This window comes from Aethina tumida, chromosome 2, assembly GCF_024364675.1.
Source record: "Aethina tumida isolate Nest 87 chromosome 2, icAetTumi1.1, whole genome shotgun sequence".
In the NCBI taxonomy this organism is placed as follows: domain Eukaryota; kingdom Metazoa; phylum Arthropoda; class Insecta; order Coleoptera; family Nitidulidae; genus Aethina; species Aethina tumida.
In genome coordinates this window covers 33,865,958-33,926,905 of record NC_065436.1, presented here as the reverse complement: position 1 = coordinate 33,926,905, position 60,948 = coordinate 33,865,958, and the positions used below count along the sequence as shown (strand labels likewise).

The 60,948-nt window shown below is 31.9% G+C and overlaps 1 protein-coding gene and 1 long non-coding RNA gene across 2 annotated transcripts; one reads left to right on the top strand and one right to left on the bottom strand.

Annotated features, from left to right (window-relative positions):
- Window positions 1–438: 438 nt before the first annotated feature.
- Window positions 439–7,152, bottom strand: LOC109603036 (uncharacterized). Its single transcript, XR_002191788.2, has 3 exons — window positions 5,470–7,152; window positions 4,227–4,447; window positions 439–683 (listed from the first exon to the last, which is right to left on the bottom strand). It is a non-coding gene; the product is annotated as an uncharacterized LOC109603036 (long non-coding RNA).
- Window positions 7,153–26,771: 19,619 nt separating this feature from the next.
- On the top strand, window positions 26,772–28,808 carry LOC109603034 (cytochrome P450 4d2-like). Its single transcript, XM_020019488.2, has 5 exons — window positions 26,772–27,038; window positions 27,094–27,477; window positions 27,536–27,909; window positions 27,964–28,381; window positions 28,439–28,808. Exons 1-5 carry the CDS (start codon window positions 26,885–26,887, stop codon window positions 28,597–28,599), a joined length of 1,491 nt encoding a protein of 496 aa, XP_019875047.2. The 5' UTR covers window positions 26,772–26,884; the 3' UTR covers window positions 28,600–28,808.
- The last annotated feature ends 32,140 nt before the right edge of the window (window positions 28,809–60,948 follow it).

Below are 60,948 nucleotides of genomic sequence, written 5' to 3'. Positions count from 1 at the left end.
ATTTAACTAGTTATTTATAATTAATCTTAATTTTTTAAATGTTTAAATTTAAATTGATTTTAATTTAAATATTTCAAATATTTAAATATAAAATAAAAAAATTTGTTAATTTTAATATTAACTTTATAAATTTAAATAATAAACATACAATATATAGTCATATTAAATGTTCATTTTTTTATTTTATGAATTTATTGTTTTTTAATTTGAATTTTTTATTTGTAAAGAAATTGAATAAATTAGTATAAAAGTATTCAAATATAATATAAATTATGAATTAAAAAAATATTTCATATTTAGTTCATTAAAAATAAATCGATAAACCTTATGTGCTAAATATTTAAATGGTGTTATATTACAGTACGTACGTAGCTCATAACAATATTAAAATAAAATGTGAAATTCATTTTTAAAATAAATTTGAATTAAAACTCACAATAAAATAATAAAAATTTATATTTTCTGTCCATGGTTGTTTACAGTGAAATCCATTTTCTCGTCCGATGTTGTTTCAATTCCCTCAACGTGTATCGATCTCCGCCGGTCTAGTTTCTCCGTTGCATATAAGCATCGCATCCGAAAGTCCATAAAAAGTGTTTGTTCCATTGTTTATCGGGCTCAGGTGCAGTTATTAATTCGCTGCATGTTCCTTCCGTTGCGCTCCGAGAACCGACCGTAAACCCCTAAAATTCTAAAATGTTAATGGGCAAAACTTGTTTTTATATCAAATCGATAGCGTACGTGTTCGAAACGGGGAAAATGCCCATTAAACTGATGTGTTTTGCAAATTAAATTACTTCTAAACGTAAAATGCATTTTTCCTATTTTACAACGGCAATAAAACCGTGTGTACATTTATGGAGTCTGATTGTGAAATTTAAATTAGATTTTATATTAACTTGTTTTTCTTTATTTTTAATCTTTTACTTTTATCACCGTGGCTACTGCTTTTTACTGTTGAACGTTATTATCACACGCTAGCTTTTAGTTGCAAATAGAACTAAGTCGGTAATAATCTCGAAATCGGAAAATTTAAACTCGCAATTGTTATTGAATGGAAGCCGAAACGCCTCATTAACATTTATACAGATGACGCCGAATTTATGTGGAAATAAACCCCGACATTTAAGTCATTGACGGCGGCTCCTCGTTCCGCGCCCGTTTAGCGAAAGCACGAAATATGACGGTAACTACATCCATAAAGCTTCACGCGCCTTTTGTCTCCAACTTAGGTAAATATTCGCGTTCATCATTTTAATTAACGCCTTTGTGGTCCCGATATCCCGACGTATTGTGTCTTGAATGGGTCCTTAAACTCGGCGGCGCAAAGTGCGCAAAATGGATTTGTATTTGTCAAGAGTGCGGGACAACTTTCGACCTATCGGACCTCTCATTTGCATCATTGTGTAGAAACCGCAGGATGCATTTGAATCCTTGCGCTTCTGTCGCTCAAACGATCCCGGTCGTTAAGTTGAATGAATCAAGATTTACTGGCAATGAGTATTACAGAATCATTGAACTTTATGTATCATTTCACAATTTCTTATTGTGTCTAAAATCCATTGCTAAAAATGGCGAATGCGTTGGCGAAATCAGTTTTAAGTGGATTATTTATTAATGTAATAAATTAATAATAGAAAATAACTTTTCGAAGATGAAAAAATTGAAAAACTATTAGTTATAAAAATAAAATTAAATAAGAAGTTAAACAAATTTGAAAAAATATAATTTTGAAACATTGTATAAATAATTGTAAAATATTAATTAAATAAAATTAAAGTTTATTTTAATTGTTTGAATTTAATTTGCTAATGTTATTACTATTTTTTAATTAAATTGTTAACGTTATAAATTTTTATAAATTTAAATTTGTCTCTAATTTATTTTTTTTTATTTTTGATTAATTTTTATAAATTATATAAATTTGAATTGCTAACTTTATTATTTTGTTTATTAAACTCAAATGTTACAAATTATTTTCATCAGAAACTTGTTGGAATGTGGACTATCTTCGAAATAATATTAAGAGCTTAAATTTTCAGGGAATTTTTTACCCATTTAGTACTACTATTTAAGATTGGGAGCACATAAATTAGGAGACACCTCTTCTCACATCTACCTCTTCTCTATTTCGTGCATAGTGGTGAATTTACGCTTTGAGCAGTGCCCATTTCCAACGCAACCTGACTTTCATTCATACCTTCCTCGAAAAGACTGCCCTTATCATTGGTTTTATTTTAATGGAAATAAACAAGTATAAAATTTTCAGAAGATTGTATACCGCCTAAAATAATGATAATCTAGTCTAGTATTCATAGCAAATAATTGACCTTTGACCTCATTCTTTAAATTTTTAAACCAAAAAATAAATTGTCTCTAGACATTGCGGTTGTGTATATTAGTACATACATAACCGTAATGAAATAAAATAATGGCAATATATATTAAAAATATTTATCAATTATTTTAATTTTTAAAAATATATAAATGAAACTAAAAAATTGTATAAATAAAGAAAATGTATAATATAAAAATAACTAGTTATTAAAAACATTTAAAATATATATTATATATAAATATATAAAATTACGATTCTTTTCAATTTAAATTATTTTTATAATTATTCAGTGTATCTTTATTTACATAGTTTTTTATATACCAATAACTTTTTATTCAACACTAAAAAGAGCCGGTCTGTATGGTAGAAAATCGACAAAGAAGCCCTTAATTTCTGCAGAAAAGACTGCTTTTTGCAAGAGAACATGTGAACTGGACAGATGGGCAATGAAAACATTGTTTTCCGTTAAAAGTAGATTCCAATTATTCAAATCTGATGGCATTTCATGGGTGAGAAGATCCTAAGTTAGTTAAAGAATGGTTTGGTTCTCAAGGAGTACCGTGTAATGTTTTGGCCAGCACAAAACCCAGATCTCAACCCAGTTGATAACCACACCTTTGAGATGAAATTGATGCAAAAAGATTGTCAAATTTGAACGAACTCAACGAAAAAGTTCAAGATTAGGGGAAAAAATATCTAACGATAATATTGGGAAGCTATGAAATCAGTAAAAAAATGTGTTCAGAAATTTTTCAGAATAATGGATATGGTACTAAATAAAGGAAGGTTAAATGTACGTAATGTTTTATTTTATAGCTGTTATCAAATATACTGCATTACTGACAATAATATGAATATTTAAACGTACACTTTTATCTAGATAAATGATTATTTCTTAAGTTGCTCTACATATAGTCAATATTTCAAAATTGACTAAATCCTAAATTAGAAAGTTTGTACATAAAATAAAATTTTATATTAGTAAAATTAAATAATAAAAATTAATAAAAAGTAGTTTAATAATTATTAAAACTTATCTAGAAAAAAAATTACGAGAATTATAAAAATTATATTGCATTTTTTATAGTTGCATTTAATAGCAATTTTGTAAACTGTTTTATTATAAAATTGTTTATTTGACATAATTATTAGCTTACTAATGAAATGAAATAAATATAAGCATTAATAAAATGATAAGAAAGTAAAACTTTCAATGAAAATTGCAATTGACATTTTACAGGTTAAAACTGTACATAGAAATTAAATATACATATTTACTACTGCTCCAGGTTTCACGAAAATTAATCCGATATTTCCCTAGAGGTGCGTAAGAAAAACTCGTCGCCGTCTTTTTGGGAGCGAGCACGCAATCGAAACATGTTTTAATCGCGTTATTTATTAATCGTGAACTGATTTGAGTCATAAATACGTCTATTTCATATTTCAACGGACTAATCTTCGCAGTGCTCGCAATTTTTTTACCGGATTAAGACATGTATAAAACAGCACATGGGACTTCTGCCAGTCGAATTATTTATTATGCCGCCAAGTCAAAATGGTTTTTCGTGTATTATTAATGGATACCGGAGATTTTGAGCAGAAAAAAAACGTTATTAAAATTAGGAACCTGTTAAGTCAGGTTGATACACTTCAGTATGACATTGCGAATATGTTTCATACATTTAAAATAATCTGAGAGGAAAATGCACTTTCCGCATTCAATATTCCGTTCCTCAAGTGTAGGAAAAATACATTTTTGCTTACTCAATCCGAGTCTCCTTGCATATTTCATATTTCGTTCAAACATTTTACGCAATCTCGTTACATCCATCCCGCCACATATTTTATTTAAATTCTAGTTTTCAAATCACATCAATGAGATATTTACCCAAATTCCATCCGGCGACGTCTTTTCGAGAATTTGCTGCATAGTTTAACGTGGAAAATCAGACTTTTCCGTCGACCGTAATTGAGTGCTTTTCATTTTCGTCGCCGCCAAAAGACACGGACAGGTACATGACGTCGAGATTTTTCCTCGCCTGACACGTTTTATTCAAATTTCTGGGGGATTATTTCACATCCTAATTGACGATGCGTTTTTTTTTCTATCTGTAATTGAAAATAAGTAACTTCAATTAAATTTATATATGCTGGGTCAGCAAGAGGACCAATTTTTATATATCTTTGTTATTGGGCTGTTGAAAATGAAAATTTCAAGTGTGGTGGTTTTGATGAGTTAGAGAAAATGCTTAAAATTTTTCGTCATTTGTATTTGGTTTAGCTGAAAAATTCCATAAAAAATTTGATGGTACAGTTGTAATCAGAATCAGATATTAATTATATTTTTTAAAAGCTTCATTCAAGCTTTTACTACTTTTTAATATTTTATTCATCCTCGAATTGGAAACATGATTTTTAAATAGGGAGGAAATCTTAAAATTTACATTATTCAAAAATTAGAGCCTACAATTATTGACAATGCCCAAGAGAAGGACGGAAAGTGTAAATAGATAAATAAAAAAAAGAGGACCATTTTATATATTAAAAAATTCTTTGCTATGACAAACTTTTGATTTTGTTTTCGATAGTTTTTATTTCACATAAATATATTAGTTGTTTGAATCAAGACTGTCAACATTTGAAAATAATATCAATTAACTGACAGAATCATGATTGTCAACACTTCTAACCAACACGAATTGATGATACTAATAGTATCATTAAACAATATTTAGTTAAGTTTAAGAGCACTACAAGACATTTTGAAAAAACTACTTAAAAGTTTTGAAATGCTTCAAACTTTCACTAATTTTGAAAATTTTTAATTATTTTCGAATAAAAAATGATGATTTTTTGGTAGAGAAAAAAATTTAGTAAAATTTGGAATTTTATTAAAAGTTAGAAATTTTTTAAAACTTTGCGTAATAAGTTTGTTAGAATAACTAGATAAAAGTGAAGAATGAAAAAGTTGACATTTTTAGTTTTTTCATTTGATTCTATTGATCACAAATTTGCTGAAACAGGCAAAGAACTAATTAAAAAAATAAAGTTATATTAATGTGGTTCTCTTTATTGTAGATACACCCGTATATAAAAATTATTTGTTTTTTCATGCAAAAATTATTACATACCTGAGTTATGATCCTTTTGAGACGACATCAGACCGAAAATCAATCACCGTCACAGACCGTCCTTCTGTTTGCCGTTTGATGTGAACAGATTGATGCTGGCGGGTAACTGAGGGATCGGAAGCCGTTTTCTCGTTCGACTGTTGATCATGCAAAGCCGTTTTTGGCTAATCGATGTCGGGGACAGACCACAAGAATTTTATTATAGGCACATTTGAATCAACAAAGCAAAATATCCAAAATAAATTGAGAATTTACCCATGAACACATTTTTAAAATTATTTTTCCAATTAAATTTTGTAGGGTTTAAAATTTTTGTTAATTTTGAATGACTGCAAGTGAACGGGATGTGTTAACAGTAACTATCTTAAATATTATATTTGTTGTGCACAAAATTATTTTTATTTGAAAGAATTAGTAATCTTAGCTTAAATATTGTAACAAATGATGTGTAAAATAAATAAAATACTCTGCTGTTTCTATTACAAATTGAAATGGACAACACGTTGGCATTTTCGTAATTAACTAACCACTAACTCGAAAAAAAAAAAAAATAATTCGCAGTTTCCATTTTCCGAACGTCCCGAACGTTTTTATTCATAAGACTCTGACCGTAAATACGAGACGGTTAAACTTCCCGAGCCGAGAAATGCAACAGTTTCCTGGCAGATCGCGGTTATCAAATATACATGGGACCCGGTTTTATTCCTTCGTCTGGTCCCGGTGTGCTCTCGCCTCCCGCTCTTCGGTGCCGGCGGGGCGCACTTCATTATTTATAAATTTGCCTGCGCCTCCAGTTTCGTGCAGTGGAAGGAAGAATGAAAGAAAAAAAAGCAACATATTAACTGGGACTTAACAAACTGTAAACTATAAAATAATAAAGTCGCTGGGCCGCGGGCGAAGTATGCATGACGGCACGTCCATATTATTTATTCCGGCGGGAAAAATTGCGAGTTTCCTATCGAAATACGTGTGTTCGGTGGTGATATCGAATTTGTGAATGGTGGGTGGGGAGTGGGTTTGTGTGTGTTTGTTTCGATTCGGTAGTAACACTAATGTTAACTTATAAACTAAGCAGTTAATCGGGATATCGTAAACTGATTGTAAATTTAAGATGTTAATCGTGTGGATTTGAGGTGATGAAGAGATCGTACTACCAAAGATGTTGTGGTGGCATGTGGAAGTCCGTTTGCTTAAGGATATTGTGGTGGAAGGACAATCAGCCGGATATCGGGAGTAACTGATACGTGATATCTTATAGTGTATTAACAAAATTCCAAAAAAAATCGTAGATGGGGGCCACTTAAAATTTCAAGTTGAGATAGCCTAGTCATGGTGAAGCGGTTGCAAAGTAGATCATCGTTTGAGGCGTGGAAAATTATATTTTTATACGGATTATAAACAAAATATTAGAGACTAAGATTATTGTTGCGTAATATATTGGTTTATGTACATGTGAACTTTTAATAGAATACATAAAAACATAGTTATTAAATAACTGTAACCAAAGTTCAAGAAAGTTTTAATCGCAAGCAGTCGTTCAAAGCTAATCAAAAATTTTTACCAGTGATCCGAATGATTGGGCTCTGTTCCATCGTGGCCTCGCACAATTGTGAACATGGGTTATATTCTGTATGAACTTTACGAACTGTGCACTGCAAAACTTTTACATTTCTAAACTAATTTTGGTTTCTTGGCTACGAAGTGTTTTATTTAAAACATGCTACTTGATTATCTCGTAAGTTAATTACAATCTTTTGTTTTGTCAATATTTCGATGGTTACAGATGTTTATTTAAGAATGCTGTGTGATTCATTTTTTCTAAAGCTCGTTTTCCATTTGTTTGGTTATTTTAAGTAACACCAACATTAATAACAAATAATACTAACGAGTTTAGTTGGTGATACATTCAAGAACAATAATCATGGTTGCCACAGAAAGTCACCACCAAGTTTTTTTGAGGATATGACACAAAAATTTTATTTATATTTTTGAAAACCAAATTTTGTGATATATCATATAAATAATAATTCCCAAACATTGCATCATTGGTTAAAATACATTTACAACAATTTTTATCAAATTAATTATTTTATATCTGTAGCTTATGAAAGCACTTGTTAAAGAATGGTTTGTTCAACAAAAAATCAATCTCTCAAAGTGACCAGCTTAATCTCCCGAAATAATTTCCAATCTAATCTCGCTATGCCAAAAAGATGTGAGGATATTATTGACAATACTGGACGAAATATTAAATATTAGATCTTTTACGTTGGTTTTAGAGTAGCTCTAATTTTGTTACGATAAAATTTGTTAATTTTTTGGTTTTATTGTTTTTATGTCGTCATTAACGTGACTTGTTTCGTCAATAAATAACATAATTTATATATGTGTATTTTATTATTTAATAGAACAAAAATCAAAGTCGTAAGTATATATTTTTTAGTATTTAAACAAATAAAAGTCACTGAAATTTTGTCCGATACTGTATGTGTATGTGGATAATTTAATATAAAAAAGTTTCACTTTTTTCTAATATTCGAATTCTATTATGGTTTTCATTTGAACTAAAAAGTTGTTTATAATATCTCGAAATGTAACAGAAATATTATACATTAACTAGAGAAAATTATTATATCACAAATTATATATTTTAAGTAAATTTATTTCCGACATTTTAAAGGTAAATTTATTTATAGTTGTTTCTATTTTTAACTAAAACAGTTACACATATTAACTCGAAATATACCGGAAATATTATTATATCCTAACTGAAGACAATTTAATATTGCATATTTTCGAAAAGCAAATTCGACTTTGGTTTCTATTTTAAATGTAAATGTTGCTCACATTACGTTGAAATTTTAAGGAGATATATTTTTGTGGTAATTATCTTATATTATCTAAAAAATGCCTTAAAAAAACTAATGAAAATATTAAAAATAAAAAAGTATTTACATTTTTTTGAAATATGACAAATGTTAGTTTTCATTAATATTTCTGAGATGATATCGGTAAATAAAGTAACGTGCTACATATGCAATGTAAGTACTTTAAGCGAAGGAATAAAAATATAGATTCTTAGTTATTACCAGTCATGAATCCATAGGTTTGAGACATAGCAGAAACTGGTAATGATTACAAAAATGTCATATATTTAGAAAAGTTTTATTTTTTCAATCACCTTAACTTCCATAATTTTTTAGTCGAAATTTTAGGTTACAGAGGACATCTGTATATCTTTAATTCTAAGGGCCATTTCTATTTGAGAAATTATTTTTTCTATTTACACTAATCGCAAAATAATTGAATGAGAACATGTATAAAATTAAAATCGCCAAAATAAACAGCTAAAAAAATTCATAAAATCCGATTAAACCAAAAAATAAGCTTGATTAAATCCGATGGTGGTGACATTGAATAGATGACAAAACATTTATATCGAGAATTAAATATCAAAATGTTAATAAATATAAAATAAAATTTGTAATAAATTATATGTTTTTCCAATTTAGGCTTTAAACAATCCTCATAAATTACTTTTTTGACCCAATATTTAATTGACAAAATTAAATTATGGCTGATTGATCATCAATCAATCAATCATCATTGACATTCTTCTGTTAAAGACTGTGTTAGTATGTTAGTTTAAAATATTATAATGCATTAATTCTGTATCAAAATCAAAACACACAAAATACATTAATTAATTCATGAAAGATAATATAATAAAATTTTAAATTTAGCCTTTCCCTATATTTAAGTAGTTATAGTAGTTATAAAACCGAATGCTGAAATCAATAACAGTTATATAAAGAAGCCAATTCCATCATATTGACATCTCGAACCCCAGAACCAAAATGACCGTTAACCGCAGTAAAAAAGACAAAACGGTGAAAAAATACGGGTGGTGATTTGTCGGCGATTTAATAGAAAAATTCGTCGTCGAAGGGTCGTCGTGTTTACGTCGAATAAACGTCAATTTGGAAGAGCGACGATCTGCCAACTTTTAACTAGACGGTGTCATCGACGGGTATCGGTCGCGCGGCCACCTGGGACCCTTGCTAATGAAACTTTCCAACTTTCCAGGGAGCCCTCCGAACGATCTTTGATGAAATCCGCCACCAGACGCTCTAAATATGTTTTTTAAATACACATACACATACGTTCGTAGAAAACGTTTAAAACTGGGTGAAAATTATGAGCTGCATTTAATTTAACGCAATCTTGCGAAGTGTTGTGCACACACTCGATCAATTTGCACAATGAAACTGCAATGTGTACTTTACTCTTATCCATTTATTGTTCCGTACGTACGAAATTCCGCCGTTTCAGGGTTGTGAATGTACAAACAGAATTTAAGTTATACACAATAAAACGGCTGCACCATGTTTGTTTAAGCTCTGCGAATATTTCATTTTTGTGTTTTTACGGTATTTAGGTTAGGGGAAACAAAATAAAACTAAAAACTAAATAAATCCAGCTTGTAAACTGGGTACCGGCACAATTAACAACTAAAAGTTTAAGCGTAAACAGATATTTGACGTGCACAATATGCGAATATCCGAAAAAATCTTCAATTATTCAAGCCATTTACTATGACACTCCTGCGGACCGCAGTATAATGGCGTTATTCATATTTTAAACAGAAATAATTTGCATGTAGATAGATGATTAGCCAGATTAATGCGTCCACGGACAGACAACATAGTGGCCGCATTTACGAGATAATCCAAACTTTATCGTGATCAGTTTTTGCCCCCCAATGCAAAATTCCACTTGTTCGAATTAATTTTCGACGATACATCAATACAGATAATACCGCGGCACGAAATGAATTGGAATCCTCTCGGTAGGAAAAATACGAGCTCAGTTACGTGCCATATGTCCAATATCAATTTAAAGAAATGAAAAATGCACGGAGAGGTTATTGAAAAATTAGACGACACTTTGTGGTGATTTAATGCCAAGGGGAAAATATCGCTCCCAAATGTTCAATTCCTCGTTCTGTTCCTAAATGAATTTACGTTACGCTATCGATCTCCATCGTTCACCACACATTGTAATCTGTACAAAAGGGTGATGCTAAAAATTCTCATTGAAAACGTCTCCCGATCTGGCATAAATACAAACAGTATTATGACAGAAGTATAATAGCGTCACATCAAAAACATGGAAGAAAACAAGGCGAAACATGTGAAAGGAACCCGGATACCGATAAGCCTTCTCCCTCCCCCGTAACATAATTCCAATTACTTTCGAGGCCGTTCTTTACGCATTAACGACGCTGCATCAGATTAGATGAGCGGACCATCGTCAAACATTCCGAAATAATGCCGCCCAAAATTGAATATAGCCCATTAAAGATAATGTTCGAGTTTCTGGCGTTTTAACTGTCGCTCCGGTTTCCCCGGTACTAATTTCATTCAATGCGACTTTCAGCGGCCTGATCTGTCTTGTATGGGCAATTTTATGTAAAATAAGGGGAAACTGAGACACTTTTTCGAGGTTTATGGAACAGCCTTTGAACGATGTTATTGCGATCATCCGTGAATTATTTATTATATATTTATTATACGCAATTGAATCTTCAACTCTTCTCTTATATCTACTTTTATAAAAATTTATGATTTTTCAAAACATTATTAATCAATGTTAAAATACATATCAATTTTATAAATCGTGTTTATTCAACGAAGTCATTCTATGTTCTATATTCTGTGTTCTGTGTTCTACGTTCTACGTTTTACGTTCTACGTTTTATGTTCTAAGGTTCTATGTTCTGTTACAAAAAAAATTTTGGATTAAAAAATATTCATATAATAAATAATAAACTTTTTGAAAATGATTCAAAACATAATTGATCAAAATAATATGTTATTAGTCTATTCATATTTTTTAGCAATAGTTAAAAATGAAGTTTTTTACTCAAAAGTCATAATGTTCAATTTAGACTACTTTTGATAAGTAAATATTGTTAATTAAAAATATATTAGTGTTTCCCTACCTTTTCAACCCTAATTACATTTGTTGACGATGAGTATAATATTTAATGTTCCATTTATTGCCTGTGTTTTCAAATCTATAATGTCAAAAGAATTTATGTTCGTAGATAAATTTATTAATTTTCTTGCATTAAACGTCTTCATTAAAAAATACAAAATGTTCTACAAATGGAGTTTAAATAAAACACCTTCAGAAAATGGTAATTTTGTGTATGATTCAAAATTAATTAGTAACATTTCTATATTGAACATTTTTAGGTAACTCAGTAATAAAATTTACACAACTATTACTGGCAAGTAAAATGTACGATTTTCCAAAACCTATATTAGCATTTTTTATCATTAAAATTATTATGAATTTTATTAATCAAGTTTATTCATCGTGGTCTTTCATAGTTATATTGGTAAGTGTTTTAAAAAGTAATAAGCACTAATAACTTAGTATTAAATTTTAGTCGTTCATTTGTTATATCTATATTATTAAAAAAAGGTTGATCGCTTTCTTTTGGTTTTCAAAAATCAAATTAGGTACAATAAAGTTTTCTCACAAAGAAGTTAAATTTGGTATTTGGTCATTGATAATTACGGATATCTTACTGTTTTTTATGGTACTTACACACTGGACTTTATTCGATGATGAGAACAGCAATCTATTAATTAATATAATAAATGTACCTGCTGGATTATTATTATGTCATATATGGATGACAATTATTGGCGTATTTATATCAATTAGTTTAGTGGTGATTAACCATCTCAATGAACTGATTAATCAGTACAAGAATATTTGTAATAATAAACATGTTAGTGTTCAGTTGAAAAGATGTATATTCAAATACTCTTGTACAAAAAGGTATGGTTAAAATGAGAGGATTCAAATCTTAATTCAGACATATTTCAGAAGTTTTAAACAAGCCAAAAAAATTATTGAAGACACAATTTTACCATCTTTTATTCTGGGAAATATTACCTATTTTCTTTCTCTAAAGAATATTTACCAGGTACTATATTATTATATGTTGTCATAAATTTCGTATTTAAAATAATTATTATTTTCTTAGGCTGATAGTATATTAAACTTTAGTAAAGCCTTTATAATATTTTGTATGCTTGGAAGTTATTGTTTGACTTACATATGGTTAGGGCAACGCATTTGTGACAAGGTAATTAATAATTATGGGTGAACAAAACTTACTATATAAATTCAGTTCGTAGAATTTCACGAGTTGTTAAAATTAAGCCCTTGGATTTATTGGAGTACTACCAATCAGAAAACATTGTTGTTGTTTTTGCACTGGACAGAACATTATGAAGGCATCAACTTCATTGGATTAATTATGATTGATTGCAGATTGACCTTAGAAGTATTGTTAAGATATGAAGTAATGTAAAAAAATTACTACACTAGTTATATTTTAGATCGCAAAAAAGGTTTACGCATTAACTTCATGCTTTATGCGACTTTCAAAAAAATCATATTAGACCCTCACTAACTCAGCTTTTACTCTATGTTCATAATGTTCTTATATACAAGTATATATTTAAGATTTTAAAATTAAATTTAACCGAACTAGTTTCTAATAAAAATTATAAATAATATATATTTTAAGATAATTTTGTCTCACTTTTTCATGTGTTTCAATACTTTAAAATTTAATAAATTATTTTAATAAAAAATGTAAATAGTGATTAATAAATGTTAATTCAATAATAACCTATTTGCATTAAATTAACATTTTACAAATTAATTTGATCATTAGTAATTATAATTATTTGTTCATTAAGGTATTTTTATACTCAGAGATCAAGTCTATTAAGGCAATAGCTTTGTGAGACATGGAGGTTCTAAAACGTTTTCGATCCTTTAGGACAAAATACAATTCACTCTATAAAATTATTGTGAATAATGAAGTAGATGCGACAGGTAACGAAAGCAAATCAAAATATATCTTAATATAATTAATTTTAGATAACTTGATCATCGAATTTATCGACTTTTGTCACTCATTGTTTTCGAGACAATTGGAAATATTTTTTGTCAGATATGCCTATCTAGCGCAGTTGTCACTATCTACGTATGTATGTTAATCTATAATATTTTAACTGTTCCTAATTATAATTTTTTAGATTGCCTTTTGCTATATATGTTGCTATTCTAAGCGACAGGAATTTACCTTCTGGATATCTGAATATAAAATATACAGAATTAAATGTTCAAATCAATTCAGATTATTTGTTCCATTGATAATTACATCTAACTTACTTCATGTAGTGATAGACTTACATGGTGGCTTTACTTCGATGATAATATACCATATTTATATTTTACTGTTCTTTGTGGACGTACTTTTACTTCCCTTGGTTATCTTACACAAAGTTACATATTAATTATCATTAGTTCTTATATTCCAGATGTGTTTGTTTCTGTCTGTTCATTAATTACAATTCAACTAAATGAAATATTATATTATTATTAGAGTTTGTTGATTAAAAATTCAAAGGAATATAGTAACCATATTTATATTGAAAATGGTTTAAAACAGTGTTCAAAATACTATGGCAATATTCGACGGTATGCATGAATATTGTATTATAATATTTATTAATAAAATTAAATATTTTAGAAAGTATAGCCAGTTAAAAATATTAATAGAAAGTATAATCTTGATAATGTTCTTCCTTGGAATTGTTTTTTATTTATGTTCAATAATAGAGTTGTGTAAAGTAATAATTTTACAGTAGAGTAATTTAAAATTTAAACAATACTTGCAGGGAAGAAGTTGAGTTAATTTTATAAGATTCATTTTATTAGTTGTCTGAGGTAGTACGTTGTTATTGGACAAGAAGTGTGAGATAAGGTAAAACTAATAATAAATTATTGTAATAAATATTGATGTGTAAAACTAAATATTTAGTTTACAGCATTTCACGAAATTAGAACAGCGAAAATCGGAAAATATTTTTGTTACTTTTGTATTGGAGTGACATTTCGAAGGAATTACTTTCACTGGATTAATTAACATTGATCGCGGATTGTTTGTTGAGGTTACTAAATATAAAATTTTTAGGCATTTAAAAAGGTTTTCATTTTATATTTTCAAAAAAGTTGATACCGTGTTTTCCTGTTATATGAGAACTAGAAACTAATTTTTAAAACAAATTGATTTTTAGTTTTCTTTGCCCATGTTAACAGTGATATTAGTTTTATAAGATTAAGGTTAATAATATAAATAAAAATAGTAAAATTTTAATAATAATAATAATTTAATATTTAACTTTAATATATACAAGTATGTATTTAAGACTTTAAAATTAAAATTTAAGGAACAAATGTTTAATAGAAATAATAAATAATATAGATTTTAATAAAGTTTCTTTTCATGGGTTGTATGACTTTTAACTAGAAAATTATTTTCATTAATTAAAATTAAATATGGAACTACAAAAATTAGTAGTCATTAATACATATTATAGACTAATTTGATCATTAGTAGTTGTAATTATTTGATCATTAAGATATTTTTATGTTCGTGGATCAAATCTATTAAGACAATAGCTGTGTTGAACACGGATAATATTTAAAACATGGAGGTTCTAAAGCGTTTTCGATCCTATAGAACAAAGTACAACTCGCTTTATAAAATTATTTTGAACACTGAAGTGGAAGCTATAGGTAACAAAAGCGTATGAAAAAACATCTTCTTAACACTGTTCATTTTAGATTCCCTGATCATCGAATTTATGGAAGTAACTTTGAGTTCTATACTGCATAATTTTGTTATTTTTATTATACTTATGTCAGTCCTTGTTTTCGAGATAATCGGAAATATTCTCTATCAGATATGTATGCCTAGCGCAATTGTGACCATATATGTATGTTAATTTATAATATTTTAACTGTGCTCAATTAACATTTTTTAGACCGCCTTTTGCTATATATTTTGTTATACCAAACGACAGCAATTAACTCTCTGGATATCTGAATATAAACGATACAGAATTAAATGTTCAAATCAGTTCAGATTATTTGTTCCACTGATAATTATATCTGACTTACTTCATGTGGTTATAGTACTTACATGGTCGCCTTACTTCGATGATAATATACCATATTTGTATTTTACTGTTCTTTGTGGACGTACTTTGACTTCCCTTGGTTATCTAGCAGTAAGTTACATATTAATTACGATTAGTTCTTATATTCCAGATGTCTTTGTATCTATTTGTTCATTAATTACTATTCAACTAAACGAAATATTATGCTATTATGAGAGTTCGTTGGTTAAAAAATCAAAGGAAAAAAGTAATCAAATTTATATTAAAAATAATTTAAGACAATGTTCAAAGTACTATGGCAATATTCGACGGTATGAATAAATATTGTATTATATTATTTATTAATAAAATTAAACTTTTTAGAATGTATACTCAGTTTAAATTATTAATAGAACGTTCAATTTTGTTAATGTTTTTTCTTGGAATTATTTTTTATTTATGTGCAATAATAGAATTGTATAAAGTAAGTAATTTTACTGTTGGATAATTTAAAATTTAAAGAGTGCTTGCAGGAGAGGAGCTTAGTTAGTTTTATAAGATGCATTTTATTAATTGTTTGTGGTAGTACATACATAACATTATCGTATGTTGTTATTGGACAGGAAGTGTCAGATAAGGTAAAACTAATAATAAATAATTGTAATAAATAATAATGTGTAAAAATAAATATTTAGTTTACTGCATTTCACGAAATTCTAAAACTTAGCCCTTGGATTAATTGGAACAACGAAAATCGGAAAATGTTTTTGTTACTTTTGCATTGGAGTGAACATTTCGAAGGAATTACATTCATTGGATTAATTAACGTTGATCGCGGATTGCTTGTTGAGGTTACTGAATATAAAATATCATAAATTTAGGCATTTAACATATTTATATTTTAGATTTTCAAAAAAGTTTATGCTTTGTTCTCCTGTTATATGAGAACTAGAAATTAATTTTTAAAATAATTTGTTTTTTTTTTTGTTTTGTTTACTCCTATAAGTAGTGATATTAGTTTTATAATATTTAGGTCAATAATATAAATAAAAATAGTAAAATTGTTAATAATAATAATGTAATACATTTCTCTGTCTGTTTTTAATAAATTAACTTTCATATTAGGTAAGTTTAATTTATACATGTATTTAAGATTATAAAATTAAAATTTAATAAACTAATGTTTACATAATAAATAATATACATTTTAAAATCTTTTTTCATGTGTTTTATTTAATAAATTACTTTAATTAAAATTAAATATATATTATGAATTTAGTACATGATTAACATGCTATTAAAACTAAAAACACATACAAAAATAAGATAAGTCATCAATAAATATTAATTAATTGTCTATTTGCATTAAATTAACATATTACAAACTAATTTGATCATTAGTGTTTCTAATTATTTTTTTCATCAAGGTATTTTTATGTTCATGGATCAAATCTTTTAAGACAATAGCTGTGCTGGACAAATTTAAAACATGGAGGTTCTAAAGCGTTTTCGATCGTATAGAACAAAGTACAACACGCTTTATAAAATTATTTTGAACACTGAAGTGGAAGCGACAGGTAACAAAAGTATATGAAAAAACATCTTCTTAACACTGTTCATTTTAGATATCCTGATCATCGAATTTATGGAAGTAGCTTTAAGTTCTTTACTGCATAATTTTGTTATTTTTACTATACTTATGTCAGTCCTTGTTTTCGAGATAATTGGAAATATTTTTTATCAGATATGTATGCCTAGCGCAATTGTATGCATATACGTAAGTTAATCTCTAATATTTTAACTGTTCTCAATTAATATTTTTTAGGCCGCCTTTTCTTATTTATTTTGTTTTACCAAACGACAGAAATTAAGACTCTGGATATCTGAATATAAAAGATACCAAATTAAATGTTCAAATCAATTCAGATTATTTGCTCCATTAATAATTGTGACTGAGTTACTTCATGTAGTGATAGTATTTACATGGTGGCCTTACTTCGATGATAATATACCATATTTATATTTTACTGTTCTTTGTGGACGTACTTTTACTTCCCTTGGTTATCTTACACAAAGTTACATATTAATTACGATTAGTTCCTATATTTCAGATGTGTTTCTGTCTATTTGTTCATTAATAACAATTCAACTAAATGAAATATTATATTATTATGAGAGGACGTTGATTAAAAAATCAAAGGGAAATAGTAACCAAATTGAAAATGATTTAAAACAGTGTACAAAATACTATTCCAATATTCGACGGTATGAATGAATATTACATTATCGTATTTATGAATAAAAGTAAACATTTTAGAATGTATAGCCAGTTTAAATTATTAATAGAACGTACAATTTTGATAATGTTTCTCCTTGGAATTGTGTTTTATTTGTACTTAATAGTGGAATTGTACAAAGTAAGTAATTTAACTATTGGGTAATTTAAAATTTATACAATACTTACAGGGGAGAAGTTTGGTTAGTTTTATAAGATGTATTTTATTAATTGTTTGTGGTAGTATGTACATAACATTATCTTACGTTGTTATTGGACAGGAAGTATCATTTAAGGTAAAACTAATAATAAATACTTGTAATTAATAATAATATGTAAAAATAAATATTTAGTTTACTGCATTTTACGAAATGCTAAAACTTAGCCCTTGGATTAATTGGAACAGGGAAAATCGGAAAATGTTTTTGTTACTTTCGCATTGGAGTGAACATTTCGAAGGAATTACTTTCATTGGATTAATTAACGTTGATCGCGGATTGCTTGTGGAGGTAACTGAATATAAACTATAAATTTAGGCATTTAAAAGGTATTTTTTCCAGATTTTCAAAAAAGTTTATGCTTTGGTCTCTTGTTATATGAGAACTAGAAAGTAATTCTTAAATCAAATTATTTTTTAATTTGGATTTATTATATTAGTAATGGTATTGTTCTTATAATATTGAAGTCAATAATATTAATAGAAATAGTAAAATTGTTAATAAATTTAATATTGGTTTTTAATAAATGTTTTTATTTTATTTATTAGAGAAATATAAAAATTTCAATTTACTTCATTATTATAATTATTAATATTTTAGCTTTTCTTCACAAATATTGATCGCTTTAATAATAATTTAAAACTACCCTGTTTTAAATAATGATAATTATTTATTAGCATCATTTTAGAACACACTTGTAGTTCCGTTATTTTCATTATCTTTTCTGATTAGAGGTATTGTAAAAATGAGAAAGTCATAATTATATTTGAACACATTTAAAATATTTGGTAATATAAAACAGTAAGTTCCAATTTAGTAAAACCAAATTTATTTGAATAGTGTGAATTAATTATTTTTTATTTATATTTTTTCACAAATAATCTATAATTCCTGTTAATTAATAATGTAAAAGGCATAAAAAATATAATAAATTGTTCTAAATGATTGTTTTTATTCAATTTATTGACATTTAAAATTAATTATTTCATAGCGTCGACTCGGTGTCTGACTTTATTTGTAAAATAATTTTAACTAATCACGTAGTTATATAAAAATGTCGCATTACAAAGCAATTCTTACATTTGGCCACTCTTTGTTGAACATTGAAAAGTACAAATTAATATATGAATTTTTAAGTACTTTAAGTGCCAGGTAAAAATCAAAAATTACTTTACAATTAATCAGATAACATGTTAGATAACACGGTTATAAAATTTTTGGTTCTGGTTATAAACTACAAAATATTTCAAAATATATATTTACTAGCTTTGTCAATTTTTTTGTCTATACACGTTATTATGAACGTTGGGTATCAAATAAATCCACCTCTAGATACAGTTACCACATACGTAAGCTACCCTATGTTAGACATATATTAATATTCTTTAAATTTATTTTCTTACATTGTTTTAGATTTTTCAAATTTCAAATTTGAGTCGATAAAACATAGAGAGAAAAAATAAAGATCAAATACATTTTTTAATGATATCCATTGATTATTAAAAAAATAATTGGTTTTCTAAGGTATAATTAGAAGATAATTAAATTTAATTACCTTCTAATTACCAATTGGTAAGTCATTTAATAGAACGTTAATTAATTTCATCATTTGTCAGAAACTCTAGGTTCTAAAATAAAATTGTTTGATTAAAATGTGTATTTTGTATATGTGTATGTATATCTTACATATTTTATAAATTATGATAAATATAGAGTACTTTTCAAATGCATTCTAAATAGTAAAACTGAAAACAATGGTCATTATTTATTATTCATATATTCCCTTTACCAATTAATTAATTTCAGGATATTAACTATTGAACAAATACAAATTATATTAAATAATAAAACACAAAATTTATTCACTTTCTATTCCTTTATGTAATTTATAAAAAGAAAATTATATGCAAATAACATTTCTATTTTTAAGCTAATAATTGTTTAATAATTAATATCATACTGAAATGTCTTATAAATTGTAATAAATAAAACATTTAAAATCTTAATCACCAATACTTTATTCTATTTAACTCGTTTTTTTACACAAATAAATTCAATAAAAATTAAATTAATACTATTAAATTTATCAAGTGACAATTTTCATATTACTTTATGTAATTTCCAATAAAAGAATGTCATTTAGATACTTTTTATTGGACAAAATATTGAACAATAGACTCGGAGCACTACAATTATTTCAGTGTTGTATAATTAAATTATTTTTATGACATCACTACTGGAATATGGTTTGATATTTATATTATTATTCTGGGAATATTTTTATTTAATTTGAATAGGCTTCATATTAACATTTTTAGTGTAGTAAATCTATAGTTTGTTGTATGAGTTAAAATTTAATATTGTTGAATTACCCAATGATAATCAAATTTCCGATGAACTGTATCAGGTTTATATTACTGACAAATTAACGGAAAATTCACGAAAATATTGGAAAGCAGAATAATACTTAGTCTATTAATTTAATAATATTTACGTTTATGTATTTCTTCTAACTGCTAAACAAGAATCTTTTCTTTCAATTCATAAATTTTTATTTTTTAAATGATTCTGTGTTTCAACTATTGGAATTTCATGAATTAATAAAACTTGATTCTTGGATATGATCTTAGTATGATGGAATTTAGTAAATAAAATTTCCGTTTCTATTTTTGCATTGGACTGAATATTTGCGAGGATTGATTTTTAGATTAATTTATGCTGATTGTACTAAATAAATTCCAATGATGGTGATCAAGATGTTCCAGATATGTTCTATTGGGTTAAGATCTGGACTGCGCGCTGGTCAGGCCATAGCACTAATCCCAACTTCAGCAAAATAATTTCAGACATGAGCTGTATGTGGTCATGTATTATCATGCATTAGTAACAAATTTGAACATATGGCACTGATATGTTCTTCTAGAATATCTAAAATGTAACACTCAACATTAAGGTTTTCAGTTTTTATCACCATCAAGTCGGTTCATGCTGTTAAAAAATACCCCTTACACCATAATTGAGTCCCCACCAAAATTTTCATTTCATTATAATTAAAAAAATTATTTAATTATTGTTTTAATGGATGGTATTTTATTTACTATCTTACGACATAAAAAATGAAAAAAAAAGTAGTTTTTTCTTTAGTCGATTGCTGTTTTAGAAGGACAAGTACTGTTTTGTTTGTTTAAAGCTTCAGACTGATTAATTTGTTGCTATGGATATTTTTAGAAATTGGTTCGTTCTAAAAATATCAAAATTAATTCCACTTCAACAAATAACGCCACATTTTATTAATTGGTATAAAATATTGTATGATTTATATTTTCAAACGAATAATATAAAAAATGGTAAGTTAATGCAATGATGGTACGATTAAATTTTCTTTCCAATTTATTTTTAAGACAAACTATATCATGAACTTGTAAGGTGTATATTGGAGCAGAATATATTAAACTTCTGGTGTTTTGTAATATTTTCGACAATTTTACTTATAGAAATAATTATGAACTGCATTTATAGATTATATTTTTATTCCGTAATAATATTAGGTTTCGTAAGTAGTTTAACAATTAACTGAAACCAGAAAAATGTTTAATAACATTTTAGAGCTTGGCTGGATATACTTTCACCCTTACGAAAAAAGAGAACATTCTGTTATTAGTATCTGAAACAGAAAGGAATTTTATTGAATCACGTTTGCTCCCAAACAAAATAAATGTTAAACTTTACATATGGTTAATTATTTTAAATGAAACTTTTGCAGTATTATCATTAATTTCATTCTGGACTTACTTTGATGATGATAAAAAATATTGGTTTTTTAGTACCATATTTCCCGACGTTTTTGAAATTTTCATTTATATACCATTTGGTCTATTAATGTTTTACTTAGGACCGATACTTTGTCGTCTATTCTTTTCTGTTGGGCTGCTGCCAATTAATCAATTGAATGAGTTACAGAACTTTTATAAATGTGATATCATCGAGAAATCAGTTAATTGTTATAAAAACAATAATTATCAGATTTGTATTAAAAATAATTTGATAAAATGTTTAAGGCAGTATAATCATATTAAAATGTAGGTGGTGTTGTCTCATAGAATTGTAACCTGACACAGATTTTTAGGTGTTTCAAACAACTTAAATCTATTGTGGAGAATTTTATTTTAATTGTTTTTTGTTTAGGAATAAGTAGTTATTTATTGATAATTACGTATTTATATAAGGCAAGCTAACGTACTCAAATCAGGCAAATTAATATAAATGTCCATTTTAGGCAACGACAATTATAAATTATGTTAGGCATATCTTATTAGTTTGTACCACCTCATTATATTTCGTAAGTTGTTTTGTGACAATTGCAGAAGATATTCATGAAAAGGTAACGTGTTTAAACATAAAGCACAGTTTGTTACAATCCTTAAATAATTTAGTTTAATGATTTTCATGAGTTGGTCAAAACCAGTCCTTGGATATATTGGGATAATTCAAATCGACGGACTTTGGTAATGCTTTTACATTGGTCCGAACATTTTCAAGGAATAAGTTTCATTGGATTAATTAATCTTAATTGTAAGGTTACGATAGAGGTAATAAAATTTGTCTATATATCATTAATTAACTTTCAAATGATGATGTTTTAGGTTATCAAGAGAGTCTATGCATTTGCGTCGTGTTTAATACACATAATAAACAGATAATACATATTTTTAATATTGTTTTAAATTTGTAAAACACATTTGATTATATGACACACAAACAAGATGCTTGATTTAAAATACATAATACCCGAACGATACGAACGCCTCATTAAAACGTAGGTAAAATATGTAAATGCGTTAATTTAAACCCCAAAACGGACCACTCTATAAATAAAACAGTAATTATTAACACAATCCACAATCGTACACCCAACAGTTTTATCGCCATCTTGGTCCACCTCTGCTTGGGTGGCACGCATCAAATTTATCTTATTGTTTATTACCTGCACCACCTCTTCTACATTATTAAAATTTCCGAATGTGGGAGGGTGGTTAACAATTTTTTAATTAATTATTTATTGGCTTGCGCGTGTTATTTTTGATTTATACCTGTTGTAAGCGTACATTAGTGGGTTAATTGGGGGGAACTTACATGCCGGACGGTTTAATTACTTTCGCATCGATTTGTTTTCGGACGACAGTTTTTCAGCGTTTTGATAAATGAAAAACTGTATTTTGAATATCAACTCTACAATTAATTCCAATCCAATTTCGCTGATATGGAGATGCGAAACTGAACGCGCAACAAAAAGTCGGAAATGCAATTTACATTGGTAAAATGCAAGCTTCAACTGCAGACACGAAATCGATTCGTTCGCCTAAATCAAAAGCCGGTACAGTTATACGTCCTTCGACATTGCTTATTAGTAACTCTGAACGTGAATTGATTCGAACGTGTTTTTGATTCCGGCAAATTATTAATTGTCGCCTTCAGGTCCGCATTTCAGCAATCTAATTGATATTTGCATCTTCAGACCTGAATAAATCCAGCGTCTTGAGCTAAAGTGTCCGTTTCGTTGGCTGGAAGTGGCACAGCAAACAAACAACAATAAAAATATTTAATTAAGTCAAGAACTCGACCACGTACACACAATGCCGTCGTAATTAACTAGTTCTCCGTTTTGCGAGGGTCGTTCCCATCTTTTCTACAACGCTCATTAATAAATATGTGCTGCGGTCGAGAACAAATTCCGTCAACCCCTTGTACAACGACTGTTTTGTTCATCAACTATTAACGGGTCGTGTTTTTTACCCCGCGACGCTCGAGTTTAATTAGTTTTCTGTATTAATGCAACTCTGTTGATGTCGGGGGGTGTTCTCGATGAAGAACGCCAACAATGAGCGGGTAATGTGAGTTTTTAGGTGAACGTATTAATAACAAAGCAGATAATTCTATTCTACTGACAACATTGTTGCCTTATTATTAGTAGAAATGAGTTTTATATATTATTAACAGCATTTCAGTAGGGCTACCCAAAATATTATCAGAAGCTAATTGAATAATAACCAGAACAAACACAGAAAATAATTATAACATAACATTCGAGCTACAGTGGAAACCCGACAAAAAACTTTGTCTGGAACATTGAACAATTGAAGCTGAAAAGCTCGCAAACAAATATAATGACCCAAATACTCGGAGCTGATGTAAAAGATATGTTAGGCAGATTAAAAATTCCGGACTTAATTAGTGCCATCTGAGACGAAAGAGAAGTCTTTAGACCTATTTGTCACTCCGTTAATGAAAGAAAAGAAGAACATTGCGAGACAGCGTGTTCCGCTGCTTCGACTTTTTGCCCGTCCGAACTCGAACGTTTTATTTGAAGAATTGGACATGGGAAAGACTGAGACGAATTCATCTGCGGATAAATGAAAATGAACTCCCAGAGGTGTCGTTACCGGACCACTTTTTATTGGTTCGTGTTATTTTGGAACAATTAAATAAATTGGCAAAAAAAATTCTCCTTGACTCGTTTATTTTCTATATTAATAAATATAATATTTGTATGATGTTGTGAAGTCAAGTACGGACCAAGAGAAAATAAAGCGCGTTTTTTATCTTATGACGATATTGTCGGAGTAAGTTTCTTTGTCGAATCGGCCGCAATAATGGGAAAATAGTTGAGAAACTCGAGTACATTATATGGCGGCCACTAACAACTTTCGGTTGGCCCCCAGAAAGCAGCATCCTTTGTTGATTAATTGTGTGTACACGCCATCATGTTTCCCGGTTCTTGTGTCCACAATCGATCCTCGAAAACCTTTTCACATGTTTCACGTTCCACCAAGACCCTCGATTTCTTTCTATTTCATTAACGCCACAAGTTGCCGTAATTATTTTTCTATAGAGAGGTCGAAATATGCCGTTAATTGGAGGAAATATCATATTTTCAATAAACACCCAAACTAATTACGTTTTTGGTTTGGTATAATTTGCAACGGTAATGGAAAACAATCGATGGAACATGGTTATTGTTTACTTAGCAGAGTTGGTGGATATTATCTTTTACCATTCATGTATTCAGTCACACGATTGATATTATTAGTATAAGCATTATGTTTATTAAACAATGCAATTATTAAATGTATAATTAGGAATCGGATCCGGTTCGGGCAGTTATTGGTTCTAAATTGTTGACCCAACTACAGTTGAAATATTATTCACCAGCAATTTGATGAATTTCTACTTCAAAGAAGAAGTTGTTAGCTGCGTTATCAGCAACACGGTGTTATTGTCGCCTTTAATGACGGAACAGTAAAAGCTGGATGGCGCCTGGAAAAGGCAAGAAACGGCGGCGCAGCACTCTCATGTAATATGAACGTAGGGTCAGCGGGTCTGCGGAATTATACGGCTCTCGCCTCCATGAATTATATATGCGTCTTCCAGCATACGAGCCGGACTGCGAGGGGATTACTCACCTGTCCGGGCTCCACGCAATATCTGCCAGATAAATGAGAGCTAATGGCTTTTCGGAATACGTCGAACTGAAAAACGGCTCAGATGTAGTTATTTATTTACACGTTTCCCTTTTGCTCCTTTGTACCGGCAGTTTTTTTCAACTTTATACAAATTTTAATAATACATGACGCGCAAGGAAGGATAGATGTCAATTGGTTTCAGCTTCGGAATTTGGGACAGAGAAATAAATAAGTGTATGTTGTTGGGATGAGAAACGTTTACAGACGAGTGGGGCAGACGAGTGGCGTCTGTTTAGTGGCGGGTGCAGCCAGTTTCGCCGGTTTCGAGCACCTGAATATCGACCCGGCGGATTCGGCCACGCGCTAACACACCTGGACGAACTACAGTGGAGGAATTAATTCGCAACCATTAAGTAATAACATAAGCTTTTAAAAAAACGATATGAGAATTTAACTTTATGAAAAACAGCTTCAAAATATGTAATATTACGTAAAAAGGATACAATTGTTACCATTCAAATTATGGCGAGTGAAACTAAATGACAGAATGATGAACGTGCCAGAACAAGCAATTTAATTATTTGTCACCCCTGACTTACTGCATCAATAATCACATTTGAACTTAGGTAACTACCGACAAAGAAAAGGGGTTGTTTTGTTTTGGATGCGAATTAATTAGTTGGAAAATTGACGTGAAGTTTGAGATGAGCATCTTCCAACTGTGCGTCCCCAGACCTGTGTTGTCAAGCCGCCACATCCACAGGTATTTGTGTTGGTTGCCGCCGCATTTGCGTACGATAGTTTTAAATTGGTCTCGTTTAATGTGCGCTAACGTCTTGAAAAAATGATTTTTCTCTTCTTATAAAATAACTTATATACCTACTTACTATACTAACGCATTCTCTGCAACAAAATATTTTTGTAACCGTCTTTTTATTATTTTATACTATGCATATTTAATAAAATACAAAATGTTATTTTTGTTAATATTTTAATTGTTAAAACAAATGACAATTATAAAATTATCTTAATCACCCAAAAAGCAATTGCACTATGAAAGCGCAAAATAAATTCATTTAATCATTTCATTCAGCATGTTTATAACTGACTCATTCTACACTAAATTACAGTAATAATAAATTGTTTAAATAGATAGTAGTTTGTAGAGTATTTTATCGCGAATTATGTATTTTATTAATAGGAATTTTTATTTTTGATAACACTAATATCCACCTAAGAAAAAATCTAACAAAAATAAGTGCATGATAAGTTATATACGTACATTGTATTACACAGCAAGTGAAGGCTGGACGCCCGAAACCTGATATCTCTTATCATCATAGAAATAATCACTGTCGCTTAATATATAAATAACGTATATATCCTTGATCTATTCAAAATATTCGACGATCCATTACATTCGAGATGTTTTTGTTTGTGTTCTATGTTTCGGTGGCACTTGTTGCATTGTCACTTGCTTACTGGTATTATTTACAGTACAAGTTTAGGGCATTGAAAGATATACCTGGGCCAAAACCGATTCCCTTTTTGGGAAATGTTATGCCAGGAAGTCTGAAGGGTGAGTAAAAAACAAACAATTAAATATAGAAGCACAGTGTTGTTTTCGTTTGAAGGAATTTTAGACTTCATGGTTAAATTACATGAAACATACGGGGAGAACGTGAAGCTATGGACAGGGCCCAAACTTCGGGTGCTAATAACAAATCCAGATGATGTGGAGAAGATTCTGTCCTCCCAGATTCATTTAACTAAAAGTTCCACTTTCGATTTGCTCAAGGTTTGGTTAGGTGAAGGTGTATTGGTGCAAGGTGGATCTGTGTGGAAGAAAACACGCAGGATGTTAACACCTTCATTTCACTTTAAAATACTGGAGAATTTTATGACTACTTTTAATCAATCTAGTACGAACTTAGTTAAGAAATTGGATGAGGTCGCTGGTAAACCTTCTGTTGATATTTATAAACTGGTAACACTACACACATTGGATGTTATTTGTGGTAAATTAATCATATTATGATTCATGTGGTTTTACGAAATGAAAATGATTGTTTACAGAAACTTCTATGGGTTTCAAATTAAATGCGTTGGACGAGTCATCAGAAAATGAATACGTAAAATGGAATTCAAAAATGTTAAAACTTTTAAGTGAAAGAGTTTTTTCTGTTTGGAAGATGAACGAATTTCTATTCACCACATTCGCCAGCTCTAGAGATGTATACAGAAAAGCCATCGAGGTAACACAAAATCTTTCCAGAACTGTTATTCAGAACAGACTGAAGAAGTTAGAAGAAGAAGGTGGTAAAATAAATTTGCCAGAAGATGAAATTGGGATAAAATCCAAAGTTGCATTGATTGATACTTTAGTTAACCCTGCTAACAATTTAACACCAGAGCAAATAAGATCTGAGATTGATACCTTTATGTTTGCTGTAAGGATTAGTTTTAATATTTTCGTAAAATATAAATTTAAAAAATATATTTAGGGACACGACACTACAGCTTCGTCAATTTCTTTTACACTCTATGAAATAGCCAGACACCCAGACATTCAACAAAAATTGTACGAAGAAATTGTATCAGTAATCGGTTTAGATGATGTGGAAATGACCACAAGTCAACTGCATGATTTAAAATACATGGAAATGGTTATCAAGGAATCGTTAAGGGTCCATTCTCCCATTATTATGGTTGAAAGGTGTTTAACTGAACCATTCGAAATAGGCAATATCACATACCCAACTGGAACAATTTTGACTCCATTTTTATACGCCATGCACATGGACAAAAATCTTTATCCGGATCCTTACAAGTTTGATCCGGAGCGATTCTCACCAGATAATTGTGCAAAAAGACACAAATTCGCATTTGTTCCATTTAGTGCTGGACCAAGAAATTGTATTGGCAAGTTGCAAGGATGAAGTATAAATTAAAATAGTTTTATTTTTTTTATTATTTTAGGTCAGAGATATGCCATTTTTGAAATGAAGACAACTATTTTAAAGATCTTGCAAAACTTTGAGCTCTCACCAGTTCCAGGACATCAGTTAAAACACGCATTTACTGGTATTTTAAAATCTGAAAACGGAATATTATTAAGACTGAAAAGAAGAGAATATTAAATTAGTATTTTAATTATATATTTATTTAGTAGAAGTTAATTAAAAAACTGACACAGAATATACAAACATTACATGAAGTTGAAACTTGTTTGGTCGAAACTAGTTCATAATTAATGATATTTACTTACTTTTGATTTAAATAATTAATAAATATTTAGTGTAAACCTTACAATATATATTTTATTCATGTATATTTATTTCTAATTAAAATACGGTAAAAATAAACATTATTAGCAATGCATTTAAAACTTTTATCTGATTTAAATTTCCATAATATATTTGAAAGTTTACTCGTAGTAAGTTTAAAATAGGCAAACAAAATAATGCAGTTGGCTCAGTTTAGCATTAGGAATTTAATTCGCCATTTAATTGCATTTGTCCACCACTGAAAGTTAATGTCGGAGTGGAAAAACATGTAGTATAAGCTACTGTACGGATGCTGCAATGGTAATGAGTCCTAAAAGATATACTGTGTTTAATTCTGTTTGTAATTCCATTATTAAATATGAAGCTAAATAATGGTGATATACGATACTTTTCTTTGTCCCCTTACGGATAAATAAAAGAACTAGTCTCCAGATTTAGGTCACAGGTTTTAACCAAACGACCGATTTACGAGAAAATAATTGACCCAGTAAAACGACATCGTTTGCATTTTAATTTGCGCCCGCTAACCTGTAGGCGGTTGCCAGGTTGCATCCTTGAGACACATCGGTCCCCCAACTTTATGAACTTCATTAACTATGGAGTTACGTGTGCACAATACCCGAGGTTGCGGCGCCGTTTCTTAAATCCGATTAAACTTACCTTTGAAGTGCGCCAAGTTGTGCGAGATATAGAAATTATACAATACCATTTCGACACGCTAATTAATTCAGAACTGGGTCACAAAAATTACATTTTTGAAAATAAAAATTTCCCAGTTTTGTACTTAAAATGATTAGGCAGTGTTTACATGTGAAATATGATGACGGTTGTCATGGACTACAACTAGGGCTGAAGAGTATACGCCGCACATAACTCTAACCCCTTTAATTAATTAACTTTGAGAAATTGCATGGGTATATATTTCGCTTCCGTCTTGGCAAGACATACTGCACTAATCCTGTATAGACCTTCCGTCAGCCACTATTATTCATGTTACTAAATGTATTAGCTTTCCAAGAAGATCGATCAAAAATACTATTAAGAATATAAAAAGCAATTAAAGGGGCAAGATGGTGTAAATCGTGAATTGTGCACCAGAGGGGGTCGTAAAAATATTAATATTTAATGAAATCTTAAATTAAGATCTTTAATATTAAATCGTTATTCCCATTTCTAATTATTAAGGATTATGCACCCCATCCGTTTGGTATCATTTCTCTTGGCAACCCCTTTGTGCCTAATCTTGCATATTATATAACTAGTCCTATTTCCACCACCTTATTTCATATTCATTAATTTAGTGCTGACAGATATTTTGTTCTAATTAATATTCCTTTAGACGTTGGAAACACTTCTGTTGGAATGCTTAGATTTTAACAAACTAAATTATAATTTACAGAGGTGTCGTACAAGTATTCTTCGAGAGTGTAAACATTTTTCAACCTACCCAAAACTGTCACAGTTGGGGGACATTTAAACAATTACTGATTGTTAGACTCGAGAATGGAATCAGACTCCGAATCTTTCTGATGTTAATTAAAACAAAGCATTCCAACCCCCAAGTTTTCCCACTTTCAATGCCCCCATTATTACGCACATCTCAAAAGCCTCCGATCCCCGTTAGTGAATGACGTCTGGCAGTGGCGCGTCTTCTTGACACCGATAAACAAAAGCAAAACTTAAACAATTAAAATCGGGCCCCATCGATATTTACTTAGAACCAACACCAGGCAATAACGAGGGCCCTACAAATGGAGTGGCAATTGTGCGGCTTATAACGTAATGGCGCTTGGTTATTAAAGAATGTCCGAAGTTGCGACGCCAGAATAATGAGATCTCGAAGTCGAAAGTTAATTTCTAGCCTCTTGTGTAGCACAATGGCCTCCCATCCAATCGCTGCTAATTGTAACAGCGATTATAAGCACTTTTGTTGCTTTGATGGCTGGAAAGTATGAATTATAAGCAGAACAATGCTGACTTAATGCAGTTTGTTTGTAAGGTTGCTACTCGCGAATGTGGAACGGAACTCAATTGCTATTGATGCTATATTGTGGAGTTGTGTCAGAGAAACAGTTGCCTGGAATTACTGCAAAACGATTTCAATGGAACCAATCACAGTTACGTTTATTAGTTAATATTTTTATAACCCAAACCTAAATTAAGGAAATCTATTGATTGTGTTATGCGGGGGATTCCCAGGTGTCGGCGTTGTAGAGCATTGTTCGCGTCAGCCGCATTCAGATTAATCACGCGACGAGCATAATTGCGTTTCCGTAAGTGTACTCGGCCGGTAACACTCCGTGTAATTAACAAGACCATGTATCATGTCCGCTGTCACATCAGGATCGCTGTATCTGTCCGCGTGCACCAAGGACAAAACCGACTCCCGGGGTGTTAACTTTGTCAGTTGTTGAAATAAAATGCGGGACATGGATTTGTAATCTAATATGTAAATGTTTTAAGGGGAAACGTTTAGAATGAAAGAGCGAAATGATGTCGGCCTCCGGTCATCTAAGTTACAGACGAATTTCTTTGGGCCAAGTTCGATCTGTTGGTCTGGGTTTATAAAAAAGGATCTATCCATTATCCTTTGAGCTCCTTTAAATTTTAGACTTGGGGCTTAAGGTCTTTCATCGATTAATTAGACTGCTTACTCCATACAATGGGAGAATTAGGGATAAAAGCATATATAGTTGTCTAGACTTGATCTATATTAGTTTTATTTAAAAATTGACAACATTAATATGTTCTCTTTGGGTGCTTGGATCAATACATCAATTATCGCATATAAAGCTGTGGAAACAAAAAAGTCGTTTGTCTGACCAGAGTGTAATTTTCAAACGATTGTTTTCTGTATTGTTTCGCTCTTTGAAGATTTATAAAACGTATCAACTTTCGAATGAAAATGATTTATGTAGTTTTATAGTTCTGAAAATATGTCTGGAATTACTTCGTGTAGCAGAACATGAAAGCTGTTCTTGTTTTTGTAGATATGAGATTGTGGCTTAAATTGCACAAACGTATCCCTTTCTCGATATTTCAAAGGCAACGACACGATAATGCACAACTAAAAATATATAGATGCAAATACACATCTAACCATAAAGGAATAAATAGGAAGTCACAATAAAGTTGTTATGTACTATTATATATATTATAAGTTTAATTATCTATAAATATTAAAAAACAAATTATGAAGGTTTTTTGTACTATTTTTGTAACATATAATTATGAATAAAGCTTTCAAATGAATATTAAACGATTAAAATCCAGCAATTAAAAGTAATGTTATTCTCATGTGTATTTCAGTGGTCAACTTTTTACATTAATTAATTGTTTTGGTTTGAGAAATATGTTTAGTCAATAAAAATAATTTCATTGTCTATTACTGAAAACCGCCCTAAACGCCCCCAACACGGAATACAATAACCGTAACTATTTTAATGCGATCAGTTTACGGGGGTTGCAAATACGGACATTAGTGACCGTTGCGTCATTCCCATTGTACACAGAAGGGCGCAATTGCATTCGTCCATAAAAGGGAATGTATGAGAAATGTGTGAAAATTGTATGACACCTTCACGTGTTCGTGGGTGTTTCTGTGACTTGGGGATTGCAATTGATCAATTCTGGGGTGGGAAAACTCTGAAAAGATTTGGAACATCAAACCACATAGACGTTTAGAACAATCGACAAAAATAAAGTCTAGACTAGAGGCTTTAGTTTGGTTGATTAATCTGCTGATTCGAAATTAGAAACAATCAAGTTTAGTTAGAAAAAATTTTGTAAAAACTCCATTTAAATCTTATAGTTCATAATGGATGTGACCCTGTTTTTCGACAGACGTCTAGCCATTAGTCGATCGAAGACCCGAAGAAGTTTGTCTGTTTGAAAATTAGAGGCGCCGCAAATTTAAATGGCTCCGGGTCGAAAACTCCTCGTGTTTCCTCGCATGAATCAGGAGAAAATGTAATTAATGGTTTTTATAACCGACAAAAAATTATGGCAGGTGTTTTATTTACCGTTCAAACGTTCAAATCTTCGTAATGTAGTTGGTAACTTTTATGTTTTTCAATTAAGTAATGTTTATTTAGAATCCAATTAGAAATTATTTTAAAGTTATTGGAATATGGAAAAAAATAAGAAGTAATTTCTTGATTGAGACCAAATAAGTAATTTTTATTTGAAAGTTGCCATGAGTTGTAAATCATCAAAGGTGAAAAAGTTTTGAAAAAAACCGTCTGGGAATTAAAGTTTGCTCTCGCAGCTTTGTAAAGGTTGATTGGGATAATTAATCGATTGATCACTGACCCTACCTAGCATCAAAGTTTCAGTAAAATATCCAATTAATTTTTGAACTATTTAATGATAATTAACCGTTTCATGTATTATTATGACATTAAACCTTCGTCAGTCATTATCCAATTAACCTTGCTCTCAAGTAGTTTATCGTTAAGGAAATTTGAAACTCGTCAAATTCAAATCTCCTGAGGATGACAACCTATCACTATCCTGATTGTACTAAAATTAAACTTAATTTGTACGTGCAAAATGGTGTGAAAATGTTAAAATAACTTTGGACCCCACCAGTGATTTGTTCTATCATCAATAAGTGAAACAATACAAAGTGCCCTTAAAAATACGCCTGGAAATGTCGATAATTTCAATTTGCTTTGATTTTTAATCATTCATTTTTGTTCCAGTTTTCGTGTAACAAACAAAAATGACACAGCTTCATATTTTTGTAAAGTAACTATTACTAGAGTGACGCAGTATCAAACGTCCGTTAGCCAACGCTGCAACAATAATAACGACACGTTACCGAAAATAAACACGGTACAGTTTCCTCGTTTAAACGATCGGAAAACTCATGCCGGTTTTTTACAAAATGCAAAACGCATAAATCGTATTTAATGAATTTATATGCAGTCTGTTTCAAATCAAGTGCGTGAAATGTTTAAATGCACGTCGAATGCGAAATATTGTAAACATGGTAAATGTACCCCTTTTGTGAAACGTATCTGACGAAATTAAATTTGATATTTTTGGCTTTGGGTTTGGGATATTACACGTTTTGATTTTGAATTATTTACACATGTGGGACCGGATTAATTTAGTTGCGATTAATGCATGACGAATGAAGCTTAATTTCTTAATGCGTTAATTATCAAACCAATTTATCAATGTAGCTGTTTTGTTAACTATCCAATCTATCTGTATTTACACTAGTTGTGCTGGTAAATTAATTATCGATTAGGCTAACATCGTGTTGCACTAAATCGTAAACATATAAGTGTGTTTTTCAGACACAAAAAGACGTGTACATAAAAAGCTATTAGACATAAGAGAGGCAAATAGTTTGGCCGATGGTTGTTCACAATGGAACGATAGGCTGCAAATGACCCATTTGTGGTTTCCACCAACATCGTGATGGAAACAATTCGACGTGGAAAGAAACGTCGGGGAGTCCCCCATGAGAATAACACCGATACGTCGAAATGGCGTTATTTGTTTGCACTTCGATATACGGCGCTTATGGGCCCCAGTTACAATTTATTTCGTTTACGTCTAGACTTTTGCAAACTAAATAAAGCTGGGCTAATTTCGGAAAAGAGGTGTGATGTCGTGTGGGGCGACGTACAATGAAGGGGTTAGAGCGCTACGGGGTGCTTGCTCACTAGGAAATGACGGACGACCTGTTGACCGTCAGAATGGCCACTTAAACTAACCCCGTCCCCGACACTATTATTCTGTTTCTCGAAAAGTTTAGCCGGGGGTGGACACCAAGAGTTTAATTTGTGGAATATTGGAAATTGTTTTAGGGAATAATTAATAAACGACCTAAATTTATTGGATTATCATGTCAGGTTGAGTATTATGAATAAAACTTGGCACAAACTAATGCATTATTAGCCTCAAATAAATGGGTGTTTGCTGCATTTCCATTTGCAAATGGATGGACGGGCACATTATATTTTAAAAGACCATCTGTCTACTAAAATTACATGTGAGAATGCGCATTATATATAAACAATGAGGCTTTAAATAATTCGGAATAAGTTACGCCCAATTGCACTATGACTTCAATCCAATAATTTCTACATTTATTTAGGTTTAATATATACAATAAATATATAGGTGATTAAAATTTGAGACTAGGTGGCAAATTTTTTCTTAAGAAAATACATACTTAAGTTTCAAAAATTGTTTCTTTCCCATATTTTCGTATCCTATAGTCCAATCCAATTGAGTTTTTGAAAACTGTTAATTTTTTCATATTTTTTACACAATTTATAAGAAAAAAGATACTTTTCATCTAATTTCATTATATACATTATCAATTCTTTTATGTATCTATGTTATTGACTGGTAGAGCACAGACCCTCTCTTTCGTGAATGAGGCCACTTTATAAAATCTAACGGATTAAGTTCTGGATATTATAGAAACGTGATTCCCACGACCAAAACACTAATTACGAAGATTACGTCTTCTGTTCAGCGTGGTATCTTTGAAAAACTTTTAATGAAGGTATCTAGAATGTGAAGACACAATTTTCCAGTCAAATTGTACAAAAGTCAAAAAGAATATACAATAAAATAAATAGATTTCACGACGAAGGTGCAGCCCCAGTGGTACGCGTAAATTCAACTTTTTTTTTAGTTTCGTTTTTGTTAAATTAGAGTAGTAGATTCGAAACAAATCTAGGTCATTATATGCGGACCTGAACCTGAAGCTAAAATCACTATCCTTCAAAAAATATATAGTTAAATAAATATACACCGTCAGTGTCCATACCCCAGAAAAATTATTAATTTAATTAATATTAATTATAAAACAACATAACCAGATATGAATAGAACACATTCTTTAATGCAAAAAACAATGTTTTTTTTATTATCTTATTTCTGGGTAGCCATTAAACGGTGCAATTTAGTATATCTTATGTTATTATGTGATTAAGATGCAACCACAGTGGTACGTGTACCACATTTTGAGAAACCCTGACCATTTTTTATGGGACAATTAAGGTTATATCGTTTTTTAGTTTCGTTTCTGTGAAATTGGAGTAGTAGATATGAAACAAATGTCGATTTTTTACATTCGTTATATGCTGACGTTCACATAGTGCGATCGGAGGCGGCGGCATTCATTTAACGCCTCCTCAAATCCGGAGTGCTTCTGTCTGAGCAAATTAAATCAGGTCCGCGTTTGCGATCTCGGCGCGCCCGTTTAGAAAACCGCAATGATTGAATCATATCGCCGCCGCTTAACCAACTTAAACATTAACGCAATTTCCGAATCACGGACACTTTTCACTCCGGCAAAATTGGCCCCGCAACACTGCCAACCGAACGGATAATTCGATTTTCCGATTCATGGTAATTTTTCTTTAAGCGTTGCTGCTAGAATTAATACCATTTGTAGTCTGAATTATTTATTCGGTTTATGCAGAACGAGGAACGGTACAATGCGATTCTTGCGGACGGTTTTGTTGTAAAGCATGATCTTTATTTGCCTGCTGTGCCTATGGTGCCAAAGTTATCGTGCCCCACATGCTATATTTTATTCATTCACCTTAGAACATCCGAAGTAATGTTTGGATAGAAGTCTAGACTCTGCAAATTGCCCGTCTCGTTTTACCTCCTCGAGATTATACTTTCATTTGAATGATAAAAGGGGAGTTTGTTGACTGTAATCGCGACATATTTTGTTGGTACAGACCTTTAGTGCCTGCAAGTACGAAATTACTCAATCTTTCACAAGAAACCTTCTCCGTATTGTACAGATTACGACTCCCATTGTTTTTATTTCGTCTTTGCACGCAATTATAAAATAACTCAAAATGAGAAAAACCTGGACATCTAATCACGTGATGGAACAATTTATTTACAAATTCGCTTCAGACTGGTAATGTTAGATCGGGTCCGTAAAACCCACCTAAAATTGTTTATGATCTTCTCGTAGACATCGTATCGGATAGCGCGATGTAAAAAATTCAAGAACCTACCTGATATACAACACAGCCAGGTCCATCAACCAGTTATGATTTCCCATAAACCATCCAGATTGTAATTTATTTTTTAATGCGCCGCGGAAAAACATAACTGGAAAAAGATAGAGAGGCCGCAACTACATTGTATTTTATCGTGGATGTCGGACTATTTTTTTTCATCATTTTTTTTTTAATTGCTAGTCGGATCTGAAATTAGCAATTACACGTGATGCCATGCGACATTTTATTAGATTACATTGTCCTCTGTATGGTACACGTTGACATTTTACATTCCGCCAGTAATACAAATTTTTTGTTGGAGAAGGGATTATGATCATAATTGAATTGGTGGTAATTTAAAGTTGGACGCTAATTCGATCCGAAGTTCCAATTAAGTTTTTCTTTGAGACATACTAAAACGGGGCTTTTTTTAATTTTCGGTTCAAGCTCGAGTTAACAACATTTTATAGGTTGACTGTTTTTAGTTCGCAGCAGCTGTTTGTTACATTGTTTCAAATACATAATTAATTATTAATTGTTTTTCACTTCACGGTCTAAATAGTTTGTATAATTGAACAGCATCCATTCAAGGATTTGAACAAAACGCCGTAAATAAATTCATTAACCAATTATGTCCTGTTTACACGCGCTAACAAATGCATGGAAATTCCGTTGAAATTTTTCCAAATTAAATTGAATATCGAATTATCCATAAATTAACATATTCATGTTTACATAACAATATGAATTGGCGGCAAGTCTGTCATATAATTTAATCTATAAGCAATGTCATGCCCATTTTATTTGTGTGTGCGTACAAATGCATAATTTGTCAGGAACTATGAACCGGTCTAATGCAGTTGTTGTGTTGCAAAATTAGGGGGTGCAAGCTATGCTTTATTTATAACTTAATTTTACACATGTAAAAGGCACAAAATCCATGTAGTTTGAAATGAAATCTTTTACTGGGCCAGTTTTATGTACCTTGCTTTCCGATATGAAACTGGCTGTTGTAAACGTAAACAGTATTTTTTGTTGTGAACCGTGACAATAAAAATTTTTAAGGGGTTAGGTGTTGCAATATCTGGATTGTAACAAAGCTGCGGTTTAATGGGGCATATTTTGATGGCGGCTATAAGAAAGGACGTCTTCACGTTGACATAAATTCTTTAAATGGATTTCGTCATTTGAAAACTTTTTGCGGTGTAATAGAAAAAAGTAATTTATAGTATCGTGATGAGATTTTTTGAAGTTAACTATTAAATAGGCTGGCAAAAGGAAAATATTGCCTGGATGAAGCGAGACCGGCAAGAACGGATGAAAATAGTTGCAAAAGTAATCCCATAAAAGCTACGAAACTAAAATTGAAGTCGGCGGTTGGGGTAATTAATTTGCATAAGTAAAATTCTACTCCCTGCACTTAACTGTTACATTTATTAAAGTCTACATATCGTTATTAATAACGTCTGGAGGGTTGAGAGTGCGGAAGACGCCGAAGTTCTTATTCAGGGGCGTACTTTCGATTAAATCCGATTGTAACTTAACAAAACTTGTGTACAAGCATATTAAATTTGAATGCATTATGTTCCCACAATGCAATATTCAATTTATTTTGACATAGACGTTTTGACGACTTTAAATTACTTCCTTGGTTGAATCTAAACTAAAAATTTTATAACTGACATTTTGAATTCATAGCAGTTGTCTTTGATTACTTCCGCTGCATTCTTTTATAGTGATTATTATTAAAAATATTACATATTAACTTTGCTAACTTCATTGATTTAAGTAAAAATTCTATAATTGTTAAAAATGATTACTACAGTGCTTTATTTTTTAATTTATATGAGAATTTGATGTATGTAATTACATCCATTGTTTTCTTCCATTGTTTTTATTATTAAAATAATACACATTGACTTTGAATAATTTTATTGGTTGGATTAAACGTAAAAATTTTGTGAAACGTTGATTTATTTTTGAATTCCTGATTGGGGATTGATGTACATCCAACCTAACTTATATGGAATCACCCGGTATTCACAAAAAAAAAGAGTCGGGAATAAAAAGCGAATGATCCTTTAAAAAAACGTAAATACGTGGTAAGATTTATTCCTGCAGTGTCACTTTCACTGTTCCCATGTATAGTACTAATGTATTTTCGCAAATTTTATTTAAAATGTCTTATATGGAATATCAAAGTACAGAGGGCACCGGTCCGAAGATCATAACTATAATGTCACTCATATATGATAAATCATATGTATATTTGCATATACGGGTTTGCTGAACCAGAAGACGTAAGACTGGCAAAGATGCCAGCCCCCTGTCAAGTGGATTCGGAAGAGCAAGACCAATCTGAGGAAGATTCGAGATCTTCCTAGGGATGGATTAGACTTGCGGTGTTGGATCCGTTAGCTCCCCACTGCCACTGGTGTGAGGAGCGGTACTGAGCCCCAGGAGCACGGCAAGGTGGATCCATCCTGGGGAATTATTGCTCTGTCAGAATAAGGCATGTTGTATTGGAAAATTGCACAAACGGTAGTGATCTCTACACGGCGTATATTTGAAAACTTATTCAAGGTTTCTGGAGTTGAGAACCCTAAAAAATAAAAAATAGGTCCAGGAGAAGTTGTAGAAGGGTTACCACAGAAGACCAGAACCGTTTTTTAGCTCAAATAGCAAAAAAAAATCCCATAACATCCCATCCCGAGCTACAAAGGCAAGCTACAAGTGTTAGTGATTTGGTTGAAATTGTTAGGAAAATACTTCACGCTCGAGAATTATTTAACAGAAGACAGTTAAGGGTTCCACAACTAGCAGCGCAAAACAGAGTTGGTGTTTGCAGCATGGAACTGAACAATTGAAGATTGGCAAGATGTATTATTTTCGGATGAGACCAGAATTGGCCTATAATCAGATGACCGATGGATCCGTGTTTTAAAAGGTCATAGGACGGAAGCTTTGGTAGAATTCACAGAAAAACTAATAATTTAATAAATAAATAATAGAAAATCTTTATTTCAGAGAAATTCACATTTTTGCTCTGTTTTAATGATTTTATTTTGTAGTAAAGTTGGTTTGAATATACAGCTTTTTATTTTGAAAATATCCCAATAAACACCGTTTCTTGTAATTTCTGGGTGACTGCATATAAGTTTAGTTGTGTGTATTTGATTGTTTTACCTGTTTTTTTTTTTTTCGTAGTTTTAATTATTAAAAATACTAGACACTGACTTTGAATAACTTAATGAGTTGGATTTAAGGTTTTTCTCATTTAGAACATTGAACAGAAAAACTGCGACAGTTGAATCTAAGGTTGGAGATGATTACACAGCAGACTGAAGGAAAGAAGAACACACGAGACAAAAGGCAAGATGTATGTTCAAGTATCAAACCTTTAGTTTTTTTCAAAAATTTCTGATTGATTGGTTTTCAATACGTGATTGATCAAAGTATGGTTATGATCATTAATTGGGTTTCCACTTGGTTGCAAAGAGATAAAAGCGTTCGGCTGGTAGGCATGTAAATTTATGAAGTTAGATGTTTTGAACGGTGGTCGGTTCAGATCAATAGAGAGTGGTAACGGTTAGATTAATGAAACATAATAATTTATGTAAATATATACCTATATTCGGATACCTATGTCCAATATCAGACCGAAATTTAACGATATCGATTACAGCGACAATACATTAGTCCTTTGTTCCGGGACGCCATCCCTCGATTATGAACAACAGTATTAATGACTTGATTTACTCCGTCTATTAAACTAAAAGCTGTTTACGGTAGGAGTTTGATTTATCTGCGCGCTGATATATTCGCCAATATAGACATTGTTCGACAATCTGTTCTTTGTTTATAACGACGGCGTTTAAGCTGTCCCATTATAATTAGTAGCGAACAACGGCGCCTTCGCTCCAATTCAAGTTTTGTCAATGTGAAGTATTGTGTTTTATGGATAATTGAATTTGAGTGTACTCGCGATATTTATCACCATTGGTTGTTCACCAATTGTGACTTTGTATGTTACTAGTTTTAATATATTTTGATACGTCCGTCGTTAATATTGCAAAAATTAATTTCCAAACTCCATCGAAATGATTATAATTATTGCCAGGTGAACGAAATTCCGATTGGAATGAAATTTTCGAACCGACCGTGAATTTTCGACCAGACAGACAAATTGCATATTCATCAGTCAGTCAATCGTCGATGGGAGATTAACACATTGCCGGAATCGATTGAGCAATGTGTTGACACTAACTCCTGCGATAGTATGCATTAATGTTTGCATTCGAAATTACAGGGCCGCTATTCATTTTACTACGACTCATTATGCACGGACCCCTAATATATTGCCCCGGTCGTTGCACATAAATCCCCGGTCGCGATTGCAGCACAAACAAACGAAATGTCTGCATATGTGCCACTGATTTAAACGGCCAAAACAATCATCGATTGGTGCGAAAACACTCCTGGATACTCCTTTATTGCTATGCTCATCAAAATCTCATAATAACCCTTAAAACATCTGTCAGTGTAAATAATATCCAAGACGTCGGTCCGTTGTAACACAAACAGCAAACCAATAACCCCCATTTAGGCCCTAACAATGGAAATTATCAGTGTCAGTTTGAAGTGACTCTTATTAGACGTGTCATGACTTATACATCATGGACCGACAAAGTCATTGTTCAACTCCATCTGTCCTACACAATGGCTCACTTCCTTCCTTCATTAATTTTCATTTCCATTATCCTGCCGAGAATTGTGTGAACGCAGACCGTATTAATTTCACGGAATGCACAAAACGAACGACTCCTGTTTACTTTATCACCGCATTTTTGCATCCTTGGAGGACATAGACTAAACGAGTTTTTTTAAACAGTTCCTGTTACAGCGTCCAGTATTGATAAATGCCTCTTTATCTCTAGGTAGTAAATTGCGAATTGACATACGTTGATGGACCATCCATCATGCACGCAAGTTGCACTTGTGACCATCGGAGTGGAAATCGTTATTTTTCTGTTATCTCATCGGACACAAATGCCAGTTTCCAATCTCCAAACCCAACAGCACCGTTACGATTGATTGAGTTGCTAAATTGGAAATTAAGACGTGCAAGTTTACATAAGTGACAACTGTTCCATTCGGGATGTGATGATACGTCACTTTCCCCCTTGTTTACCGGAATTATCGTTATTCGTATTCACGCCCGGACCGCATTGATGTGGTAATGGGAACGGATGGAATTTCTATTTTGATTGATCCGCCATGGATATTAATTCATCAAATTTCCAGGGAGAAATTGAAAGAATACATCCCACTTGGTTCATGACTCACCCTGGGCTTATCGGAAATTCGACTGGAACTGAAATATTAATCACACACACGCCAAGTTAAGACTTGATTAATACAACAAGCGGTTAACTAAAATTTGTTATTTGAAATACGACCGATCCGAACCGTGTCTGAACTTTGTCCCATGGGCTGAACTTCGTCGCCACATCCAATACAATCCATCCGCCGAATGCAACATTAACGTTTGCTCAAAACTCATTGGATCTTCTGTTAACTCCACAGTTAATTACCATAAATAATGGCGGGACAAATTATTAAACAAGTGTGGAGTGGGACCTGCATCCTCGATTCCGGTTTGCGACGCAGAACGATGTATTAATAAAGGATGATGCTGCGCATCTACTAATCTCCGATTGTCTGTTATTATTTTATGAACTGGTGCAGTTTAAAGTCTTGCTAAACCTTGAAGCACATTAGAAAAATTCTTGAGGCGACCAATGAAATCGTGTTAATTAACACCAATTCGCACTTTCTGGGCGGCATCGTTAGCGGCTATCTTGTATACCTGGTCCGGTCGTTAGTGAAACGGGAGAGTTCATGGACTGACCGCAATTCTGCGGGAGCGCTAATGGACCTCGTCCTCCGGGTCAGGATGTTCCCGCTGAAATTTTCAAAACCGAGCTACGTTTCCTGCACGCCGTATATATGAGCCAGGTCGCAGCTGCATATCGGGCTTTTGTGAATTATTGAAGGTTTTGCATTATTTATCGGGCGCAGTTTTAACTGCTTCCACGAGCATCGTATTAATGTGTATTGTCGTTGGCCAATACTGCAACCTGCATTTATCTAACGGTGGGCTTTTTGTTGGGTTTGAAATATTCCACCGCAAATATTATCGTCAATATTTTTGTAGTTATTAATTAAATAATTTTAATTGTATATTCGAACAATGATAATTACCATTAAATATTTATGAAATGGAAATATTCGATGAAATGATTTTATTAGATTTAATATTAAATAACTCTATTAAAATATATATGGTTATACTCTATTTTGTTTTAGTTCTGTTGATGTAAATATTGAATTAAATTACTTTATAAATGAGTAATCAAATTTTGAAAATGTTATAACTTTGTTTATATTATATTATTAGAGATGTTTAATTAGAGTCAAATAAAAGTTTTTAAAATTGATATAGATAGAAAACTGAATATAGATATTACCAAACTCTCGTGAAAAAATATATAAAACACTTATTCTAAATATGAAAAATTATAAAACGAAAAGTCGAGCTTAAACGAAGAATGAATGAAAAAAAAAAAAAAATTAAAAATTGCGAAATTTGAAAAAATAAAAATATTTCTGCAAAATTCATTTATTCTTCTTCAGCTGATTAAAAAATTTTGGGTTGAAAAATTTGATAACAACACTTTTTAAAGAATATGTTTTGATTGAAAATTAAAAATTCTTAGAGAAAAATTAATTTTAAATTTAAAAAATTCTTATTTTTGCTTGAAATTTTTATGAAAAGTTCTTCAAAAAAAGCACATTTTTCAAAAGAAAAAAATATCGATAACGTAATTTTTCAACTGTATCTGAATTTTTGAAAATTTAAGTTTTTATTAAATTGTGGTTTCACGTTTTATATTATAAAAAATCAATATTTGTTCTTATTTTTTTTTTTTTCAATATGTTCTATTTTTAGGTGATGTCTTGGTCAATTGAAAAAAAAAATCAAAATATCTTACAGAAATACAGAAAAGAAATATTTTAAATTTGAACAATACACATTTTTGAGGATTATCCTTGAAATTTTTATGAAATTTTTTTTATAGTTCATCAAAAATCGAACATTTTAAAAAATTATCAATAATGTAATTTTTCACTTTTTTATGAATTGTTTGTAATATATAAGAACCACCAAATTTTTGGAAAATATTCTACTTTTTATGAACTTTCTGCAAAAGATTAGGTAAGCTTAGGTAAACTTAGGTTTGTTTTTATTTATTTACTTTTTTTTTAATTTTCATAAAAATTTCAATTAAAATCCTATGTGAGATATTTTTTAAATTGACATGTTCTTAATCACGCCTAGAAATAGAACATTTTGAAAAAAAAATATATGAAAAAGTATTGATTTTTTGGTTTTTTATAATATAAAACAAAAAAGTAAAACGTTTAAACACAGAACTATCTCGTATTTATGATTTATTTTCAGTATAATGTAATACAAATATTTGGAAGAATAATTGATCGTAAGTTTTTTATTTCATTTTATAAATCATTAAATTATTTTTTAATAATAATTATTATATATATAAAACATCTTCAATTTGTTTGTTTGTTTTCGAAATTTTATTCATGTTATATATTTTTAGTTCAATATTTCATTTTATATCCTTAAACGTTAATTTTAGACTAAAATACAGACAAATACATTCATACAATAGAGTGTCCCTTCACTAATTCACCCCCTTTCCGCCGCAACCCAATTAAATAATTTATCCGCCAGGTAAAACTAATTATCCATTTATATATTCAAATGATCCCGCTACGTGTTGGTAGCAGTTTCGGCAATTGCTCTAAAACAACTATATTTATTATGATTAGGGCGAATTGGGCCGCGCACAATGTTTGGAGAGATATCACGGGCGGGAAATGATAAAGTGACCATGTTACTGCACAGCTGGGAACTGGGTTCATCTCAACCTCTGACCAACTACCCCACTCCAACATATTTATTAATTAGAGGTCCAGCTCCACCTCATCTTCCTCTCCTTCGCCCGACTCCTTAATCTTAATTCCATCTCGTTCTAGTGTTTGATTGTCCAATGTACGTGTAAAAAAACAGTTTAATAAAAGTTTATATAGTTTTTTTTTTGGTTTGGTTTTCGGACACTGTGCGCAGGATATTCTCCCCGAAAGAGCCGGCTTCAGCTGGCGCGGCTTCAGTGAGCAGATGTCGGTCGCGAGCGCAGCTTCCTCTCCAGGATCCGTTTCCAGGACTCTCTTTCCCATTGCCTAGGATCAGCGACGACGTTCTCTCGGATGCTGCGAGTGCCACTCCGGCGCGACAAGTGTGTAGGTGTTTTTGGAGATGTTTCAGACGATTTTTTTATTTTGCGTTTCGGTGATTTGTCACGTGTTCGTATAGGCTGAGTTTTGATTAGTGGCGGTGCGGACATTTCGAAAATTATAAACAAGGTAACTTATTTATATATTTATTATTTAAATAATAACATATTTTTTTTAAATATTTATATGTAGATTATGCTGCGTCCTCAAAGGCGTTAATCGATTTTTATCGAACACAACACGGCGGGGCACGTTTTTTTGTCCACGTTTTCAGGTCGCAATAAATAAAGATTCCTGGACAATATCTGGCGCAACGTAAATTAGATTCATTTATTGCAGTTGCAACGGAAGATAAATAGGGACTGAACACCATAAGGATGTATAAAATTTCTGGAAGATAAGCACAACCACCAAAGGCGGATTTATTGCCTGTTTTCGTTTGGGCAATTAATTTAGTATAAATCACGGCACTTTTAACCACCCCCGATGATTTTTTAAATACCAGCATTGAATTTTGTGGCTTCTAGTGATGAATGATAAAAAATTTATTTCACCCGAATATTTCTATTGTTGGAATTTTAACTACGTGATTAATTTTATGTTATTTAATATATTATCACGTTGAAATATTTATTAATTTTAAATTAGTTTTAATACACTCGACTGTAAATTGCTAAATATTAAACAGCTTTAATAAATTTATCAAATTTTAATTAAATAAAATATCAAATGCGAGAAATTTAGTTAAAATCATTACAAAAGTATTTGTTAAATGTTCATCGATAATATTTTAATTAAAAATAATTTCATATGTACTACATAATATGATTAATATTAAATTAATTAATAATTATGACGCTTTTGATAAAACTTTAACTAAATTTTCATTAAACTGATTGATTTTAAAAAAACTAATATTTAATGTTATTCCTTCTCTATAAAATAAAAATTTTAAAAAGTAACAAATAGAATTTTAATGAAGTATGTATTTGTTTGAATAAAATTTTTACACACATAAAATATTTTACGAAAATAAACCTTTTTATGTTTAATAAAGCTTTAATTAAATCTTTATGAAAAAAATTAATTAAAATTTTATTTAATTAAAATATTAAAGAGAAATACAAAAGTCATGCAGAAGTATATAAAAATTTTCATCGTTAATATTTTAATTAAAAAATGTTTCACGTACCTTTTCGAAAATTGGGAACGTCATATTAATTTGCCGATGATAGTTCAACTTTTTTCAAAGATATAAATTTTATAATTAAAATTTTTATTACGTGACAAACACAAAACACAAATTAGCCTATTTTAATAATTATTGGAGGATTTTTGATAAAAATACACACCTTCTACAAATAAAATTAAGAATCAATTATCACATAAGTATTTAAAATTTCCATTATATACCCTTTGTATATATATACAATACACATAAACAAAAATTTCCCTATTTCAAGAATTATTTGAAATATAAACTTTAATAAAACAATAATAGTTAGATTTTTATCATATCGCTTGTTAAAATTAATATAGCTGGTTGAAAATCGCACTACAATAAATATTAATTGTTTTATTTGGATTTCCTGATGTATTTTTCAATAAACAACATTAAACATTTTTTAAAAATAGGAATTTATAAAAAAGTTTTAATTAAATCCTTATAAATAAATAAAAAAAAAATAATTAAAATATTGAAGAAGAATACAAAAATATTACATTGTATATAAATTTTCATCGTTAATATTTATATAACGGTTTTCACACTTTTGGGACTCTATAATATTTTATAATAGATAATTATAATTTCCTTTACTAATTACCAGGGCAGAAAAATATTTGGAAATATAATATTTTATTATAATTTATTCAGCACCTGAACATCCAGATGAATATTCATAAATTTTAGCCCGAGGGCGCGTCCTCCTATCAAAACAACCCCATAAAACATTCCCTGTTAAAAAACGGGCATTTTTATGTTAATATATTTTAGTTTGCCAATAATCTAAAAAAGATACACTGAACTCCCTGCGCCACGCATTAATTCGTTTTTTTTTCCGGTTCCACCGTAAACATAAATTCAAAATCCTTTGAGCGTCCAATTCGAACATAAATTCCGTCGTGCAGTAATTCATAATAATTTCAATATAAACTTTACGTCGCGAACACAGTATAAAGCGTAATCCCCGAGCGTTTTATATTAAATTTTTGCGTTTTAAGACAACGCCGAAATTAACTTTTTCGGTTCGCGACACGAGACGCACCGCCGATAAAATTAATTAGACCCAGGTACTAGGACATGTTTCATAATTAGCGACTGGAATTATGAAATTTCATTGTTTTTGTGCGATGTCTTCTTCCCGCCTTAATAAAATAAGTCCCCCAATTCGTGCGGGTTCATTTCCAAGATGTTTTAATTATTCGTGGCAAGTAAATAATTAAAAAAAATCAGTTTCCAGTCGATTTTGACGTGGACATTGAACGCACCTGTTTGCCAAACAAAAATAATAATAAATTCGAGTTAAAACATGACTTCGATCCCCCCGGGTTGTCGGAATGCGAAGCAATAAGGGATGACGCAAATAACTTTATCGGGGAAACGTGAAATTAACATGGATTAATCCGGACCGCGTTAAATTGAAACCGGCTGCAAATATGAAAACGAAATTACGCGAAAATCAAGCGGCAAAAAACAATATTCAATGGACGGGTGGGAGAGCATCGTTTTGTGACGCGCAACAACGGCCAGCCGTCATTTCCCATTATGGTGGCGGCGTCCGTCGTCCTCCCGTCAAATGATCAGCAATTACAATAGCACCGGTCCAAAACGGCGGCCGGGATTAACAGGATCACTGTATAATTCAAACTAATTTCGTTGTGAACGGAATTACATGTGAATAAATGATGAAAGTTCAACTCCCGGGACGTCAGTCAACAATGCGCCGCACCAGATGACGTGCGACGTCTTCGGGGGAATACCCCGCAATTCGCTATTAATTTATATGAAAGTTTTTCTGTCTGCAACTCCGAGGGCCGTCGCAGGTTGTGTCAATAATAAATAAAACGCCACTTAATCAGACGAATCCTTTGTGATATGCAACGATATCGCCGAGTTCAAAGATGGGCACATTACTGAAATGGTTGAAAAGGGAGCGAAGTGGAGAGAGGACCGTTCTTCCTTCTTTTGTGTTTCACCTATATGAATATTAAAGTAGTCGGATTTCCTTTGGCAGTTATTAAAATTGATCAGCCGCTTCGTGTCGAGCAGGACTAACTCGCTCTTTATAAACGTGATTCGTTTTCGACTTTATTCCATGGAAATAATTGTTGGGGAATTATTTACGGCATTTACGTCCGCAAGCAGCTTCCCTTATTTCATTTGCAATTTTAATCACAGCTTCAGCTCAAAACTTATATATTAAATTAAAATACAGATGTATTTTATTCAGAAATTCACCTCCAACTGTAATTTAATATCAACCTGGAAATGTAATTAAAAAATCTTTCATATTTTTAATATTAAATTTTATTTAGCATTTTGCAAGTTTTGCAAATAACTGTGGATAAGTTGAATTATTTTAAAAATCTCAATACCAATCCATATCTCGCTATTCTTCTCTAAAAGCATTAGCAAGCTCAAAAATTTGAGACTGGTTATTTTGAGTGTAAGGTTGTCTTTGAAGATGATCATAGTAAAAAAAACAAAATCTCACAAAATTCAAATTACCCATTTCAAAAAAGGTGCAGTGTAATTTAATAGACTCTCAGGAAGTGTTGTCGCATATTGTGTTCAACAGTTAAAATATACATTCGAAATTACCTCAGTAATTAAAACAGCTAACTTTGTTCGAAAAGTGAGTAGGCAGAGTTAGTGCAAAGTTGAATTCATTGAATTTATTCGCAATCCACCTAGTTACACTACACGAGATTGAAAACGGTGCACATCCATTCGTTCAGTACAAGACGGTAATTTCTGTAATTAAACCAGTTATTTCAATCAGTTTTAAGACTTTGTTGTAAAATGTACGGTGTGTCATTTCATTCGATTTGGAAGTTTGACGATTCGCAACCGACGTCGTAATTAAAGGAGATTGCATTTGGCTGGCGGCAAAAGGCGGTAAGAGGAGAATGCTAGAAACGTCGTTCAATATTTATATTCCATAAAATTGTGCCAGGAATGAAAGGTAAACTCATTATGAACCACCCCAACCCGAAGTTATAATAATTATTCAAACGAAATCCCTGTAAGCGTTGTCTTGAATAAACTCGAAAAAACAAGGAACTTCTCTCTCCGATTGCTGTTTAACGTGAACCTGCTCCCAGAACAATAGCTCATTATGCGGTGAACTTCTTTTAAATACGACAATTTTTCTTAATTTAACACGAACAATGGAAACCTTAATTACACTCCACTTGGATGTCGCCGATAATTTATTTACACAGATGATAGTTCCAATTAGAAAGAGAGGTTACATTTAAGAATTAAACCGTACATCAAAAGGACCATTATCGCCCCACGTCCCAAGTAAATGTATCGTCAGCAACATAAACACCATTTCGAGCGACTCATTGTGATTTTTCAGAAGGAAAGAGCGATCGGTTATGGGGGAATCCCCGGGGGCACGGCTAGCAATTCCGCTGAACGGCGACGATTCCCGGGAGGTGCGACCAGCGACTTGCTAATTCATCAAGAGTAATGATGTGTGCAGCACTAGCACGTCCACGAAAACCGGAACATCGGCACGACACCGACTCGAATTAATATTATTAAATGGATTGGACATTTCTTCGTGTTAACTTTATTTTACTTCGTAAATCACTTTAATAGTTTGAATTTATCAATTAACTATTGTTCCAGAAGCAGATTTGCAATTGGGGAAAGGAGCTAGTTTTGAATAATTATTATGGCTCCAGCTTAGGAAGCTCGATAATGAGATTACCGTTCATTTCCTGCACAGTTTTATAAAGTACAGATATCGGAAGGTCTTCCTCGTCACTTTTCATCCCATCTTTTGCGCCATCGAAAGGCAATCCTCCTTTAATTAAAAGTTTCGGGTGTCAAATTCCTTGCCATTGGAAATCGAGTCCCCCTTAATGAGTTTGAGTTTAATGAGCCCATTATGGAAACAAATAATTATGTTTTGAGATTACCCACATCGAATTATCATCTCTGTGCTTGTGTAAATTAATAACAACATCCATTTTATTATTTCATCATCCGTTATGCAAAGCGGAAAAAGCTCAAACGTTCGGATTTGAAAAAACCGTTCATGTTATTATGATGAGCTCCATTAGACACAACAGTCAGTTATTCGAGGAACATGGCAATATAAACAGAACTGCGGGTAAAGTATTTTCAGAAATATTAATAATTGAAACACTCCATTAGTACGGACTGTAAATATTTTATTTCAGCAAATCCTGCTGTGGTTTCGACGGAGGGAATTATTTAACCAGGATTTATTTAGTTTTTCCCCTTTTTTAAACATAATTTCAACATTTTTTTCTGTGACCAAATTAATTTTGAGTATAATTAAAAGTAATCACAGATTAGAAATCGTGCTAACAATCATGATCCGAAAAGCGTCTTATGAAAGCTAAGGCGGCATTAAAACAATAAATAGGAGGAAAACCCTTCGGGTCGGACAAAGCGAAATTCGAAATCAGGATTTAATTGCCATTGGGTCGGAGAGACCGAACTGGGGCAAGACTGAGCTACAAACCTTATTTACCAATTCCAAATTAGTTCACAGGCATTAAGTTCGCCGTTCGTTGTTCATTCGATACAAGAGCACATAATTTCAATTGTTCCACGAACAATCTGCAATCAGTTAATGCTTCTAAGCTACCAAATCATTAGTGCATTTCTCAGTTTAACGATTACGGTCGTAATTCTATCCGGCCGAACAATAGACCACGTGTTTTATTATCGCCCTTTTGACAACTTACATCCAACGAAACATGATACGAAACACCAACATCCATCTCGTGTTTAATGGTCACTACATTTTTAGTCCCACTAAAACTATAAAAAAATAAATAACGCCACAAAAGGTATCCGTTTATGTTGGTGGTGATGATAATGATGATGAAGGATGTCAAGGACCAAAAAACGTATTACGTTGAAAAAATTACAGGGACGTGGATTTATTTCCATGCAGATTGGATAAAATCCAGTTCGAATGATTGAGAGATTTGAATAATTGCCCGGTAATAATAGAATAATGGAAGAGAGGCTTTACTCTTTGCTTTCGGTCGCCCGGCCATGGAATAATGGGAATTAGTGGATTTGCGATGCGGTTCGTTCGTGAATTTTATTAACACTAGCCGGGCTTTCGGTGATTTAATTATGGTTCTTAAATAAAAATTGGTTAAACCGCCCAAACGGACCTTCATCAAAACGTGAATCATTTATCGGCGGCCCGTTTGAACGGTCTGAATCAGTGAAAGGGAAAGCAATTATCGATAAAAGGGAAAGAGAAAAAAGCCTGCGATAACCGTCGGTTTATTTTGTAAAAATACAATAAAGGACTCTCAACAGGAGCTAGTCCTTCGGATTCGCGGGACAATGCAGGGCCTATCTTGAACAATATACGAACATCTACGCCTCATCGATATCCATTCCGATCTCCCCAATCCACAATTAGGATTGACTGGGTCATTAAATCTATCATAATAAAACGTTTATTTCAGGTACAATATTGACGAGACGTACTTTGTGCATCGACGTGTAGCTAGGAAATGTTCGTCGTCTGATAAAAAGGATTTTTGGCGGTTGCAGACGCCTATGAATAGATAAAAGTTTTTCATCGCGCACGCACTCGCTTTATCGGCGTTGCGAGGCGTCTGGAATTTTTACCGGAAGGAGCGATCCCGATAAGTCGCAGCAAAAGGGTGATTTAATATTTCAATTAAATTTCTAACACACCATACAAGCTTTTCGCTGCGAATTCGCACGAAAATAACGTTTTATCTAAATTTAAATCGTCATGTTTTCAACTATACAAAAACCTCAATAGCAGAATTAAAGTGTCGAATTTTTATGTCGCACACGAAACGTATTTAAGCGTTCATAAAAGTGAAACAGGATCGGAACGACCCGTTTTTTATTGGCGAATCGATTCCTGCCGGCGAAAGTAATGAATCAAAGCACCCAGGTTCTTTATTCCTCCGAAATCGTCGACATTTACCAGCTCTTAAAACAAAGTGCATCATTTAAAGTGCACGGTTTTTACGGAAATGAAAACTTTTTATTGCGATAAAAGCTTTTTTCATACTCGATATCACGCGGATACGCATAGGAGTAATGCGTGCAATTTCTTTGCCAGGGAATGAAATCCCCTACGGGCAAAGGACCACTCAACGTTTCCCGTACCCCAACTCGTTACCTAACCTTTTATTTATGTCTGTATGGATTTGAGATGAACGTGAAACGACCGATTTTTCACTGGTACATGAAACACGCCGGTAAAACGCGACTCGGAATTGAAGTGCTAAAGGAACAATCCACATTTGTTTCGATCGTTTCAAACGAATCATTTCAAAAATAATCTTATGTAGTACATTAAAGATTGTGTATTTAGTACTTGTTTCAAACGATGTAAAATGGAAAAAAAATCATTTTGATAGACTCACAGAGAATCCTCCTTGGAGAACCATCTTTGTTTATGAGTTTCATCCACATCTGTTCTTTCACTGTTCTTCCTTTCTAAACTTTTAACATTTTTGTCAGACTGAGTCTTCATTTTGGATCAAAAATATTTTCATGAAAAATTATTCTACGTGCTATATTGATTATATTTTAATCCAGATGAGGTTCCATCAAATAAAAAGATTAATTTTAAAACTAATCTTACATGGAAATTTGTGTATTGTGTACTTATCTCAAACTGTATAAAATAAAAGAATTAACTTTGATGAACTTCCAAAAAGAATCTTCCATAGGGAATCATCCTTGTTATCACATTTTCATCCTCTTCTGTTCCTTCACTATTCTTTATTTCACGATTTGTTTATATTTTTATCCCATAACATTTTGACAAACTCTTCATTTTAGGGCAAGGAATATTATTTTCATGAAAAATTCTCTAGTGTTCCTATATTAATATATTTTAATCCCAATGTGCTTCCATTACATCAAAAGATTAATTTTAAAACTAATTTAACGTAAATCATTGAAATTTGTAGTACTTGTTAGAAGTACTTATCCCAAACTATGTAAAGTAGAAGAATTGAATTTGTGAACCACCAAAGAGAATCTTCGAAAGAGAATTATCCTTGTTGGCACATTTTCATTATCTTCTGTTTCTCCACTTTTCTTTATTTCAAGATTTGTTTACATTTTTATTTTAAAACATTTTTGACAGAGTATTCATTTTGGATCAACAACAGTTTTAGGAATATTATTTTTATGAAAAATTATCCAGCGTTTCTATACTGATTATATTTTAATCCAGATGTGTTTTAATTGCATTAAAAGATTAATTTTAAAATTAATTTAATGTAATACATGGGAATTTGTGTATTGAATACTAGTCCCAAACTATGTAATTGAAAAATTGACTTAGATGATCTTTCAAGGAGAATCTTTCAAGGGAATCATCCTTGTTAACACATTTTCAACCTCTTCTGTTTCTTCACCGTTCTTTGTTTCTAGATTTGTTTATTTTGTCTTTCAACATTTTTAGTAGAGTTTTCATTTTCATGGATAATAGTTCAGCTGATCAGTTTTCATCACATCAAACGAACCATTTTATAATATAAAAAATTAATTTGATGAACTTCATTGTTATAGACTTCGTTGAGTTCCAATGATATACCATTGAAGTTACAAAGTGCTTCGTCACTTATGATAATAAGATGAACAAGAAAACTAAAATTCACTGATAATCTTATACAGCGAAAGTGTGACTCCGAAATTCGATATAGTTGGATCTGACAGTGATGTGAACGATAGCCGGAAAGTTAGCAAGGCGAAACCGCCAGCCAATTCCAATATATAATGAAAAAAAATCTTTAAAAGCGCCCGAATGAAATCAGGGCTCGTGGCGCGGAAAAGATATCGCCGAAACGGCGGTCGAAAGTGGGGGTGCGTTCGATCAAAGGGCGCTCACAAAGCGAAACCATTAGTGAAGTATTGAGCTGTTGCATCCAGATGACCGAAGTTGGGGCCACCGGACGACTCCGGACCACCCCCTTCAGTTGTGCCGTAACTTAAATCTCCGAATCTAATTCGATTTCGGTTGTTAACTGTTCAAAGACACGGGCGCCACTTTATTTTTGTTGCGTTCCTGCGGCCCAACCGACACCCGGTTAATTTTTGAGGTCGAGACGTTTGTTCGTCGCGCGTAAATTTCGGCACTAATTCAGCCGTTGTAGTTGGCGCAACTATTGAAAGGACCGCGGGTGGATGTACGAGAAGGGGCGGCCACACACTACACGGGCCAAGTTTAATTCTGTGGCATTCCTTTCGCAATTTATGACGGCGCAGTTATGCCGCCGCCGCCGCCCCCGAATTTCTGAATACGACAGAAACTGGCTCGATGTTTATTTATCATTGTGCTCCGTAAGATCGATGTCTGCATTCGGAGGAATAGTTTGATGTTTGTTTCTGAGGGTTAATTATTCAAATACTTAAAATTTGTGTACATTATAAAGCGGTAATAACTAACTGATTTTTTTTTGTTGCAGAACTGAACTTTTTCATAGTTGGTAAGTATTTAATTTGTTCAAAATTCAATTTATTTTACTGTTGAATGTTATACCTCAAATTTTATTATGGTAAAACAAACACGAATATAAACGTAATATCGTTGATTTATGACATATTTGACAAGGAATATCAAAAATATTATGGAAACATATTTCACATTCAAAAAGATTATCTAAAATTTATTATAACAATAACTGCAGCTTTTAATGTGACATTTTATGGGATTTTCAATACAGGCTGTTGATTTATATTATCTATTGCATTTTACGCATAATAAATCACTAGAATTTTAACAAACATCTTAACAACCCTCGCTAAACACAAAGTATGAACACTTTCAATACCTCCAGTGCATTTCCGTTTACCATTAAATTTACTAGCAACAATTAAGGAACACACCAAAGCGTTTAATTCCTCGCTAAATAAGCAACGATTTACTGCTCATGTAATTAAAATAGTCGGTAAATAAATTAAAAGCAAACAGAGAAAACACTGCAAAACTATAATTCAGACTCGCGTGTGTGCTAAAAACTGGTAACAATGCACCACTTTTTGGGTCATATTGTTTAATTGAATTAAATTTTCGACATTGTTTTAATTAATCATAAAGTTGCGGCTTTGATGTTGCAGCGTCTGTGTAAACCAGTCAAGTAACGATGTATCTATCGCTCGCGAGTTGTTTCACACGCCGTCACTTTCCGACGCGTCGCGATGCTAGGAAATGCTAATAAGATATTACTTAATACGTGTCAACAACGGAACATCCTGAGCGAAACTGGGAAATCTAGCAGGAACGTTCCTGCGACTAGTCGGTTCGTTGATCCTATCATCTTGTTTATTGACGCGCCCCAGGAGATCTTGAAATTTAGATGGGATTCTCGTATGCAGTTGATTTTTTAATAATATGTATTATTTATTTTTTGTATCTTGTGACACCGCACAGTCTAACTACCCGACAATAGATGTCGCTGTTGTTTTTAAAAAGATTTTGCATTATTTTGAACTAATTCTTTTATTTTTCGTAAATAAAGGTATCCTTAATGTTGACTCAGGATGTATACTCTCGTTATGCCAAATTTTGTTAAAATTTTTCAATAAGTCCCGAGACTAACAACGAAAACATCATTTTTATTCATCAATATAATCTCTTTTTTGAGTGATACAACCGTTCCAACCTGTATACCATGTTTATAAAAGGATTTATCCTATGCTTCAAAATAGGATTCAGTTTCGGCAATGACCTCCTCATTCAAGCTAATTTTTTTCCCTTGAGCATTTTTTTGAAATCAGCAAAGAGACAGTAGTCGCTGGGGGCTAAATCTGGCGAATAAGAGGGATAGGGATGCAAATCAAAGCCCAACTCGTTCAATTTTGCCTTTGTTTTCATGGACTTGTGGCTTGCTGTTTTGTTCCACTGAAAGCAATCGCGGCACCCACTTGGAAAAAACCTTTTTCATGCTCAATTTTTCATGAAGGATTGTAAATACCCTTCCAGAAGATATATGTGTCATTTCTGCAATCTCACGGACCTTCACTTTGCGATTTTTCATTATGATTTTTAACATTTCACTCACATTTTCCGGTGTAAGGGCTTTCAATCGCCTACCCGAACGTTCCGCATTATTTGTGTCCATACCACCACGTTTAAACTTAGCATACCACCGACAAATCGTTGGTTTGGATGGAGAGGAGTCCGGGTAATGTTTTTCAAGCCATTGCTGGGCTTTTACGGTGTTTTTACCCATTAATAAACAATGTTTTATCAACACGCGAAACTCACTTTTCTCCATTTTTAAAAAAAATTACAAAGTGACTTTACTCTAACCTCGATAACTCTGCTGTTTCTGGTCCGATCGATGTGAAATTTTTACACGTTTCATGTAAAGGTTCGTACTCTAGGGAAACGTGGCCAGTTTGGTACTACTAGGGCCATTTCTGGGTTAGCCTCGGGACTTATTGACCGATGTGTTTTATAAAATTTCCCTGAGACATTTTGTAATAAAATAATTTTTTCACTCGTTCGTAAAAATGTCTCAGTTATTTTTCATCAAATATTTGATTCTTTAAAAGTGAGATTTATATTTTTTGGAATCCAAAGTTTCTTAAGTGTGAACCCAGGATATATTTTATCGTTACCCCACAATTTTTTAAAATTTCGGAAGTAGTTTCAGGATGATGAGGTGCACTTACTGAAAATTCTTGCAAATTCATTATGCTACAAAGTTTCTTAATAGTCATGTCGTTTCGAAAATAAATAATCATTTTTTCATTGGGTCGTAAAAAATGTCATCATAATTCCGACATTATCTGGTAATCGCGTTAGTTTTATTTTTGGAGATGGAACAGAAAAGCCGGAATAAACCCGGATAAACAAAGTTATCGTTTATTGTAAATTGCTCCGGTTTTATGACCGGTGCACTTCTGGAAGAATATAATAAACCGAATTTCCAGTTAATTTAAAGAAGGCACATAAAAAGTTTTATGGCACGTTCATTAAGTATTTGTGTTATTTAAAACGTAATTGAATTCTTTATCGCGTGTCAGACGGTCGGGCAACACATGTCTCGAGACGGTGGCATCTGCCTCAGTTTTACGTTCACTATTAAGCCCCGAAGACAAAGTAATAAAAATTCATCCACAATGTCGTAAACACATCGACTACTAGGTGTTACCATAAAAGTTATATGACATCGGATACGACCCGCCGTGAACGAAATCTCTTAAAAAAACATTATTTCGACCGAATAAGGCAGTTTCCAACGAAAAATACCATTCGGTAATGTGAGAGCGGGCACCGCTGTCGGGGGCTCTTATGCCCTCTCTTATCTTGCATAATGATTATGTAATTTTAAACTCCTTTTGTTTTCCGGCCGGACTGGTAAAATGTTGGACGACCTCCTCTAATTAGCTTCTACAACCACTACTCTTTCCTATTATGTTTTAGAGTGGGTATTCTTCAAAAACTGTACGACTTTCATACGCGTCATAAAACATGAAATGTAGTTAACGTTATACGTATTTGAATTTGAACCTTTAAAGTCATATCGTTATAGTATAAACTAATTTTATACGGCAATAAATTCATACGTACGACTGGGACACAAAACGAGTGGAAGTGCCAAAAAAAAAGCGAGAGAAAACCACCCGACACAGAGCTATTAAATAAGAAATTAGATTAGCCGATGAAGTAGTCCGAGTTCGGACCGCAGTGAATGGGGCGAAGCCGTGACTCCACTGGCAATGGCTTTGGCACCTTGTCCCGTCCCCGATATTAAACCCTTTAGCGTTTCGGAACGGCGGCACAGTCCGTGGGACCGAGAAAGCTTTTAACTGAGTTCGCCGCCACAATTTATGCATAAGTTAATTATGTGGAAGCACAAACAGATTGCCGAATGAATAATGTCCCGCCGAGCCGAGGGGGGTTGTTTCTTTGCTTCGAGAACTGGACAAAGGCTCGCGGCTTAATTAACCCGCCTCTTTTGTCCACCAACTCGCATTGTCTCAAATTATCACACCTGTGGTGAGCGAAGACGGTAACGATCAACCAATATTGTGATGATCAAACAAGCATAAATAGTTAAAGGGGGATTAATCTTGCGCGACAGATCCCGATAAAATTAATTACGGCAAGGGAAGTCGCAGAGCATCCGCTTAAAAATACTCTTAATTTACATAACAAAGTGTCGTTAAAGTTAAACATAATTTAGAGGCTAATGAGACCGGGTTCCTTTTTTGCTCCTTATACCTGATCTGAGCGTAATTTATTTAGCCATTAATATTCCGCTTTGTTTATGCGGCAGGGTTCCCGCTCGCGGAATTACCGACGCGGCCCTCTCTCCCAAACTCTCGAGACAATTTGTCAGCCACTGTATGTTCTCGGCTCTGGGATTCTTTAAATGGCACGGAGAGAACCGGAATACATTACCGCTGTCCGTTTTTGCTGGCGGAACGGCACGACGGAATCCATGTAGAGCTATGTTCCTATCAGCACTGTTTCTCGTGTAATTGGATCCTTGAGTTACTTTCTACAAATTTAAATCTGTTACGACTAGTTCTTCATAGATTTACTGCTCGTGTTAATTTTCGATTGATTGATGAAGAAAGTGTGCCTTCGATTTTGTTTTTTACATAAACTAAATGGGGTTTGTTTGAACAACAAGATGTGGTAAACGTTGAGCAAATTAATCACCGGATTGTCGGTACCACCTAAACGGAATAATATATTAACGAGCGCAGACGATGCGTTTAATAGCTAATAGTGAAATTACTGTCATGCATTATTTATGTTAACAAAACATCATTACTTACTTATAAATAATTAATCAGCTTTAAAAGTTGGAGCGGAAAACGCGCTAGTCGGCAACCATTTGTTATCCCCGTAATCGATTTTGTTTATTTAGTTTGCCCGCTCGACGCTGAAACTCAAATGTTGTGCATATTATGGAGTATGCACGCAAAGTTGATTTAGTTTTCAACTTTGGTTAAATGTGTTTTTCTTTTAAATTGCTCTTGGTAATTACATACTTACCTGTTTTGTTATATGGTTAGAAAAATACGGTTGGCGGAAGAATCCTTGAAGTTTCTGCAGTCTGGAGTAACCAACCAAATGGATAAAATTTATAAGCAATCAATCAAATGCTAACAGAATAAAGAATAATCAGTCACTTTTGGTAATCTATACATCTATACATATAAATAAAATTGGAGTGTCTGTTTGTAATATTGAAATAAACGTTTTTTACTACATGCATATGAATATAATACGGTACATACACCAAAATAACATTTTTTACAATTTTTGTCTCTCTGTCTGTCTGTCTGTTTTTTCCAGCTAATCTTTGAAATGGCTGGACCGATTTTGACGGGACTTTTATTGGCAGGTAGCTGATGTAGTAAGGGCTACTTTTATTTTAGATATAAAAAATAAAGTAATGTTGCAATGTCCAAGTACTGTCCAGTACCACGCGCATGCCACCACTGAGCCGTCACGTCGGGCGCCTCCCACCACTACTCCCACCAACGATTGATCGATAGATATCTTTTATAATTCCACCGATCCGTTCTTCTTATCTTATCTTATCTTATCTTAATTCAAAATATTTTGTTAGATTTTTACTGCTTTCCTTTTTTACCTTTAAGTAATAATTATAAATTAAGTACATTTGTGTTCAATATTCAAATTTACATTGAAATTGATAAATTATTTATAGGTTATTTTATTTAGATCGTAACGTAGATAGTCGTTTTTTTCTAATATTTAGTTATGCCTAAAAGAGAGTCAAATCTCTCTAAAAACATGAGAAAGACCAAAAGCCAAAGATTGGGACGTGAAAATGAATCTGAACAAGATAGGGAAAGTCGTCTTACAAATTGTAGATTACGGATGTCTATGTCTAGGTCGAATGAGAGTAGTTCTGAGAGGAATGAACGATTACAATTAGATAGAACGCGTCATTCATTTTCAAGGGCTCAAGAATCTTTGGAATGCCGAGAACACCGTCTAGAAAACGATCGTATTCAACACGCTATCGGACGAAGTCGCGAGTACAGCTAGTTTTTTATAATTATGTAAATTTCTGCAATAGAGATCAACTTATATCAAATTGATAAAATTTGTTTTGGCAATCTATTAAATACTGACAGATACATTTGGTAATTTTTGATAATTAAATAACATCCTGCAGTGGGGATCAATCTATATCAAATTGATATGTAGAAGTAGAGATGCTCCTATATCAAATTGATAAAATCTTCTTTGTTAATCAATTGAAAACAGAATAAAGCAATAATGGTGATACTTTTAGTAATAGTTGATAGATGGTTAAACAGATTTAAAAATGATAGACCCATCTACTTGTGCATTGAAACGGAATATCAATCAATCAATCAATCCTTTAGTAAATATCAATAAAGATATTCATGCAATTATGTGTGCCGGCCGGACTAATTGGAGGAGATCATTTGATTTTGATGCAGACAAGCTAGTGTGTTAAGAGCACAAGTTCAAATTGTAACATGACATCTTACTGGAGGTTCCAGTTATCATATTCGCCGTTAATTTGCGGTGATATTTGAAAACAGCTCGATTCTTTGCAGTGACACAATTTAACG

What these genes read in the sequence shown, in the direction of transcription:
- LOC109603034 (XM_020019488.2), top strand. Translation starts at nt 26,885, where the DNA reads ATGTTTTTGTTTGTGTTCTATGTTTCGGTGGCACTTGTTGCATTGTCA. An exon ending in CACATTGGATGTTATTTGTG is followed by an intron (nt 27,478 to 27,535) that starts GTAAATTAATCA and finishes GATTGTTTACAG; the next exon opens with AAACTTCTATGGGTTTCAAA. An exon ending in TTGATACCTTTATGTTTGCT is followed by an intron (nt 27,910 to 27,963) that starts GTAAGGATTAGT and finishes AAATATATTTAG; the next exon opens with GGACACGACACTACAGCTTC.